The sequence below is a fragment of the Diadema antillarum genome, unplaced genomic scaffold (assembly GCF_040938485.1).
Source record: "Diadema antillarum isolate AM-2024a unplaced genomic scaffold, OU_Dant_1.0 scf00000125, whole genome shotgun sequence".
Classification (NCBI taxonomy): Eukaryota; Metazoa; Echinodermata; class Echinoidea; order Diadematoida; family Diadematidae; genus Diadema; species Diadema antillarum.
This window is the reverse complement of record NW_027271014.1, coordinates 1,256,727-1,328,815: the sequence shown is the minus strand read 5'-3', so window position 1 is coordinate 1,328,815 and position 72,089 is coordinate 1,256,727. Positions and strand designations below refer to the sequence as shown.

Sequence of the window (72,089 nt, the reverse complement as noted above, 5' to 3'; positions counted from 1 at the left end):
AGTACTTTTCATAGACAGCAAGTTCATATACCATCACTAGGCAGTATCGTTTAAGTACATAATATAATTTACACATTTCCCGGCAGCGTTTATACATTTCCCGGCAAGACCTTTGTTCAGTTCCGATTGATGCAATTTTCAAGATTTATACATTATCGGCGTTTGTACAAATTCCGATTCCACATGCCTGCTTTCCAGGGCCGCTTTGCATACTGTATTACACATGAGATTTAGGCCGGCTCGAGCAACAGCGTCCGTCATAAATTCCTGTTGCACAAATGGACTAGCCTTAATTAATTAGCCAACGTTGTTTTGACTTGTGTCTCATTGGTGTCTGAATTGAGACTAATCGCGATACAAGAACGATCACATCCGGGATCGCCCATATCGCGCAGTTCACGCAGAAGATCACTGTTAGAGGGAAGACAAACCCAAAGGGCAATGTGGATTGAGTGAAAGTGGCAATATTAGAAGAAGACATCAGTGAAAGTTTGAGGAAAATCGGACATTCGATGCAAAAGTAATGAATTTTAAAAGTTTTAGTGTTGGAACCGCTGGATGAGGAGATTGCTAGAGGTTGTGACATATGACTGGACAACAATATAAAGAAAATATATAGAAAAATCCACAAAACTTCACTTTTCTAGCATAATGAAAGAGCACTTGACTAATCGCTTTCAGAAAGTAGGCGGAATAGTTGCTACTTTTAACATATGGCAGTATCAAGTTGATGCATATGGAATGTGATATTTTTATGAAAAATGATTTTTTTTTTAATGTGGAAATCTCTTTATATTTTCTTTATATTGTTGTCCACTCATACGTCATAACCTCTAGTAGTCTCCTCATCCAGCGAATCCGACACCAAAACTTTAAACATTCATAAGTTTTGCATCGATTGTCCGATTTACCTCAAACTAATTTTGCTGTTTTCACTCAATCCACATTGCTCTTGGGGTTTGTGTTCCCTTTTAAAGTATAGAATACGTGTAAAATGTTTTAATATGCAAAAGAAATGTAAAATATATGGCATGATTATCAATGTAAATATGTTGTCAGTGTCGTTCCGATTTTTATCGCTTCTAGAATCTCCCCCAAATATCACATTTTTGGAGGACCTCGTTGCAGCTTTTCCGAAAAAGATACGTCACGTGACCAGCACCCCTGAACCGATTGATGACGTATAAGCACGGAGTTGTGCTCAGTTAGCAGACGCCGCTCAGCACTTTAAGCACTTAGATTACTAGCTTGGTACACGCGCGTACACATTAGCTAGCCCGGCCAGGCCCGGGCCCCGCGGGATGTGCGCTCCCGGTCGACCCACTGACTGTCGACATGTACGCATTAGTACCACGTACATTATCACTAAGTTAGCTTGCACAAATACCTGGTACCTCGAGCATAATGTCTTCCCCTATATGGGTAAACTTCGACATTGATGATGATGATGATGAAGACTGCAGCTCTGACGATAGCGGAGAAGAAGAGGAGGCACATGAAGTTGAAAGGGAAGATGGGGAGGGAGAGGCAGCCGATGAACCAGAACGTTATCGTGGGGGCTGCACCTTACCGATATGAACCAGCTGCATCTCCCCCGCTGCCAATGCAAGAGCGTATGAACATGGCACCAAGTCCGAGAATAGACCTCACGGAAACGATCGCCTGGGAAATACAGAGTGGTATGTGTGGTATGCCCCCATATAGTTTAACGTTAGAAAGGATATACATGTACTGTATTCTACATGATTGACATTGTAAGTTGTAACTGTTTGTCTAGTACTGTATACGCTATATATTTCGCGGGGGTTTTATTTTCGCGAATTTCGCGAGTCGGGAGCTATTCGCGAATTTAACAACACGCGAAAATATTACCTTCCAAAATGAATCCCTTGCCTTGATGATACGAAAATTTCAGTACTAGTAGTATACTATGTCATGGCTTACCGAACAGACCATAATTATACTGTACTGGCTAAGCTTGTTTACGTACATATAGCACGTCCACGTCTACTTACGAATACTGTAGAGAGCCTATCCGTTATCGCAAGGGGACCACTCGTCAGAAATCTACACTGCAAAAAGTCCGGTGTTAAATAGTGAACACCGAGCTGGTGTTAAATTTTCGGTGCTCATTTATGGTGTTAAATTAACACCTCCGGGTGTCATTTCCAAATTTTAAACTGTTTTTTGAAGAGTTTCTTAGTAACTGCACTTCTTGTTGATTTTTAATTAAAACAAGACGATCAAGAATTTTACATTAAAATACTAGATTTTTGAAAAAATGTGAAAATAAATTTACACCAAAGTAACACCAGCTGGTGTGGTCCCTTATTGAAGCTGGACGGGTGTTAAACCATTGATATTAACACCAACAAATATCAAATCAACACCATGTGGTGTCATTTTTGAATTAACACCAGTACAGTGTCAAAATAACACCAGGTACAGTGTCAAATTAACACCACGAAGTGTCAGGTGAACACTTTTCAACACCATCACAGTGTATTTTTAACACCTGTGGGTGTGGTCCTTTATTGAAGTTTGATCGGTGTTAGATTTAACACCCGTGGTGTTAAATCTAACACCGATGTTTTTACAGTGTAGCGTGATGGACTTAACCACTTCAAAAATGTTGAATTCCAACTTACTAGTTAGCAGAGTTTGGTAAGTTTTTTTCATGCAGTGTATAACTAGTATCATTCTTATTTGCTAGTAAGTTGAAAAGTCACACTTTCTTTGCCACTTCATATTTTCTCTGGTCCCCCAATCGCAAATTTAACCACTCGCAAAAATGTGTGACAGCGGCAATTCGCGAAAATTCATGTACGCGAAAATTATAGCGTAAACAGTAAGTAGTAGAAGAACAGACCCAGATCGCTCACAAAGTGAGCGTCTACTCCGGCCGCCGCAAGCGGGAGCGTCCCGGCCGTGGCCTTGCCCGTCGGCCGGCGCTAACAAGTTAAACTACTAGTAGTAGTCTAGAGTAGTAGTAGACGTAGCAGTCTACTAGTAGTAGTAGTCTAATAGTACTACTACTAGTAGTAGACGTAGCAGTCTACTAGTAGTAGTAGTCTACTAGTACTACTACTAGTAGTAGTACTATTACCACCAGGGCCCTGTTGCATAAAACCCTTACCGCTGGACTTACCGCTCTTTTCTAGCGGTAAGTCTTCAAATTAGCGGTAAATTTTACAAGCCTTGATGCTGATTGGCTGTGACACCTAATTTTGACGGTAGTTACCGTTGAAATTCAATAGTAAGTTTTATGCAACGGGCCACAGGTCTAGTAGACTAGTAAGTAGTAATAGCAGAATTTGGTAGTAGTACAGAGGCTACACTCTAACAACGTTAGGGGGATATGTTACAGGTTGGGTCGTGGCTCAAAAAAAGAAAAAGAAAAAAAGGCTTAGGGCCTAACCAGTTTCCCAAGGTCAGTTTCTGCAATATTTGTTATAAGTAATTTAGAAGCGCCATTTTCTAAGAAAAACGATACAAAGAATGATCGTCAATTTTGGTCGAGTAGTTTTTGTTTTATGCTACAAATCATAATGTGGAAGGAAGCCCCACCGCCGTGCTTATCTACCGATGAACGCCACGGTGGGGCTGAATTCACGAGTAGGTATAGGCCTATAAAAAGCAGGCGAGTCGCCGTAGTATTAGTACAGACACGCAGTGGTGGTGGGGCTATCGTGAAATAGGCCCCACCGCAGTGCGCGTGCACCGTATACCCGTGCGTTTATAGGAAGCAAGGGTAGGTCCTAGGGTTTAGGGTTAGGTAGGGTTGTATTTATGGTGAAATTGGCCGTTAAATTAGTCGAGGGACATATTAGGAAGTCATTTTCGCCGCATTCACGAGTATTGACTGTGGAAGTGTTATGTATCCACTTGAATGGAGACTATTGTGACGCATCCTATGTAACACACATGTTGTGTGAGTTGTTCGTGATCGTGAGACGCCGACCGAACCGAGTAGAATAGAAGTTATGTTTCAACCTTACTTCTTTGTGTTCTTGCAATTATTAGAGTAAGCCTCCACAAAAGTAATTAAAGAACATAATAATTTTGGCGACGAGGATGGGATCCTGTGCTGAGTAACTGCCAGATTTATCGGACCCTTGCAAGGGACAGAAATTTGACAAGACTTAGTGGCGTATGTGCACGGCCATGCCGGGTCGATACCCACCGAGATTGCTTAGCCCAAGCGAAGCATTTTCGAGTATGAACGCTCAGCAGTTTGCAACCGCCCGCCATAGCCGTTGTAATTACGACTGGATCCCAAGCCGAGCCTTGCAGCTTTACGACTACGTAGCCCACTGACAGCTGACTGACTGACAAATTGCCGCCGCAGTTTTGTATATACAGCGGGAGCGTGCATGAACTGTGCCTATTAAATGTATTGCTTTCGCCGAGCCCAACGCAGTCACAGCGGTCACAGCGTCTCACCCAGCCGAGCCATTCCCGCTCCTACTCCTAGCTCCCCGTGCCTGCCTGAACGACACTGCCCGATGCCGATGGCGATGCCTGCACCAGCGAACAACGCCTGAACTAGAATTTGAAGCCAGCTAGTGTCAATGGCTGTTGAGCCAAACGCCCCAGCCAAGGACAAGCCACTTCACTGATGACATGATGTCGGGTCTTCATGCCAGGAACAGCCATGCTCATGGGAGTCATGCTGTTTAGATGCCATGCCCCTGATGAATGAAATTAGTAAAAAATACAATAACTCATGATAAATAAATAAATCAGAGAACATTAATCGTGAGTATTTGATTATACACTAGCTGTGCGCTAGTCTATGTTAACGTGCTAGCCTTGGTCACGTGATTTTATTTATTAAGAGTGCTTTTGTTTTTGTTGTGTATTAGGCCTACACAATGCTATTTTTTGTAAGTCGGTGACTTCTGACATATAGGCCTGTAGACTCGTGTAGAGTTATACCCACACATAATTTGGTTATAAATGTGAACAAATTTTAAAGTTCAGAGAAATTAAGCTTAGTTAATTTACTGGTTGATAGTTTAAGACTGAGTTTTAAACGAGTAGCCTATTGTTTATACTAGCACGTGTGGTAGTTTGTGAATGAAAGAAATGGCTAATAATTACTTAAGCCCAGTGCCCCAGCTTGATGCAGGGTATAGTTTTGAAGAGTGGGTAGAAGTTTTGGATACATGGATGACTTCTAATGATATTGAAGATGATGACAAGAAAAGAGCAATTTTTCTAACTATCTTAGGAAGTAAGGCATACCATACCCTTAGTGGAGAAAACATAAACAGTGTGTTGAAGCCTTGCAAAATCACTTTGCACCCAAGCCAACAGAAATCGTGCAAAGGTACAAATTTTATACATGCACACAAACCTCCACAGAAAATATTCCACAGTTTGTAGCCAAACTAAGGCAGAGTAGCGAAGGATGTAATTTCCGAGACTTGAATACGATGCTCAGAGATCGCCTCGTAGTAGGTTGTAGAGATCACACGATCCAGCGCAAACTTCTCAGTGAACAGAATTTGACGTATGAGAAAGCACTGAGTATTGCCACCGCTATGGAAGTAGCAAGTAAGGACTTGGAACAAATCAAAAGCATTGGCAAATCAATTGAGCCTGAAAGTGTGAATGCCACATGCAGTCCAGGACAATTGGTGAATAAAGTACATGCTAGTCAATCACACGCACAGCCCCAAGGCAGGAATAGTAGGCCAAACTTCAAACAAAGTAAGCCTAAAGGTAAGCCAAACAGCAGCAAGCCCATGAACCAGCAAGCAAAAAGATGTTGGCGTTGTGGTTCCAGTAATCATCTACCACAGGACTGTAGATTCAAGACTGAAAACTGTTCAGAGCGTGGACACACACAAAGCCAATGTGTCAGTGTGCACGCATACAGAAAAGCTCGGAGAGAAAAGTCCACACATTTCCTGGAAGGAAATGATTACGACAGTGACTCTGACGAACCGCCAAATTCTGCAAGCATGAGTCATATAAAGGATAATACTGTCAATAAACTCTCAAATAAAATAAGCATACCATGTCTCCTTTAGTGTTAATAGAAAGCCCATTACCATGGAGGTGGACACAGGCAGTCCATGGACTACCATTTCAGCAGAAACATTTTGTATGATTGGCAGTGCAAAACTGAAAGCAACAAACGTCAAGCTCAACACCTATACTGGAGATCAAGTTCCCATAAAGGGTGAAGCCATAGTGGATGTCAGTTTCAGCCCTGATCCAGCCCCTGGTGGTCAGACCTACAAGTTGCCTTTACTTGTTGTCGAAGACGGTGTAAGCCTCCTTGGTCGTGATTGGTTACAAGCCTCACCAATCCCCCTGATAATTCTTCCTGCCCTGGACCAGACCACCCAGAAGGAAGAAGCTACGGTTCACAAGATACAGAGCCTTGAAGATGTACTCGAACGAAACAAGGATGTTTTCGACTGCTCTACCTTAGGGAAAATGAAAGACTTCAAGGCCGAAGTGCATCCCAGGGAGGTAGCAAATGAGAAAATGTTCTACAAGGCAGCCCCAGTGCCCTATGCGAGACGGTCTAAAGTAGACAAAGCTCTTGACGAACTGCTGGCACAGGACGTCATTGAACCTGTCAAGACAAGTAGAATAGCATGCCCTATTGTCGTCGTAGACAAGCCAGACGGATCAGTCCGGATATGCGGCAATTACAAAGTAATAGCAAACAAACTGTTAGACTTAGAACAGTATCCGATTCCAACGTTAGAGGACCTACTCCAGGATTTGGAGGGTGGACAGCTGTATTCAAAACTGGATTTGTCGCACGCATATCTCCACATACACTACGATAAACACTCATAGAGGGTTATATCGATACAAAAGACTCCCATTTGGAATTGCTAGTGCCCCCGCAATTTTCCAAAGAACAATGGAATCGCTACTAGGAGAAATTCAAATGTGCCACCCCTACCTAGATGATGTAATCATCAGCGGGAGAACACCAGAGGAGCATCTAGCCAATTTGGAAGCAGCTCTGAAGTCTTTGGCAGACAATGGACTTAGGCTGAAGAAAGAGAAATGCGCTTTCATGCTGCCAACCATCCAGTACCTGGGTCACGAGATAGACCAGAGCGGTATCAGCCCATTACAGGAGAAGCTGGATGCAATCAAGGACGCACCCAGGCCAGTGAATCAAACACAGTTACAAGCGTACTTGGGACTTCTCGGTTATCAACGAAGATTCATTCCAAATCTCACCGCAGAGATTGCCCCCCTGACAGAGCTTTTGAAGGCGGAATACACTTCCAAAGGGACCTCTCGGAAAGGCAACCAGAAGAGGAATAACCCTGTAGATCCTGACCCGAAGTTCCGATGGGGACCACAGCAAGAAAAGGCGTTCGTCAACTCCAAACGACTCCTTCAAAGTTAAAGAGTGTTGACGCACTACAGTACCAGCAAGCATTTATTGCTACAAACGGATGCCAGCCCCTATGGCCTTGGAGCCGTGATAAGCCATCAAGATGAAAACGGCAGAGAGCAGCCCATAGCTTTCGCATCCAGGACTCTTTCAAGCAGCGAACAAAACTATGCTCAGTATGAAAAGGAGGCCCTGGCAATCATCTTTGGCTTGAAAAATTCCATAAGTATCTTTATGGAAAGCATTTCAGCATCATAACAGATCACAAGCCCCTTCTTGGGATATTCGAGAACAAACCAGCCAGTCCCATGGCATCAGCGAGGATAGCCAGATGGCATGTGATCATGTCGGCCTACGAGTACGATATAGTGTACAAAGAGGGCAAGAAACATCAAAATGCCGATGGACTGTCCTGGTTGCCTATGCCTACAGTATCGCGCGAGGAATGGTCAAATGACAACTTCGCCGAGTTCAATGACCAGCCTCCGTGCAGAGTAAACTTACTCACCGATGTGGACGCCAGACCAGTTGATGCTGAGGAAATCAGGAGCAACACCAGGAAAGACCCTGTGTTGTCTAGAGTCGTGCATTACACTCAGCAAGGGTGGACACAGAGTAACCCGAGTGATCAATTCAAGCCATTCAACTGTAGGAAGGAGGAGCTCACAGTAGAAGATGGAATACTTCTTTGGGGTTCCAGAGTTGTTATTCCTTCAGACCAAGACATGCGCAACAAGTTGATCGATGAATTACACAGTACACACCCTGGCATAGTCAAGATGAAAAGCCTTACTCGATCATACCTGTGGTGGCCAGGAATCGATAGAGAACTGGAAAGGAAAGTGAGAACTTGCCCCATCTGTCAAGCAGACCAGCGTAGCCCTCCAGCCACACCGATCCATCCATGGGAATTCCCTGACAAGCCCTGGATGAGATTACATATTGACTATGCCCAGATCGAGAATCAAGATGTCTTGATAATCGTGGATGCACACAGCAAGTGGATAGACGCAGTGCGTGTCAGTAAAGCTACAGCTAGTGTAACTGTTGTTGTCCTTTGCAGACTGTTTGCCACTCACGGTTTGCCAGAAACCATTGTCAGTGACAATGGCAGCCAATTCGTGTCAGAGGACTTTACCAAATTCCTTACCAGCAACAACATACATCACGTCCAAACTGCTCCAAAGCACCCCTCAAGCAACGGACTTGCCGAAAGAGCAGTTCAAACAGTGAAGAAAGGAGTCAAAAAGACATCCGGTGACAACCTTGAAATGAGACTCCAGAAGTTCTTGTTGATGTACAGACTCACTTCTCAGGAGACTACAGGCAATAGTCCCTGCGAACTGTTGCTGAAGAGAAGGATTCGCAGCAAACTTGATCAGATCCGGCCAGACCTACACAAGAATGTGAAGCGCAAGCAAACATCCATGAAAAGCTGAACTGATAGGAGGAAGGATAGAAAGTTCACTCTACAGGATCGTGTCCAAGTCAAGAACTTCTCATCCGGACCAACCTGATTGTACGGAAAAGTAGTAGAGATCATCGCAGAATCAATCTACTTGATAGAGCTAGATGATGGCCGTAATGTGAGACGTCATGTAGATCACTGAGACATTGTATTCCAGCAGATACCGGGAATCAATTGCCTCGTGAAATCCTACACCCTGCGAGGTCATCTCTCGAAAATCCACTTCAGTCTCCACTAGAGCAGGTTGCAGGACCATCAAACAGCCAAACAAATGATGGAAATGCAGAATCGACTGAAAATGATGTAGGACAAAGGTCAGAAACTGTGGATATTCAGATAGAATCAAACACTGAAACTGTGCCAGAAGTATCTACACCAAATACTGACACAACACCAAAACCACAAAGATCTTCACAAAGGCAGAGGAAAATGCCGAGTAAATTCAAAGAATATGTTGTGTACAAGTAAACTCACATGCATCATCAAACGGACAAAAACACCTAACCCATACCCATGTTATTGATATATTATAACCATGTAATTCATTCAGTATGCTGTTAGTTATACCCAAATACACGCCAGAAGTTGGTGACTTGTATGTTAACATAATTTGCAAGTGTTTGATAAGTAAATCAAACACTTAATGTTTAACATAATGTTGTAGTGATATATGTACTGAAAATATATAATTTGGTGATGTTAATCTTGTATTTGTCAAGTGAGACAGCGGTTATAATTTTTGCTCAAGACAAAGCTTTGTAGAATTAAGTTGATCATGAGTAGTTTTTAAGGTCATATGTTGATGTAACAGTGCCTATACTATTCAAACCATAGTTGGGACAAGGAAAGAGAAATATACTGCACCTTGTTTCAATTTTCAGGATTAAGCTCAGTATGGAGTAAATTATGTGTTGGTTAGAGTTAATGGAGAAGCAGAAGGTTGACTGAAGTTGAAGTCAATAGGTTTATGGTAACATATATTGGAGATAGAGAGAGCTAAATTATACCATGACAGGAAAATATGTACCCATCAGTTAAAAGGAATACATTTGTATTTAGTTTGTTGTTATACATGTACTAAGGGATTGGAACCTGACAGGTTATTCATGAAGGTGCTTAGTTTTGTACAAGTCAAATTTGTATAAAGTAAAAAAAATGGTCATATGTGTTACTTTTTTGATAGGTATATTGATGATATGACACTGTTATGAAAACGATTTTGTGAACAAAAACTTATGTTTTGGAATATAGTCATACCACTTTACGAAAAACAGCAGGAAACTCAAAATAGTTATGTTCAGCATTTAATAGGTACATGTATAATAAGACATTCAGGATTACAAAATAAGTTAATTCAAATAACTGAGTTCATAATTTGAACAGAGTACACGTACACATCAGTGGAGTAAGCCAGTAATACATACCTGTAGTGTGCATCATGTATACATTTATGGAAGCAAGTTAAAGAGAACAAAGTTAATTTTTGGAACTATTTATCAACCAATACCAAAGTTATGGCTATTTGTTATATTGCCCAGCCGACAAGTATTTTGAACCCTTCCATTCATTTAAAGGGGGAGGGATGTTATGTATCGACTTGAATGGAGACTATTGTGACGCATCCTATGTAACACACATGTTGTGTGAGTTGTTCGTGATCGTGAGACGCCGACCGAACCGAGTAGAATAGAAGTTATGTTTCAACCTTACTTCTTTGTGTTCTTGCAATCATTGGAGTGAGCCTCCACAAAAGTAACTAAAGAACATAACAGGAAGGCAGCCCCACCGCCATGCTTACCTACCGATGAACGCCACACGGTGGGGCTGAATTCACGAGTATTTAAACAGGCGAGTCGCCGCAGTATTAGTACAGACATGCAGTGGTGGGGCCTATTTCACGAGTTTGCCGAAAATAATGGATATCCAAGCGTACCACAGTTGTAATCTGTATTATTGGCAATATTAAATCCGATACAATTCATTGAATATTCTTTTGTCTAAAGGCTTAGCCAATGACAATAGTGCAGCGCAGTGCCTGCTATGCGCTCGCTAGCTCGCTCCCCCGCCAGCGCTAGCCGCCGGCCGGCTGTCGCTGCCCTGCGCTAGCATAGCCTTGCTAGCTCGCTGGCTATGGCTAGGCTGGTCGGACAATCAATATCGACGACTCCGATCTTAGATGTCATTACAATTTAGAAGCGATAGTGCGCCGCATGCGGCGAAAGTATAGAAAGTTTTCCAAAACCGAGGAAATTGCATCCATTATGTTAACAAATATAGGACAAAATTCAGAACAGTAAAAAACCCCGCACGACCATAGAATTACTTAGAATTTAACATTTGATTATTATTACGTCATTAACAAAAAAATGTTTAAACCATTTTATTAAGTCTTTAAGGCGGACTCACACTGTCCTATTTTTAGGCGATACGTGGCAACGTGGCACTGAGCGATATCGCGCCCTGTTGCCCTCTGTCGCTGGTGCTGCAATCCAATCCCCGCACACTGTGCCGATTTCTGGTGGTGCGACATCGCAAAATGTGAATCGCCCTAAAAATCGCACAGTGTGAGTCCGCCTTTACAAACACCATCTCAGGTGGGCACGCTTATTTTACGTTCAAGGCAGCGGGGGCCTTGTCGAAAGGCTCATAATGGGAAAGCCTTGCGTCGCCTTTCCTTATAAACTCTGCCATAGGAGCGCCCTTTCGGTAAACAATATTTTGTCTCAAGGAAGATGCGTCATGATATTACCACGTGCATAATCCCTTTTCAAGGTCATTAGATCCGAAGCCGGCCTCAGACAGACCTTGGGCAGTGCTCGGTACACTTCAAGAGGTGTCCAAATGTGGAGGCGTCCCCGAGGTCGGCCCTCATGGTTTTGTGTAACAGGGGGTTATTGATTACACGCGTAACTAAGGGCAGTTTTTAATGTCAATTTTTAATTTAAAAAAAAAAAACGCTTGAATTTATGGCAATTATAAGACATACGTATATCATCTCTGAAATTGCATTGTGGATGTGGTCCCCAAAATGACCGCGATTTTATTTGCGTGTGTGTATGCGTGTATGCATGTGTAAGTGTGTGTGTGTGTGTGTGGTGGAATGCATTTATCAGCGTTCATAATTTCCGGAAAGTGTATCACACATACTTGGATGCTGAATTGATGGTAAAAACGGTGTGATCATTACAGACAAAAGGCCAATCCAAGAATGAATTAGTCTGATCGTAATATCTTACGAGTTCAAAGATAAATATTTGATTGAATTCGGATGAAAAACAAGGAAGTTATGAAATTTTGAAATTTTGCTATTTTCTGCCAAAAAAAAAGTTCTTGTACAGTGGATATGAATATGCAAATGAGTGAGATGATCATGTCATAACGTCATAATTTTCCATTGATCGTGTCCAAACAATGAAGAAAATTCAATGTTTCTGTCATTGAAGTCTGAAACATGATTTTATATCCTGGTTGAATATCTTCAGAATAATGATTAGTTAGATATATCATGACCTGAGCCTTGGGCATAACTACGTTTGAATGAAAAAACAAAAAACGGAAATTTAAATATTTCATGTACAAATATATATGGCCAGTTGTGAGGGGATGACATGCTTACTTTGCAACTTGCATATTCATATGGACCGTTCAGAACTGTTTCCTCAGTAACGAGCGAAACTTCATAATGTCATAACTTCCTTAATTTTCATCCAATTTCAATCAGAATTTTACCGTTGAATTCGTAATATCTTTTTTTTTCTTTTTGCCAGATAAAATATATATGGACTGGATTTCTTATCTGAGAGATCGCCGACTTTGTTATAATATACACTATAAACACACACACGCATATATATATATATATATATATATATATATATATACATACATGTACATATATACATATATATATATATATATATATATATATATATGAACATACATGTGTATATACCACGATGTCAAAGCAGATCCGTCATTAAGATTTTGAAACATGTGACCCCTTGTTGCGCACACAACATCAATGATAATGACAATGATCACAATAATAAATATACATGTACTACAATACTCATAGACCACATGACAGTGGTAGGCCTATACAATTCGTATAAAGCGTGAAAACGGAAATGTTTTTAATTAAAAATCAGTGCCGCAATATTAAACTGTACAACTATGGCAATGAGTTGCTGATAAAAGAAGCTTTTTTTTATTGTACTTACTACAATCAAAGTTAATGTAACGTACTTTCTTGACTGAGGAAGCCTTGCTTGATTTTATCATTTTTCATTTTAACAGAAGTTTACGTCGTTCTGGTAAGAAGTAACTAATAAATCAATGATAATGATAATGATGATAACAATAACACATCCACTCATAGCATTTTAACAGGGTATAAGATACTACTAATTCATCATCTTCTGCAAACATACAGTGCAAGAAGTCAATGGAAGTAACCTATAGTGCAATTAGATAGAAGATGATTTTTACCTAATCTGACATCTGTCTTCCTCAAAGACTTTCTGATCCGATCTCGCTGGCCTTTCTTGTCTTTCTCCTTTCCTAATGCATCAACTATCTCCATATCAGTCACCGACCCTGGGTTGGTAATATTCAACTCTTCGGCTATACGTCGCAGCGCCTCCGAATCGGCATACTTCCTGATAAGTTTCACTTCATCTATAGATATGCTGATAGCTAAATGTGAATTAAAAACATGATAAAAGGAGAGAGAATATTATTTTATATTTGTTCCTTATCACGACGTTTGATATGCACAATTAAAACTTTGGGTCTTTGTTGGGGCAGAGGTTTGATACTTCCTTCCATGGTACTGTTGTGGTTGTTGTTGTTGTTGTTGTTGTTGTTGTTGTTGTTGTTGAATCGATGAAAGACTATTATTTCAGGATCGTATGATCACGATTCATGCTATACTCCAAATTCCCAGTACCACTAGACGAGACGGTATGTAATCTTTGTCGTCACTATTTCCATACTTTCTGATGGCCTAAAAAAAGCAAAAGCAAAAGTAAAGCTAAAATAAAAAGAAAAATACCAATAATATGTTTTGTATGTATACACGTTTTTTTCCATTTTAAGAGCGCAATCATGAAACGTTGATGTATATTGGCTAACCTCTGACAAGTTTTGAAAATTCTGACAAAGAAAAGTTGTATTAAGATTCCGTATGGAATCCGAAAGAGACGCAATTTTTTTTTTTTAGATTCATGGATATCATCATGGTACCAGGTAAAACTCTCGGACTATTTTGAAAGTTGCATATGTTACTAGTACATGGAAACATTCTGTTCAAGCAGGCAGTTTTCGAAATATCAACAATTATGATGATTATGATAATGAGGATAGTAATAATGATCATCATCATGATGATCATCATCATCATCATGATCATCATCATCATAAATATTCCTTGTTTGGTGCTTTCACAGAAAAATGATGATAGCCCTATTAGTACATAATCATTAAACATACATCTTAATTACATTTGGCATAGAGTTTGTGTTTTAAAATTTCATTAGATAGACGGAGTTGTTGTAGAGTTTTTCACATACTGGAACCCGTATGATTACGAGAACACGCGAACAACCGTTTGTGCCTGTGCTCATGAGATTGAAGTTATTTTCCGAACGCTCACGAAGTATACATGCATTGTTCCTCGTAATTATTGTACATTATGTTGCTATGTATAATTTATTTCATATACTACATGAATCTTTTGTAAACGTTTGGACAATTTCATTTCATGACATGTATACTTTGTATTATGTTTATGATCTTCGTTGATTGGAAATAAACTATGATTGAATTGAATTGAATTGGATGTTATGCTTTGTGAACGGAGGTGTTATTTAGAGACTGTATGAGGGGTGGTTAGCAAGTGGGATTGTTGTATATTTAGCAGGAATATTCATCATGTACCTGTAACCAAAAGAACTACTTTTCGGTAAATTTGCTCTTTGATGGAAAGCCGGTACAATAAAAGGGTTACTGACATAATTGGCAGAGTATATTTCTACAAAAGCTATCGTATTTACTAATCGATAGTGCCAGTCACTTTCTGAATAGTGATCATGTCCGCATTTATTAAGATGATCACTATCCTAATTTGCCAATACTCTCTGTACTGAAAGGAGACGAAGAACCAATAACACAAAGAAAGGTAACATTATGAGTGAAAATTATTCAAATTAAATGTAATATTCATATCAAGTTCTTGTTCCTTGGCTCCTAATTATTATTGCCTCCAGTGAGTTCAGGTTATTCTCAACATAACATGACATAAGGATATCAGAATAAAGCAAATGAACATAGCTTTCTTAAGTATCAGTCGAAATGTGATTGCTTTTTACATAGTCATCAGTCATATGTTTCGATACACTTTTGAAGTTCGCTATCTCTGTTGCAATTTCTGGTTTGTTACATTCGTGATCTTGTTGTCATGTTAGTCTTAACTAATGGGCTCGTTACGTCACCTTGTCTCAGGTACCCTTGTTGTCGTGTAAGTCTTCTCTTACTTTGATGTGTTTGAATGTTTGTTATTCTGTATTTTGTTAGGCCTGCGAACCTGTTTCTGTTTCGAAACTACAGTCTTTTTTAAACTTCTTAAGACCACACTTTACACAATACACAAGCATTGTCTTGTGTGTGGGTCCCTCTATTTTCTCGTACAATGCAAATGCAAATGCAAAGACCCTACACAAATATTGTTATTTGGATGCATGGTTTTGAATATTGCCTAATTAGAGCGTATCTCAGCGGAAGAGACGTCGTCGCGCATCGTGCGACTTGACAGACAAAAAGAAAATGGGGGAAAAAGTCTTTGTTATGTCTCTAGTAGGTTGCCAATGGATTTCTATAAAGACACGGAGACGTCTCGGAGACCTGACGAGTGAAATCAGCTCTCGCACCCTGAGCGCGACTAGATTGTCTGAAGGAAACGTCGCCGAGAGATTGCGGGGATTTCGCGGAGAGCTCCTGGAGACATCTCCGCGACCAGCTGCTCGAGGCTGGAAATGGTTCCCCATCACCCCCACCCCCCCCCCCCCCCCCCCAAAAAAAAAAGACAAGTGGAAAAAAGAAAAAAAATCGAACATTTTCATCCTCTCCGAACTCCCCGGTGAGTCTTCTACATTGCAGCAGACGTGACGGAGACTTAAGATTCAACCGGCCATAAATTAACTTACCAGATCGCCTACTAATCGCCAGTCCAGTGAGATGCCTACTATACGCTGGTCACGCGAATTACACAAGTCACATCGTAACGACTAGTATGTTGAAGTTTCTTTACAGCCCAGTTTGTCTCTATTTTCAGGGCTACATACATAAGATTGAACCGTCTTTAAAAGTAAGAGAGAAATAAGCAAAAATGATATCACAACCATGAATGCAATCATCATCACCTGACCAACTTCATGGAACATCTACATAATACAGTTATATACATAGTTTCTCTTCTAAGGATTTTTTTTTTTTCAATTTGATAACTTATTCCTCAACGTTTCAGAGGCGTCACCAGCTTTTTTTTCAAGGGGGGTGCGTTTTGACAATAACGTAACGAGATTTTTTTTTTTTTTTGGACAGACATTTAGAATATAGGAAGCTCTCAATCCCTAGACTTTTACTGTTGTTGAGGGAAACCAAGCGGGGAAAGGGCACCGGCGTAGCTAGGATTTCATCTTTTACAGTAAAAAAAACTACCATTTGGAGCTATATTTTTTCGCTTTGGAAATAAAGGGGGGAGGGCGCACCGGGCTCAGCTGCGGTAATTACTGGCAGCATCATCAGGAGAAAGACATAACAATTAAATGCGAGCGAGCGGAGCGAGCGAGCTTGAATATTTTGACATTTTACAGTACAAAAAAAAAACCCTGCCGTTTGTTGGTATATTTTTTCGCTTGGGAAATAAAGGGAGGGGGCGCACCGGGCGGAACTGCTGACAATTACTGGCAGCAATATCAGGTGAATTGCATAACGATTAAATGCGAGCGAGCTTGAAAATTTTACATTTTACAGTCCAAAAGCTGCCGTTCTTAGCCATATTTTTTCGCTTTGGAAATCAAGGGGGGGGGGGGCGCACCGGGCGGAACTGCTGGCAATTACTAGCAGCAACATCAGGTGAATTGCATAACGATTAAATGCGAGCCAGCGAAGAGAGCGAGCTTGAAAATTTTACATTTTACAGTCCAAAAACTGCCGTTCTTAGCCATAATTTTTCGCTTTGGAAATTAAGGGGGGGGGAGCGCATGTCACCGAGCGCAACTGCTGGCAATTACTGGCACTGGCAGCAACATCAGGTGAATTGAATAACGATTCAATGCGAGCGAGCGAAGAGAGCGAGCTTGGAAATGTTGACATTTTACAGTAGAAAAACTGCCGTTTATAGCTATATTTTTTCGCTTTGGAAATTAAGGGGGGGGGCGCACCGGGCGCAACTGCAGACAATTTCTGGCAGTGAATAACATCAAGGGAATTGCATAAAGATTAAATGCGAGCGAACGAAGAGAGCGAGCTTCAAAATTGTACAATTTACAGTCCAAAAACTGCCGTTCTTAGCCATATTTTTTCGCTTTGGAAATTAAGGGGGGGGCGCACCGGGCGGAACTGCTGGCAATTACTGGCAGCAACATCAGGTGAATTGAATAACGATTCAATGCGAACGAGCGAAGAGAGCGAGCTTAAAATTTTTGACATTTTACAGTCCCATTATACAGTCACTGGCAGTGAATAACATCAAGGGAATTGCATAAAGATTATATGCGAGCGAACGAAGAGAGCGAGCTTCAAAATTTTACATTTTACAGTCCAAAAACTGCCGTTCTTAGCCATATTTTTTCGCTTTGGAAATTAAGGGGGGCGCACCGGGCGGGACTGCTGGCAATTACTGGCAGCAACATCAGGTGAATTGAATAACGATTCAATGCGAGCGAGCGACGAGAGCGAGCTAAAAAAATTTTGACATTTTACAGTCCCAAAACTGCCGTTCTTAGCCATAATTTTTCGCTTTGGAAATTAAGGGGGGGGGGGGGGAGCGCATGCCACCGAGCGCAACTGCTGGCAATTACTGGCACTGGCAGCAACATCAGGTGAATTGAATAACGATTCAATGCGAGCGAGCGAAGAGAGCGAGCTTTAAATTTTTGACATTTTACAGTAGAAAAACTGCCGTTTGTAGCTATATTTTTTCGCTTTGGAAATTAAGGGGGGGCGCACCGGGCGCAACTGCAGACAATTACTGGCAGTGAATAACATCAAGGGAATTGCATAAAGATTAAATGCGAGCGAACGAAGAGAGCGAGCTTCAAAATTTTACATTTTACAGTCCAAAAACTGCCGTTCTTAGCCATATTTTTTCGCTTTGGAAATTAAGGGGGGGGGGGGCGCACCGGGCGGAACTGCTGGCAATTACTGGCAGCAACATCAGGTGAATTGAATAACGATTCAAATGCGAGCGAGCGAAGAGAGCGAGCTTAAAATTTTTGACATTTTACAGTAGAAAAACTGCCGTTTGTAGCTATATTTTTTCGCTTTGGAAATTAAGGGGGGGGGGGGCCGCACCGGGCGCAACTGCAGACAATTACTGGCAGTAACATCAAGGGAATTGCATAGAGATTAAATGCGAGCGAGCGAAGAGAGCGAGCTTGAAAATTTTACATTTTACAGTCCAAAAACTGCAGTTCTTAGCCATAGTTTTTCGCTTTGGAAATTAAGTGAAGGGGCGCACCGGGCGGAACTGCTGGCAATTACTGGCAGCAACATCAGGTGAATTGCATAACGATTAAATGCGAGCGAGCTTGAAAATTTTACATTTTGCAGTCCAAAAACTGCCGTTCCTAGCCATAATTTTTCGCTTTGGAAATTAAGGGGGTGGAGCGCATGCCACCGGACGCAACTGATGGCAATTACTGGCAGCAACATCATATGAATTGCATAACGATTCAATGCGAGCGAGCGAAGAGAGCGAGCTTGAAAATTTTGACATTTTACAGTAGAAAAACTGCCGTTTGTAGCTATATTTTTTCGCTTTGGAAATTAAGGGGGGGGGGCGCACCGGGCGCAACTGGACGATTACTGGCAGTAACATCAGGGGAATCACGCGAGCGAGCTTGAAAATTTTGACATTTTACAGTCCCAAAACTGCCGTTTGATGCTATATCTTTTTTTTTTTTTTGCTTTGGAAATTGAGGGAGCGCACCGGGCGCAACTGCTCGCAATTACTGGCAGCAATATTAGGAGAATTTAAATGCGAGCGAGCGGAGCGAGTGAGCTTGAAAATTGTGACATTTTACAGTCCCAAAACTGCCGTTTGTAGCTATATTTTTTGCAGTAAGGGGGGGGGGGCACCGGGTGGAACTGCCGGCAATTACTGGCAGCAACTTCAGGAGAATGGCATTACGACTAAATGCCAGCGAGCGAGCTTGAAAATTTTGACATTTTACAGTCCAAAAACTGCCGTTTGTAGCTATACTTTTTCGCTTTGGAAATTAAGAGGGGGCGGAGACGCCCGGTGCGCCCCTCCCCCTGGATCCGCCACTGGTAGTCAAGGGTGTCGGTTTATGTTCATGACTGGGGGAGGTATGACCACAGAGGTGGCGTCGAAGTGACCAAGTATGGGAAGGATGTCCAAAATCTATGTATATATTCAACACTGTACAGAATACACTTGCACTAGTAGATAATTATGTATAAAATCAGTGCTGCCAGAACCAGGGGTTCGAATTGCTTTTGCCCACGATTTTTTCTTTTGTTTTTGTTTTTTTCCCCGATGCAAAATTTCAAAAAAAAAAGATAAATAGATAAAAAATGATAATCATTTAGTGTCCGGCGTTGAGGTCGCTCGCAGACTGAAGGTTTTTTTTTTTTTTTTTTTTTTTTTTTTTTAAGGGTCTGAAGGGGGGGTGCGTTCGCACCCAACGCACCCCCCCTGGTGACGCCCATGGTGTTGTACGAAGCTTTTTACAAACTTCCATGGACATTACATTACGATTCGGTTAAAATATTCATTCGAAATTTTGTCCTTGATTAAAACCATTAATTAGTGAACAGTGAATTTTCGTGTTTCCCCACACATCCTCATCAACAGTCAAAGCCAATCCATTTTTATGTGCTCTGCGCGCAGTGAAGTGCGTACTAAGCGTTTTGTGCGCCAATACTACGCGGTCGGTTTCAATAAGGGCGGTCGATATGTAGTAGGGTTACCGGTACCATACTTAGGTACATGCTGAAAATTGCTCCATTTCCCAATATAAAAATAGGGCAAGTCCAAGATAAGGTCCCCTCAGAAGGCAAAATTTCATCTTTGCTCAATATTGACATGTTTGGTATCATTTTGAAGCGTATGAGTTGAAGTTTTGATTTCCATGGAGGAAATAATGATAAGTAAATCTATGCAAATTTCAAGGGCTTCATTTGCATAAATGTGAAATACAGCGTTACATATGGGACAGTTATAAAAATTCATATTTATTCAAAGGAAAGCAAATGATATTTGATTAATATGTTGAAATAAGAAGTTCATCAAATAGTTTGATATGAAAATTTAGGGATTATGCAAATGATTATGCAAATTAGCTCGTGTCCTATCATGAGATGTCCCATACGTATCAAATTGAGGTCATTTTTACCTCCGCCAAGGGAGGAGGTTATGTTTTCGTTACCGTTGGTTTGTTCGTTAGTTAGTTCGCTACGGTAGTTAGTTTGTCTGTGTGCAAAATAACTCAAAAAGTAGTGAACGGATTGGGATGAAACTTGCGGGAAAGGTTGAGAATGAGAATGACACAAGTACCAAACGATTAACTTTTGGCAGTGATCCGAGAATTGTTGGGGAATTTATGAAGGATTTTTCACATTTTGGCAGGTAGGGTCAATGAACTTGGGAGTTCAGGCTGCGCGTATTTGAGGTTTGCTTGCGCGCACTAAAGTGCGTGCTCTAGTTTCTGCTGGGGTGAGGCGCGCCATGCAGCTGAGGGTTTATGACGTAACAAAGGCTTCTATATTGGGAAATCTGGCAACTTTCAGCACACAATGCAGTACGTATGGGTGGAAATCACTGATATCTCTACGGAAGAACGAGATCAGTGGTGAAAATGATTTGCATGCTTGGCGGAGGTCTGCGCTCTCAGAGTGCTTCTCTAGTTTTAGGTTTTTTCTGAAATTTGTAAGGTTATTTGAATGCCCTTTTGGAAAGTTCTAATTTATTGTTTAGAGAAGTTAAATACCATAGAAAGAAAAAAATAGTAAAAGAATTATTTTTTATTAGGCAATTAAATAATGTTACGTATGGGACAAATGCGTTACGTATGGAACATCCTCATTCATATTGCATGTGAATGCATGTAGCTAGCTGGGAAAGTCTCTCAGTACACAAATGGTCAATCATCCTGAAGAAAGCATCCCGACTTTGCAGCTACTTTTAAGTTATAGACACTTGAAACAATACATGTACTTTACAGACTGAACAATTTTCAGAAAGGGGGAGGGGGAGATGGCAAAATACACAATGAAAATCAGCATTAAAGGGATGGTATAGTTTTTGTAGAAATGGGGATTCAGTTTCAACATTTTACGAGATGATTGAAAACCAATTATATGAATTAATAAGGGGCATACAATTCTAAGACTAGAGGAATTCAAAGTTTATTTGATGGAGATCCAATTTGAAATGGCTGAGATATCAAAAAACAAACAAATACAAAGTAAAATGAAGTGGTCCTAATAAAAAATGTGACCCACCTTTTGTTAGGACACCACGTTTCTGGATATCTCAGCCATTTCAAAATGGATTTTTGTCATGTTAACTTTGAATTCCTCTTAGAATTGTATGCTATTTAAATATTTCATAAAAGAAGTGCTAATTATCTTGTAAAAGTTGAAATCAGAATTCCCATCTGAACCAGAACTATACAGTCCCTATAAGTAGAGACCTCTGATTTAAAGGGTACTGAAACCGAATACACAAGCAGATTGAAAAATTGCAGTTCAACTACAAGTATATTGGGTACTGTTCACCACACAATGTAGAGCTCTAGCTGCATTGTAGCTGCATTGTATAACACATACATGTGATGATAATGAAGATGTTACTTCAAATTAGTGTTTTTTGTATCATTTTTTTAGGTGATCCGAGTATCCTCTCGGATCACCTTCTGTATCTGTACTGATTCTTTGTTTTTCTTCTTCTTCTTATTAGGTGATCCGAATATCCTTCGGATCACCTTCTGTATCTGTACTGATTGTTTATTTCTGGACAAAAGTTGTGCAGAGGTTAGCTCAGAAAGTCCTCAGCCTATCAATTTCAAAATTATACCATATATGTATCATGTCGCAAAGACGACAGATCTTATAAAATCATAGTGATCAATCGACCGTGACGTCACTATGACGTCATTATATGAAAACACATTTTCATTCATATCTCATTAATGGAATGAAATTTTTCAATAAAATTTATGTCACATATATTTCAAGTCAGGCGCATTCTACTCATTTTATCAAATTTCAGTTTACACTTAAACCGTAAGCGTACGCGCGCATTAAAATATTGACATGCTCCAATCGAGCTCAAATTTTTTTTGCACACATTTCAGATCATTTGGAGCATTTTTTTAAAAATTGAAAAAATTGGACGTACGCGTGCGCGCATGTGCGCACGCACAGCTCATATGCAATAGAAATTTCCTGTTTTTTCACACAGATCAGATTTCTGAAATGTCAATATTTCTACCAAGTTTCAAGTCAATCCAACTCAATATGACATCATACGGGCCCGTCAAAGTTGAAATTCCACGCGCGCGTCAATGGCGATATACAGTGCAACTATGCCAAAAAAACGCCAATTTTTTAATCCGATTTTACTCGTCAGGATGGACGGTGACCCCCCGTTTTCTTTACATATTCTGAAAGCTGATGAGTTGTAAATGTCATTTCATGGGTTGGCGATGGTGAAAAAATGATTAAAAGATGTCAAATTTCTTAATAAAGTAAAAAAAGTAAATTTTCAAAATGACGTCATCAAATTTCAAGTTTACTCGAGCGTATCTCACTTATCCTTTGCCAATTTTCACCCAAATTTCAATATGTTGTAGCTTATGAAACGTTCTTTCATAAATTTTAAAACATAATTTTGTTTGGATGACGGCATCACCTCGTAAAAATGTATTGAAAGTAACCTTGTCAAATTTGACCAGTTTACGTGTAATCTCTATGGGAGTGCAGTTTTTATGGAAATGAAAATTGACATGACTATCTTTATCGAGCACTAGCTCACTTATGCTTCAGTGAATTTCTCCAAGATTTTAATATGTGACCCTGCACCTCAAAACAAATAAAAAATCACCAGACATGAATTTGTAGTTAAGACCATATTCTGAAAGAGCAGACTTTAAGCTTTAAAATGATGTATAACTCAAATCAAATGGACTCTCCTAACCTATCTAAATATTGGAAAGAAAGCACAAACTCAGGAAAAGTGTGAACTGAGAAAAGAGGCTCTGAAGTAGTGTCTACTCAAGCGCATAATCTTTACCAAACCGTGCCGGCTGTGCGATGAATGGGACAAAAAACAGGAAGTAAACCACCAGAGTAACAACAATGAAGGGATTATCAGATCAAATTGAAATTAAGCATACCTCATTAACACATTCTGTCCATAATTAATGCCAACTTTCAAAGCAGTAGCACTATCCTTTCAAAAGTTATTAGAGTTGAAAGTGAAGAGTGTGGACAAGGTTTTTCAGAAATGAAAAAGGGATTCTAAAGACACACCTAATCACACTATTCTACCAAAAATGTTCGAGATAAACTGCTAAAAAAACACACTTTCCTGCCCATTTTATGATACCAAATTTTAGCATAGTGTAAAAGAAGACCCGTTCTTTCAGAAAATATGAAAAAGTCAAGTTCGGCTAGGTTGACCCATTTCACTTATTTTCAGTCCTCACGCAAAATCAGTGTGTGCGACTTTATGTTCGTTTTGAGGTGCACGGTCACAAATGTTGTAGCAGAGACTTTGGGCTATCGTAAGTGTGCCCTTCGTTTTTTCATACGATGTCGGGATCACGTCAAAAAACTTGCTTGAAATTAAAGCTTATCTTCGATGTATTGAAATATTTCTTTCTTTCTGCAACTTTCTGTGCAATAACTCAAGAATAACATACCCTATCACCACCAAATTTTGCACATGTTTAGTTCATGTCACGAACATTTTTTCATAAAATAACTACTTGATCACACCATCTTGGGTATGTAAATTAGGGTCAAAGGTCATAAATGTTTCATTTTGTATCTTGGTAAATACATGTTTTTTCTTTCCCATATTTTGCACACGTAAAGACCATGTTACAAGGATCATTTCACAAAATAACCACTAATTGCTCAGATGCCATCTTGGGTGTGCAAAGTGGGGTCAAAGGTCAGATGTACTTCTTTCTCTATCTTCGCTATTACTTGTTATCTCTATGGGAGGGAATTTTTCTAGATGTGAAAATTGACATGACTATCTTTATCAAGCACTAGCTCACTTATGCTTGAGTGATTTTCTCCCAGATTTTAATATGTTGTAGCTGAGACTTTGTGCTATTGTAGATGTGCCCTTTGTTTTTTCACACGATGTCGGTATCACGTCAAAATACTTGGTTGAAATTAAAGCTCATCAACGATGTATTGAAATATTTCTTTCTTTTTGCCACTTTGTTTGCAATAACTCAAGAAAAACATGCCCTATCACCACCATATTTTGCACAACTATGTTTAGTTCATGTCACGTACAGTATTTCATAAAATAACAACTACTTGATCGGACACCATCTTGGGTATGTAAATTAGGGTCAAAGGTCATAAATGTTTCATCCTGTATCTTGGTCAATACATGTTTTATCTTCCCCATATTTTGCACAGGCAAAGACCATGTTACAAGAATCATTTCACAAAATAACCACTTTTTGCTCAGATGCCATCTTGTCTGTGCAAATTGGGGTCAAATGTCATGTGTCTGCGTACTTCTTTCTGTATCTTCGTTATGACGTGTTATCTCTATGGGAGGGAATTTTTTTTGTCCCCGCCGAACGAGTTCGAGCAGGGGACTATGAAACGGGCTCCGTACGTGTGTGTGTCCGTGTGTCCGTCCGTCCGTCCGTGTGTCCGTCCGTCCGTGTGTGCGTCCGTGTGTGATCAAAATCTTCAATTTGCTACTTCTCTGTCATTTATGAGCCAATTTTGATTCTGTTTGCTTTATATGATAGCACTACATGGGAGCTTTGAAACTTCTACACGGAATTTCAGTCGTGACCTTTGACCTTGACCTTTGACCTATATTGTACATTTTGCTACAAAATGCTACTCCTTCGCCATTTCTAACCCGATTTCGATTCCGTTTGCTTTATGTGATAGCACTAGGTGAGGGCTTCAAAACTTCTACACAGAATTTTGACCTTTGACTTCTTTGACCTTTGACCTTGATTTTTGACCTGTATTGTACATTTTGCCACAAAATGCTACTCCTTCGCCATTTCTAACCCGATTTCGATTCCATTTGCATTATGTGATGGCACTAGGTGAGGGCTTCAAAACTTCTACACAGGATTTTGACCTTTGACCTTGATTTTTTGACCTATATTGTACATTTTGCTACAAAATGCTACTCCTTCGCCATTTCTAACCCGATTTCGATTCCGTTTGCTTTATGTGATGGCACTAGGTGAGGGCTTCAAGACTTCTACACAGAATTTTGACCTTTGACTTCTTTGACCTTTGACCTTGATTTTTTGACCTGTATTGTACATTTTGCTACAAAATGCTACTCCTTCGCCATTTCTAACCCGATTTCGATTCCGTTTGCTTTATGTGATGGCGCTATATAGGTGAGGGCTTCAACACTTCTACACAGAATTTTGACCTTTGACTTCTCAGTCAGTCCGCAGCGTGTGCGATAATGAGGCACGAACGACGATTTTATTCAGAATCACGTTTACGCAGTTTGTGCCCTTGAGACTGACGAGATTTCGCGATACTTTGCGAGAGTTTTTGCAGAGGTCGCAACAACAGCTTTCATAGCTTTCGCAGTGCATTGTTTGACCCAGGATGGTTAGTTAAGTTATAGAGCTGATTATGCTCATTAATTTGATACCTAATTTCCCTATTTTTGATGTCAATATAGTAGTCCATTTTAGCATCAAAGTAAACGATTATTTTGCCAATGTTCAAGAAGCTTTTAGATCATAGTTTGATGTTTTGCTAGTTCCTGACTGGTATTGAAAATAGATCTCCGTAATTTCTTCGATTTCACAATCGTGAAACTTGAGCGAGTATGATCAATTAAAAAACGAAGAGGGGCACCCTTTTTAAGGTTGTGAATTTTCCTGTTGAAAACAAGGCAAATTATGTTTTCTTACTGGAAGTGGGGTAGTGAATGAACACGCGTGGAATGTGTTGTTGATACCCAGACAATGGTCGTGGACAATGGCCAGGATTGGAATGTTTCATGAGGAATTCCACTATCGCAGCTAGTCTTTGTTCATTCTGAAATGTGGTGTGTGCAAGCACATGGAAACATGTGCTTACTTCTTTCATGTGCATGCATTTCACCCTGTGTCAAGAATTCAGACTAGCAGTGCTCGGGGGCAATCCACATGAATAATTGATTAAGCATTCATGTGCCTTGCAGCAGAGCTCGGGACAGGTGGCAGCCAGATCCATTGTTCAGGGTCATTGTAAGTGCACACTCACATACACATCATTGGTTCCTGTGTAAAGTTCAAGTTTTGTATAGAGAGTGAAAATTCGATCACAATAGGGAACCTAACATTTAAAACTCACAGCATTGAGTCAGCAGCCAATGGATACTACGCAATGCGACACGCCGCGTCTTGCGACAGATTTCGACCAATCACAGACCCGGAATTGCGGTGCGAATGCGAGGATAATCTTTTTAAACTCGACGCTAGACATGTCTCTGAATTTTGCTAGTTCCTGACCCGTATTGAAATGAAGATGGGAAAACGTGCCCTTATTGTGATACTATATACTTTAGCGGACATAGTCTTCACCATATTTTAGAGGGGCATGAAAGATTTCAGGTTAGTTTTTTGGCGTCAAACGTGAAGGAATATTTTTGAATACAATACTGAACTTCGAGAGGGATTTTGATATTCTATATTCTTCTTTTCCATTTATGTTGATCATGAGCATATTTGCTTATGTTTTCTCTTTCAGTCGATACTAAAAGTGTCGAAAACTGACGAGAAATACTCGTTCTACACGGATTTATTCATGACCATGTATCTGCTCATTACGTATGCAAGCACCGCTCAGCCGTGCATACGACTTGAATAAATACGTGCGTTTTCGCTCGCGCTGCGGACTGACTGTTCTTTGACCTTTGACCTTGATTTTTTACCTATATTGCACATTTTGTTACAAAATGCTACTTCCGGCGGGGACATATATTACGCACCGCGTAATTTCTACTTTTCCTTGTTTAATGTGAAAATTGACATGATTGTCTTTATCGAGCACTAGCTCACTTACCCTTTGGTGAATTTCTCCCATATTTTAATATGTTGTAGCTGAGACTTTGCGCTATCGTGAATGTGCCCTTCGTTTTTTCATACGATGTCAGGATCACGTTAAAAAACTTGGTTGAAATTAAAGCTTATCTTCTATGTATTGAGATATTTCTTTCTTTCTGCAACTTTCTTTGCAATAACTCAAGAAAAACATGCCCTATCACCCCCATATTTTGCACATGTTTAGTTCATGTCACATACATTATTTCATTAAATAACAACTACTTGATTGGACACCTTTTTGGGTATGTAAATTAGGGTCAAAGGTCATAAATGTTTCATCTTGTATCTTGGTGAATACCTGTCCTATCTTTCCCATATTTTTCACACGTATAGATGATGTCGCAAGAATCATTTCACAAAATAACCACTATTTCATCAAATGCCATCTTGGGAGTGCAAAGGTGGGTCGAAGGTCATGTGTGCTTGTTGCTGTTTCTTCATTATAGTGTATACAGAATTTGGTACCAGACATGGCAGATATGACTCCCTTTGCTAAATGAAAATCCAAACATCACACGGCCAATGTCTCTAAACACAGATGAAACTTGTATGGTCATGCCTATTGCGATCAGGACTCAAATCATTGATAAAAAAAAATCGGATCACCTTAATTTATCAGTGATGACAAATTACAATCTCTAGTTCTTCTTTTTCTTCTTTCTCCTCAAAAGTTGTGCAGACCAGAGCTCAGAAAGTCCTCTGCCTATCAATTTCAAACTTATACCATGTATGCATCATGTCCTAAAGACAACAAATCTAATGTAGAAGCACTCCGTTGTGCAATATCTGCTTCTTTTTCTCTACTTCTTCCGCTTTTCCCTTGCCTCCCAAGTACGAAATGATTTTTAGAGTGTTGTGTGTTTTTTTGTAACGTTATTGCATCGTTTTTCTGCAAGGAAGAGGTGAGTTTCTGTTCGTGTATTGATGTGCACTGCAGTATGTGCAGGTGAAAAGCGTTCAAGCTTTATTTCCCGCGAGTATCGTGGAAACTCGATGTACATTTCTAGGCCTATTAAAGGAGATCTCATTATAACAGAATACTTAAACTATTTTCCGGTCAAAATGAATTAATTTCCTTTGTTTTCTATCGTTTCTTGACGATCCCAATGATCTCGTCGCAATACCGAGTTTCCGATGTGTATAAATTTTCGCGTAGCTTTCGGTGCTGCAAACTTTTGCTAGGGCCTTATCTAACTATACACAGCCCAGTCGCTGTACGTAGGTACGTCGCACAGCGTAATTACAGCGTCTGGTCGGGTTAGGGCCTTATCCTACTACTTGCATATCGTTCCATTTCTGTCGTTTCTCACACCTCGTTTGGTACGATTTCTTCCATTCTATATCACTTTATCCGTTCTCTTTATATACTTTGAAATATTTAAACATAATTCTTTTAAGTATCTCGCACTGTTATTTTCGTAACGGCGATTTCTCCGATTTGCAGCAATACTTTTTCGAATCGAAGCGACGTGTGTTGTCTTTTCTATATATTTGTGTTGTTGGGAGGTGTTGATACGTTGTATTTGCTATTTATTTTCCTCGGTGTTTATCTCGAGGGACTATGCGTGTTTCTTAATGTTGATAGGAAAAGGCTAAAATGATCTGAGTGATGTCTAATGGTGATGAAAACTGCTGGTATAAAAGACGGCTTACTGTGAATGCTGAGCGTACGTGCCTTTCGTTTTATTTCACTTTCCTCTTATTCTTCTTTCCCCCTTTACACTCATCTTCCCCCTCCAGAGAATGATAAAAAAAGAAATTACATACACCTCACAACAAAAAGATCCACGATCTATACCAACCTTCGTAAAGTTAAATCTAAATGTTCAATATCAGCAAAGAATAAGGGGCGAAAGCACGAATGACAATGAATTAGAGCGAAGAGATTGTGAAATACTGAATACATACAGTCTCTTCGGCTCGAAGAAACTTGACACCCACCCATCTCCCCTTGTGGAAATTTCCACAAAAGCAGGTGCCACACCCAGGTGCGTGCCAGACGAAAGAATGCGCGCGCTGTAGATATCCTGGAAATATCGATCGAAGAACCAGCTCATTAGTTGAATTCAAGGAATAATTGCAAAGATATCGTGATTTTATAACCTTTCTTTTGGCGTGTAGTAGGAAACATCAAACAGTCGAATATAGTGTACTTAATCGAATATCTTATGTTCCCTGAAAAATAAAATAAGGATCGATTAATCAGTCAATTAAAAAGGCAATCACAGAAATACTTAAAAGGTCTCATATGCCCGGACAAATTCACTACGAGTAGGTCCAATGAGATGCAATCATCACCTGGTTAGACAGAAAAATCATGACAATTGACAATTTCAGTTCATGCTCATCATAACTGCTTATCATTTTTCAAAGTTTTGGCTATCAGCATTCGTTCGTAGGTGTTTTTTGTTTGTTTGTTTTGTATGTTTTTTCTTGTGAAAGACGTAATGACTTCTTCGTATCGAATGTAAACTGCATGTTTACCGTAAACAAGCCATTCAGTTCAGCTATGGCGCATTCGATCTATCGAACTTGCGGTAACCTCTTAGGCTGGAGCACATGGCGCATTCCTTTGAAACTTGAAAGTGAAACCACGTGTTTGCACAGTGGTGCAACCACACAACCACACACAGCGCGGCATTTTGCGATCATCGTTATAGCAGACTTTCCGATTCCAGTCAGGGTAGAAGAAATTGGAATAAGTTCGGAAAATACTGATGTTTAAAATCCAGTACAATGAAAAAGCCTGAAAACAAGGCATGATTATGTTTTATAGTAAACAATAGTTGGAAACACCGAACAGAGTTTTGCATTCGCTCACACAGAAGCTTTCTTGAGAAGATGAAAGCATTCCCCCTCCCCTGCTAGATAGTGGAAGCTTCCATAACCAGCCCAACAAGTTTCTGGAGGTACATATACATGTATGCTGATGCGCTTGTACACATGCATTGCGAGAAAGCAATCGATCAACGCTGAACATTGCGTAGTTTGGATTCTTTATTGTGCTGGTGACCAGCTCGATACTTCGGCATGTGTCTTAATTTTATGTTTAGAGTCTGTAAGCCTTATAAGTCGACGAGTTTAATTCAAAATAGCAAATAGAGGGAGATGGAAAAAATACGAATTCTGGTGGAAAAATACGGATTTTTTAGCTGCTGAGTACGGATATGTGCTTCCAAAGCTTGGCAGCTCTGCTGATCAATCAACATGATTGTGGCGTTACATGAATGTTTCTAACCTAGACCTTGCAGCTAAAAAAAGAAGAACCGAGAAAGAAAGACAATATGAACAGACCAGGGTAAGAAATTACAGAAGGGAATGGGAGAGGGACCACACAAAACACCAACACACACACACACGCAGGTGCATGGCAGGCACAGACACACACACACACACGCACACACACATTTTGACTGTGCTAAAACCCTTTAGAGACTAAGAACAAGGTATCTCAGGCTTGTGTCTATGGAGAAATGCATGTTATATCTAAATGAAATCTTCTCCACCAGGTTAATACATGTAAAGCTAGGCTGACACTTGCACGATTTTGTGGCACGCATTGGCACGACTCGAGGCGTGCCAGGGCGCAAACTAGTCGTAAACTGGCGTGAAGTCGTGACTGCGTGCCATGTCGGGTCGAGAATTTTGAAATGTTCAAAATTTTGGTCACGACAAAATTTCGTGACCGAGTCGTGAACTATGCGCAAACTGTTCGTGAACTCGTTGTGAACTTGTCGGGACGATGCGGGGAGGATGCGTGGCATTGCGTAGCAGTGCGCGCCATGCTTTTCCGTTTCTTTTTTCATGTCTTTTTTTGTTTCTTCTTTGATTCTTTTTTTTTTTAGTTTCTTTTTCTCTCTCACGAATCGAGAAACGATGGTAACGTATCTGACAAAGCATTTATGCTTAGTGACACATTAAACTACCGATTTACATCAAACCCAGATCAAACAATCATGTGATTGAAAAAAAAAAACTCATGCAAAAAGGTAGACATCAAATCCTACAGTCATTTTCAGAGCATTTTGCAACCAAGGAAGTGCTCTTGACTTTAACCATAATAGCATTTTATGTAGATAAGATGCAAAATTATAATGAACAAAGGTAGGCCCTATAAAGCGTTCATGTAGCCTCGTTTGCTGTGAAGTTGACAACATAAGGTGGGTACCAGACTTCAGCCCTAAAAAGTCCTAAGTTGATTTTTTTCAGACAAAAATTTATTGTGGTACAAAACGCTCACACACACACACAAAAAAAAACCCTCAACAAAACAGAAATAAAATGGATTTGTAATGTGTATCTGACGGCACTTTTTGTAAATGTCATAATTCTAAGGGATAGTATAGCTCTAGTTTAGATGAGGATTCAGTTTTGAACCTTTTGCAAGAAAATTGAAATCCACTTGTACTTATGAAAAATTTATTTGATAATAATCGGTTTAGAAATGGCTGAGATGTCCATAATTAGGTAAAATGAAGACGTTCAAATAAAAATAGATCGGCCATCACATTTTGTCAGTACCTCTTTCTTTTGCCTTATTTTGGATATCTCAGCCACTTCAAATACGATTTTTCATTAGATAAACCTTTAAATCCTTTTAGAACGGCATGTTTTTTATCAGGTCGTATAGAGCACGATGTCAACCGGTTAAATCCGCACAAAAAAGCGCGTTGCGATTAACTTTGGTGCAAGATATACATTTTATTGGTAAAGCATCTTACGAGTTTGATGGTAACCTATCTGATGTGCCGTTACCATTTGCACACTATTATTTACCAAAAAACATATTAATTTTGAAAGAAAGAAAGATATTATTCAGAGGGGTGAAGGTTCAGATGCGAGTTTCTTCAATACATTAACTTTTTATATTATTAATTTTCTTGAGTAATTTCTGTTGTGTGACCAATCATTACCTTAAGTACTCAAAAGTACCGGAGCTTTGCTTTCGTATAACAGCATACCTTTTTTTTTTTCTAAATGTAGCAAATTTGAGGTAACGTATCTGATATCAGCTCATTGTAACATTAGGTTTCCACGGCTTCGGATCAGTATAATATTTTGTGACAAGAGATTCCATGAATAAATCATGGTTCCACGTATGAGTGAAGTTGACTTTGTTTAACACATTAAATTACAGTGCTATGCGGCTTTACTTTGATCTTCTCTTAAGGGTCTCAAAGAGGGTAACGTATCTTCCGGCGATTTAGCGACATGATACTTATGACCTCCTGGAGAAAGATCAAAACATCATACATGTATTGTTCAAATGTAATATTATTTTTCATTGAGGCACTTGAGGGGCAATGGAATAAAGCACAAAAGATTTGATGATACGTTAATGAGTAGGAACTTATGTGAGCACGTCCTCTTCTGGCGACATGCATGGGTTTTTTAGGGTTATACATCAAACTTTGGATCGTATTTCTAATATTATCCTGGGGGTCCCAATAATCTTTACTGAAATTATTTTACAGTTCCAACCTCTCGGATGAACTAAAAATATTGATTTCTGAGGGACAAAATATCGATCTAATCTATACGAACATGCTGGCGACACGAAAATCGCGGTTGTTGACATTTTTGGGGAGAATGGCCTAAAAAGAAAAAGACAAATGTTTTGAAATAAGATAACAATTCATTAACAAGAAAACAGCAAACAACAAATATATAGAAGTATTCAGCATGTTGTCTCTTCCACAGCCAATCCAAAAAGTACCAGGGGTTGGGGAGGCCCCCTTTATATAATGGCGTGGCCAAGTCGGCACGACACCGTCCGAATTGCGCAAACTCGTCGTGCCAATGCTGGAAGTGCGTAAACTATACGCATACTATGCGCAAACTATGCGTGAACTCGTCGTGCCAGTTCGTGTCTATGTGGACACTAATGGGCACGCGTTCGTGAACTATTCGTGAACTCGTCGTGAACTATGCGTGAACTAGTCGTGAACAGTGCGGGAGCCTCTCAGTTCGTGCCCTAAAATGGCACGAATTGCCAAGACAAAATCGTGGCCAAGAGTCGTGCAAGTGTCAGCCTAGCTTAATAGACCTCTACTGCTGATTGTGACTGAGGGAAACGTGGCTCCCTAAAACTCAATTTGGCTCCCTAAAAAGGTCCCTGAGGAGCCCGACTGGCTTCCTAGAAAAAAAGTTAAGGTCAAGCCCTGGACGCGTACGCGTGCGCGCATATACGCACGCACAGCTCATATGCAACAGAAATTTCCCGTTTTTTCACACAGATCGGATGTCTGAATTGTCAAGGAATATTTCTACCAAGTTTCAAGTCAATCCGACTCAATATGACGTCATATGGGCCCTTCAAAGTTGAAATTCCGCGCGCGCGTCAATGGCGATATACAGTGCAACTATGTCAAAAACCGCCAATTTTATATCCGATTTTACTCATCAGGATGGACGGTGATGGAAAAATGATTAAAAAGTATCAAATTTCTTAATAAAATAAAAAAAGTAAATTTTCAAAATGACGTCATCAAATTTCAAGTTCACTCGAGCGTATCTCACCTATCCTTTGCCAATTTTCACCCAAATTTCAGTATGTTGTACCTTATTAAATGCTCTTTCATTTGATCTAACAACATTTTGATTGGATGAGGGCATCACCTAGTAAAAATGGATTGAAAGTAATCTTATCAAATTTGACCAGTTTACGTGTTATCTCTATGGGAGTGCAGTTTTTCTGGAAATGAAAATTGACATGACTATCTTTATCGAGAACTAGCTCACTTATGCTTCGGTGAATTCCTCCCAGATTTTAATATGCTGTAGCTGAGACTTTGGGCTATCGTGAATGTGCCCTCCGTTTTTTCATACCATGTCGGGATCACGTCAAAAAACTTGGTTGAAATTAAAGCTTATCTTCGATGTATTTTCATATTCCTTTCTTTCTGCAACTTTCTTTGCAATAACTCAAGAAAAACAGGCCCTATCACCCCCATATTTTGCACATGTTTAGTTCATGTCACGTACATTATTTCATAAAATAACAACTAGTTGATGGGACACCATCTTGGGTATGTAAATTAGGGTCAAAGGTCATAAATGTTTCATACTGTATCTTGGTGAATACATGTCCTATCTTTCCCATATTTTACACACGCAAAGACCATGTTACAAGGATCATTTCATAAACTACCGGTAATCACTTTTTGCTCAGACACCATCTTGTCTGTGCAAAGTGGGGTGAAAGGTCAAATCTATACTTCATTCTGTATCTTCGTTAGTGTATACAGAATTTGGTACCAAAGATGGCAGGTCTGACTCCCTTTTCTAAATGAGAATCCAAGCATCACACGGCCAATGTCCCCTCAACACCGATGAAACCTGTATGGTCATGCCTATTTGCATCAGGACTCGATCATTGATTTCCGAACAGATCGGATCACCTAATTTGTCAATGTTGACAAATTCCAAGTCTAGTTTTTATTGCAAGTGAACAAATTGTCCTTATTCCGTTTTCAGTAGTAGCCACGACAAAAATCATGGGTACATGTATACATACTGAGGTGTGACTCGAATCAGTGGCCTGATTGCTAGACAGACATATATCTACTCGATTACTGGGGTTCCACGCAGCAGGTATTGCATGGTATTATCTACTCAAATTAATATTTCTTGTGTCAAGTTGTTTTTTATTGAAACTGAATGGCAAACTGCTCTCCATCAATGGAAGTAAACACTTTACTATTCAATTTTTTAGTAGTAACTATCCTGATAAAAATACAGGGCATACATACTCAGGTTGGTCATAAAAATAAAGAATATGATTAAAGATTATGATGGTAAATATTTAGGGAATAGTGTTCCCTTGACAATCTGGATCAGTATTTGAGTAATTTCAACTGATTCTACCTCAATGATTATGCAAAAATTTGTTTATGGGTATTTTGCAAAATTATTTTGCAAGATACCCATTAACATGGTTCTCCACACACGAAACGAATGGGGGACAAAGGGCATGCATACTCAGGTCGGTCATAGAAATATAAAAATATGATTGAATATAATTATGATGGTTAATATTTGGGAAATATTGTTTCCTTGACAATCTGGATCAGTATTTGAGTAGTTTCAACTGATTTTACTCCAATATAAATGCAAAATACCCATAAACATGGTTCTCCACACACTAAACGAATGGGGGACAAAGTGTCCCATACGTAACTGTCCCATACATAACACGTCATGTCTGTCTTTAAGTAGAACCTGTAATTAGAACTTTTTGCCTCATGACATGAAACTTACCTCTGATAATCTTGAGTGTTGTGACTTTCATCTCAGTGAGTTACAAGTTGTAGAATGAAACACTTTCAGAGAGTTTTGAGGTTGAAAAAAATTCTCAAAAAAAACAAAATTTTTCTGGTCCCATACGTAATGGCACATATTTTCTCTTCTAGAATATAATTGTGAGGGTCATTTTTCTCCATTGTTTACATGATTATACTTCTCCTAGATATCAATCGCCATGATAAAGTTCAGTATGATCAAAGGCCATTAACACTATTTTTCAGGTCATAGGAGTCTCTGAATGTCCCATACGTAATGCGCGCGTTATCTTGGACTGGCCCTATACTGTAAAAGTAGATATTTTCGCGCAACTAATTTTCCGCACTTGGCCAGGTAAGAAGAGTTTCGCGTGTTTTTCATTCCGCGGAATCAGGATATCATGCACAGGAACATATGGCAAGCAAAAATATTCGCGTGCTTTTATTTTCGCGCTAGTTTCTGGTTGCGCGAAATGCGCGAAAATTTCAACACCGCGAAAATTTCCACTTTTACAGTAGAAGCCTTTGTTATGTCATAAACCTTCAGTTGCGCAGCGCGCACCTTACCCTAGCAGAAACTAGAGCATGCACTTTAATGCACGTTTGAAAACCTCAAAAATGCGCAGCTTTTACTCCCAAGTTCATTGATCCTACCTGTCAAAATACCAAAAATCCTTCATAAATTCCAAAAAAATTCTCGGATCACTGCCAAAATTTAATCATTTGTTACTTGTGTCATTATCTCAACCTTTCCTGTAAGTTTCATAAAAATCATTAAACTACTTTTTCAGTTATTTTTCACTCTAACAAACAAACTAACAAACAAACAAACCAATAGTAATGAAAACATAACCTCCTCTGTTTGGGAAGGGAATGAACTAAACTAGACTTCTATACACGTTTAGTTACACATCCGCTTTGTAAATTGCGAACACTACGGGTGACTCTGAAATTAATGTGTATTACAGTATGGAGGAAAGGGGTGCTGATGAAAATGCATTGCACGCACTAAAATGGCGTTATTTCACTATGGAGACTCAGAATCAACAGGACGTTCACAGTATTCGATACTGCAGTATTTATGGCATATTTGAGACTTGGCTCTCCCTCATTTCTAGACAGAAAGGTCCGTCTGTCCAGAAGAGTCTTTTAATGATTTTTTTGACATTATCGCTCTCCTGTATAGGAGGGGATCTGTGAAGCCAGACGCAGTCTCTGCGGAACATATCCCTGCCGACCAGATACAGACCAATCTTTCAGTCAACCTCATTATCAAACAATATGGAATGGCATGGAATGTACCTAAATTATTGAGTAACTGTACAGAGTATTTATATTGACTAAATATTGTATTGATAGACATATATACAATATGTGACCATGCATCACAAAACCAAAGTTGACATTTATCATGGACAGAATGTGTTTGATAGAGCATGCTCAATTTCAGCTAACTATACACAGCCCAGTCGCTGTACCACTAAAGTGCTTCTGTGTCACGGCGTCTGGTCTGGCTAAATTTCAGCTTTAATGAAATCGCGGCATGAAATTTTCGCAAATGGGAGCCAACGGCCTTATTCGCAGCATGAAATTTTTGTGAGTTGCCTCTAACATTCAAGGCCTAAGATCTTTATCATGTATTTTAATTTGGCGAAACTTGGCTCTCACAAATTTCACGTACCGGTAATTACAGTGCATGCGAACATTCCTTGTTTTACAGTAATCTGATAATCCTTTCATGGTTGTTGCTCTGATGGGTTACAGCCCGTTTTTTGTCGCATTCATCAACACAGCTAGCACATCTTGGTAAAGATTAAAAGCCCTCGAATAGACCTACATGTAACTATACACAGCCCTGTCGCTGTACACAAGTGTTACATGGCGTCTGGTCGGACTAGAATAGACCCTGTACTTCAGAGGTGAATCAGAGCCTCATTTCTCAGTTCACACTTTTCCGGAGTGTGTGCTTTCTTTCCAGTATTTAGATAGGTTAGGAGAGTCCATTTGAATTGAGTTACACATCATTTTAAAGCTTAGTTAGAGTCTGCTCTTTAAGAATCTGCCCTTAACTAAAAATCCATGTCTTCAACTTTTTGTTTGTTTGTTTTGTTTCACATTGTAGTGAAAATCAGAGGTACCAAGATGATGATTTCTGCAGCAATATCTCTCAAGGCTTGATGGGTTAAAGGAGTGAGTCATTGATAATCTGAGCAACACCAGATAATAATGGAATATTTACAAGCAACTGGATGTCTGTTTTATCTAAACTTTTAATAGTCTTGGGCTGTTAAGTATATAGCTGTCTCTATTACGCAACTATGTTTGCTTTTACAAAGTATTCCTTGTGCCTGTGCTGAAGGTTATAATGATAAAATGGCCCATGATATGTCAAAATATTTTCCTACTGCATGCATGTTTGCACAGTTTACAAATGGTACAGTATATGGTTACGAATAGAAATGAGCAACTCAGGTTGTTGGGTTTTTTTTATGCCTCCGCCACGAAGTGGTGCCGGAGGCATTATGTTTTCGGGTTGTCCGTCCGTCCGTCCGTCCGCCCGTCCGTCCTTCCGTCCGTCCTTCCGTCCGTCCGTAATGAATTTTGTGGACAGCGTAACTTAAAAACCTTTTGAGGTATCCTAATGAAACTTGGGGTGGTATTCTGAAAATCTTCCTAAGTTTCTTCCTAAGTTTCTTCGTAAGTCAGAAACTTAGGAAGTGCCTAGGAAAGACAAAATTGGTATTCTGAAATGTCTTCCTAGGCACTTCTTAATGTAAATTAAGCCATCCTTATCCCCACCCACGTCCTTTCCTAAGCCAATACGAAATGCCGTATCATAAGGAACTAACCAATGTCTGCCAATGACAATCGCATATTGCTGTGACGTAGGGTCAAATACATGAGTGCACGGCATGTCCCCTTTCTCACGCTCATTTCGCGCATCAAAGTACATGTGCGCGCAATGACTGACAAGCGCGCCTATCACGATGCTTGCAGTTTGCTATTCTTAACAACGTACTTAGGACAGGGGTGGAGCTTTCTTAAATATTTTCCTAAAATTCTTTCCTAAGTGCATTCTAGAATACCAACTTCTTCCTAAGTCAGAAATTTGCATATTCCCGCCCCCTTCCTAAGTTTCTTCCTAAGTCTACTTAGGAAGAAACTTAGGAAGATTTTCAGAATACCACTTAGGAAAAAATCTTGACTTAGGAAGAAATTTCTTCCTAGGAAGGATTTCAGAATACCACCCTTGGTACAGTTTGTATGTATGTGTATTAGGGGGTGAAGTTGTACCTATCAACTTTTGGGTGCACATGCTCAAGGTCAAAGTTAAAAAGGTCAAGGTCAAATATGTAAAATTTTACTATTTCCACCATATCTATGCAATGCCTGAAGATATTTTCTTGAAACTTAGTGTATACATGTAATACCCAATTTAGATTCTCTGGTGAAAGTTTGGGGTCATGAGGTCAAAGGTCAAAAGGTCAAGTAAAAATATTAAAACTTCACTTTTTTCTCCGTACCTTGGAAATTGTTCAAGGTATCTTCATGGAACATAGTATTGTATATATACATGTATTGACTGCCAGTGATTATCTAGAGAATTTAGGGTTCATTGGGTCAAAGGTCAGGGGTCAAAGGCAACACTTCAAATTTTACTATTTCCCTAATATTCATGCAATGCCAGCAGGATTATTTTTTTTTTTACACTTGGTGTATGCATGTATAACCTAATAGAGATTCTCTGGAAAGTTCCTTTTTTTTTCTTTTTCTTTTTTGCCTCAAAGGTCAAAAGGTCAAAGATCAAGCAAAAGTGCTGAACTAGCTTTTCCCTCCATATCTCAGAAGTGGCTCAAGTTATCTTGAAACTTACTACATATTTATGCATGTTCTGCCTGATGGTGATTAATGTATGACTTAGGGTCAAACGCCCGGTGAAAATGGTAACAATTTACTATTCAATACAGAAATTGCACTTTTTCTCCCTACCTTGAAAATTACTCAATGCATAAACTTATGAATGGGTCAAAGTCAAGTTAAAGTCCTTAAAATTCTTAAATACATGCTCTCCTATTCATCCAATTAAACCTAGGTCAAGGAAGGTGAACATTCAACACATTTCTGACAAACTTGTCATTTTAATATTTTGCCAATTTTGTGAAAATGTATTCACACATTGTCCACATGTACTATAGACCTATTAGGAGAATCATGCATTATGGCAGAGGCATACCAGTCACCATAGCGACATTTCTAGTTTATGTGTGTTTTTTGTTTTTTGTTAAGAGAATCTATAACTTCATTGCCAACCCATTGAGTATCATTCTTTTTCTTCACAAGGATTGATATTTTTTGCATGATAGTATGCATCTTTTAATAGCAATTTAGATTCTGACAGTGCACAGTTGATATGTCAGTGAATTGAGATATTATTTTAATGCCTCCACCACGAAGTGGTGCCGGAGGCATGATTTCAGGTTGTCCGTCTGTCCTTCCTTCCGTCCGTAATGAATTTTGTGGACAGCGTAACTAAAAAACTTTTTGAGGTATCCTAATGAAAGTTGGCATTGTATTTAGGGGATGAAGTTGTGCCTATCAACTTTTGGGTGCACATGCTCAAGGCCAAAGATCAAAAGGTCAAGGTCAAATGCTTAAAATTTCACTATTTCCCCCATATCTGTGCAATTCCTGAAGATATTTTCTTGAAACTTAGTGTATATGTGTATTACTCAATTAAGATTCTCTGGTGAAAGATTGGTGTCATGAGGTCAAAGGTCAGGTCAAAAAGTCAAGTAAAAATGTTAAAAATTCACTTTTTTTCTCCGTATCTTGGAAATTGTTCAAGATATCTTCATGAAACATGGTGTATATGCATGTACTGACTGGCAGTGATTATCTAGGGAATGTGGGGTTCATGGGGTCAAAGGTCAGGGTCAAAGGTCCAGGGCCACACTTCAAAATTTTACTATTTCCCTCATACACTCAGCAAAAAAAAGAAAGTTAACACTTTTTCGAGTTCATGTTTTTCAGATTTTTATGAAAATCATTTTATTATGTAATACTATATTAAAGGTAATTTAATTGGCTATTAAGTTTATAGGTTAATTAAAAAGAAAACTTTACGCATGAGTGAGCACATTCATTTTTGTCCTCCAAGGCACAAAATTAAAAATTGCAAAAAGGGACATGTTCTCTTTCACTTGCAAATGCCCTTCACGATAGCATTGACAACAAAAGACCAGTTGAACACATTGAGAGACATGAATTAAATAGGAAAAATAAGTTTTTGTTCTCTTTTTCTCTTTAAACCCCTAAGAAAAGCAAAGAGGGAAACTAAAGTGGAAAAATAAGAATTTCCTGTCAAGTCAAACTTCAGATGACAAAGGGATGAAAAGCATAAAGATAATTAAATGAGCAGAATTTCTTTATTTATTTCTTTTAATCTAGTGATTTAATAGCCATGTGACAATTTCAAGAACCAAACATTATTTACAGTTTCCTAATTTGAAAAAAAAGCTCAAATTTCTACCAATTTTGTTAATTTTTACTTCTCTTATTTCATTTAAATTTAGATTTGACATTTAGAAGATGCTTAATTTTCCTCCATCATTTTTAGCCTTCATTGATTTTTTGGGTGTTAAAGATATCATAGAGATCAAAGGTTTATTTTTGCAATTTAATTAATGTTTCTTTTTTTGTGAAATTTGTTGTTTGTTCTTATTGTTGTATGGAAGAGCACATACACATGAATGACAACTTGTTCAGTTTTGCAATTTTTACTTTTGTGCCCTGGAAGAGAAAAACAACGATGTTCACTCATGCATAAAATTTCCCTTTTTGTTGACCTACCGGGTAGATAGCCAATTACATACTGTAAATTACCTTCAGTATGGTATCCATTAGCTTTCAGCCAAATATTCTATGAGAAATCTAAACTTGAAAAAGTGTTTACTTTCTTTATTTGCTGAGTGTATTTATGCAATGCCAGCAGGATTATTATTTTTTTTTTTTGACTTGGTGTATACATGTATAACCCAATAGATATTCTCGGGGAAGGTTTTGGGGTTTTTTTTTGGCCAAAAAGGTCATAAGGTCAAAGATCAAGTGAAAGTGCTGGCTCAAGTTATCTTGAAACTTAGTACATATTTACGGCATGTTCTGCCTGAGAGTGATTCTCTTATGAATTTTAGGGTCAAAGGCCAGATGAAAATGGTAACAATTTACTATTCAATACAGAAATTGCACTTTTTCTCCATACCTTGAAAATTACTCAATGCATAAACTTATGAAAGGGTCAAAGTCAAGTTAAAGTCCTTAAATTTCCAAATACATGCTCTCCTATTCATCCAATTAAACCTAGGTCAAGGAAGGTGAACATTCAACACATTTCTGACAAACATGTCATTGTAATATTTTGCCAATTTTGTGAAAATGTAATCACCCATTGTCCACATGTACTGTAGACCTATTAGGAGAATCATGCATTATGACGGAGGCATACCAGTCACCATAGCAACATTTCTGGGTTTTTTTTAATACTGAGTAATTTAAGCAAAAATGCATGGGGTATTTTTTCATCATTCAATGGAGTATAAGGTCAGTTCTTAAGGTCAAGTAAATGCCCATAATGTGATGTTGTGAGAAGGCAAAGGCTTTCCAGTTAGCTGTCTAGTTGTCAAATTGCTCTTGTTTTTTGTTTGTTGTAAATGTGAAAAGACCAAATTGTACATTCCCCATAAAAATGAATTTAATGTGTCTTAGGACATAAAGGCCTTGATATATTCTGTTGAGAAATTTTGTGAAGAAGTTTGTATAGATCTGTCAATTACAAACAAAATATTCACAACCTTACAATGATATTTATGGCCTTATAAAGATGACATGTTCAATTAATGACTATTTTGCAAATATTTTAGTATTTTGTATTTTTGATTTAGTCTGAAAGCAGACATACATGCAGAGAAGAAAAGCATCATAGAAAGATGGTTACACAGACATCCATGTGGAAATATGCCGTGCAGCTTGACAAGGAATACACCTTGCGATGTAGTGTGTGTGCCTCGTGTAACTCGTCCTACGGTTGGCTTCGTCCCATCATGAAAGTTCTAGAGATCTCTGGTCATGGCCTTCCCTGGTTTGGTTTCTGTCTTCCACTCCTCTTCAGATCCTACCAAGTTCGTGATATGGATGCATTCAACCCTACCGCAAACTTAATCATAGGTCAGTCCTTTATTATAGCATTTTACTAACATATACATGTATATCACTCATCCATGTCAAATGTAGCCACAAGTCATATTGTGTAAACTTTTCAGTTTACACAATAATCAGTGAGTTAGTTCACTTTCTAAGGGGTAATAGGATGTGTGTACTATTGTGTCTATATTTGCGATATTTTTACTCAATGATTCGCCTGCATGCTGAGATGTAGTACACTGTATAAAATTGTATGAATGCGTACACATAGGAAGTGTGAGATGACTCCTTGTACATTGTGTTATAAGCGTTGGATGTGTGTCATGGAAGAATTTTTTTTTCTTCCCTTTTAATTCTTCCTTATAAAATACATACTTTTGTTTGCTGCATATTCAAACCCCCATGTCTCTATTCCCCCACCCCCCAAAGAATTTACAAAATAGAAAATAATGAAAATAGTGAAATAAAAAAATCAGAAAAAGAAGTAAGCCACAACAATCCCGAGTCCAATGAATGAGTGGTTTTATGAAAGGTCTTATTTCACAACACAGACACACATTCTTGAATGGGGAAAAACAATATCAGGAGCAAAGAATGGAAGACAGAGAGAGAGGAAAGAAAACATTCTCTGGAAATTTTTTTGTTGCTCTCTGTCTCTCACCCTGTCTCCCTCTACCTAGCTCTCTCTTTTTATATCCTATTGTATAAGTGAGCAGTGCAATAGTGAGTGTATATATTCTTTTCCAGTGAGAATTCTTCCCCACAAAAAAACAAAACAATTTTAATAATGATTAAAAAATGAATAAAAAATGTTCTGAAAAATAAAGTACAAAAAAATATAAGAACAGTATGGGTCAGATGAACAGGTGTTCTACGAAAGGTCAAATTCTGTCTATTATATGCAGACACATGTTTTCGAGTGGGGATTAAACAACATCAGAAAGAAAGGGAGTGAGAGAAAGAGAGAGAGAGAAAAAAAATGTGAATGATCCATCAAACACTGAACCATGAATGTATACCAACTTTCAGAAACAAGTCATAAGCCACAATTGATCATTGGCTTTTCATTAGTGGAAAAACTTGTTTTTTGTCTTGCCCACCGGAGGTGAAGGTGAGACTAAGGGATCCAAATGGCGTCCGTCCGTCGTCCGTCCGTCGTCCGTCGTCTGTCACAAATGTTAAAGTTTACCTGCAAGACTCTCTTATGATGCATAACTTGGCAACTATTACAGCAATGGCAGCCACACTTGGGTGATAGAAGCACTAGGGGTATCTTCATGTTATGGTGTTGTCAGAGGTCATGTGATGATGTCAAAGGTCATTTGAGGTCATATATTAAAGAGTATGTGCAAGACTCTCTTTTCTACGTTAAAGTTTACCTGCAAGACACTCTTTTGACAAATAACTTCACATAAGTTGCTTGGATTACAACCTAACTTGGGTCATAGATGCACTGGGGGTACCTTCATGTTATGGTGCCGTTGGAGGTCACAGGATAAGGTCAAAGGTCATTTGAGGTCATACGTTAAAGTTTACTTGTAAGACTCTCTTATCACATGTAACTCCACACATGTTGCTACAATGGCAATCAAACTTGAATGATGGATGCACTGGGGGTACCTTCATGTTATGGTGCCGTAAGAGGTCACATGATAAGGTCAAAGGTCATTTGAGGTCATACATTAAAGTTTACTTGCAAGACTCTCTTATCACACGTAACTCAGCACATGTTGCTACAATGGCACTCAAACTTGGGTGATGGTAGATGTCTCTTGGGAAGTTGAAGGTAACCACAAGGTCAAAGGTTACAGACAGGGGTCAACAAACTTTTAGGGCCTAATGTTAAGTTTTTAGGGCGCATTTCGTTTATGGCTCATAACTTTTGATCCCTTTGTCCGTTTGTGACCAAACTTGGATGGAAGATGTCCCTTGGGGAGGTGAAGGTCGTCACAAGGTCAAAGGTCACAGACAGGGGTCAACAAACTTTTAGGGCCCAATGTTATGTTTTTAGGGCACGTTTTGATTGTGGCTCATAACTTTTGATCCCATGTCCGTTTGTGACCAAACTTGGACAGTAGATGTCCCTTGGGGAGTTAAAGGTCATCACAAGGTCAAAGGTCACAGAAAGGGGTCAACAAATTTTTAGGGCCCAATGTTAAGTTTTTATGGCGCGTTTCGATTACGGCTCATTACTTTTGATCCCTTTGTCCGTTTGTGACCAAACTTCGATGGTAAATGTCCCTTAGGGTGTTCAAGGTCACCACAAGGTCAAAGGTCATAAGCAAGTCAATTAACTTCTGGAAGTTATAAAAAATATTAATTCCTTGTACGCGAATGGGCTAGACACAATTTGGCGATTGCCTTGTTTTTTAAATAAGAAATAAAAATGATAATATGGCCAATTTGCATCTTTTTAATGAGCTGAAAAGATGCGTGTGCATGTGGGTTGGAGGGGACTCCTGTTTTTATAACTCCGCCACAAATTGTCACCGGAGGCATTATGCTATCGGGTTGTCCATCCTTCCGTCCGTTCGTTCGTCCTTCCTTCTGTCCGTCCGCCCATCCGTCCGTCCGTCCTTCTGTACGTCCGTCTGTCCGTCCATCCGTCCTTCCGTCCTTTCCTTCGTTATGAATTTTATGGACAGCGTAACTAAAAACCTGTTATTGAGGTATCCTGATAAGACTTGGTATGTATAAGTATGCATGAGTGGACGAAGTTGTGCCTTTTAATTTTTATGTGCACATGCTCAAGGTCAAGGTCAAATGCTCAAATTTACACTATTTCCCCATATTTATGCAATGCCTTGAGGTTTTTTCTTGAAAATTTGTGTATAAATGTAATACCAAATAAAGATTATCTAATCCAGAGAGTTTCCGAGTCATAAGGTCAAAGGTGAGAGGTCAAGTGAAAATGTTAAAATTTTACTCTTTTCTCTATTAGTATATCTTGGAAATGGTTCAAGGCATCTTCTTAGAACTTCCGATACACACTTATATGCATGTACTGACTAGCAGTGAATATCTAGGGAATGTGGGGGTCAAAGGTCAAGGTCAACTCTCCACAATTTCACTTTTGCCGTCATATTTATGCAATTCTTGCTGGATTTTTTTAAAAACTTGATATATAACCCAATAGAGATTCTCTCAGAAGTTTCTTGTCCAAAGGTCAAGTGAAAGGCCTAAATTTAATTTCTTCCACTATATCTCGAAAGTGACTCAAAGTATCATCTATGCATGTTCCACCTGACAGTGATTCTCATGAGAATTTGGGGTCATACAGGTGTAGGGTCAAAGGTCCAGGGTCAAAGGCCCAATTAGAATGCAAAAATTTTACTACTTGATCAGTGAAAATTACACTTTTTTCTCCATAACCTTGAAAGTTATTCAATGCATAGACTTATAAAAAAGGGTCAAAAGTGAAGTAAAAACCGTCAAATCCCCAAATGCCTGCATTCTTAGGCATTATAGCCATCCATCCAATTAAACCTAGTTCAAGGAAGTGAACATTCAGCAAATTTGTGACAAACGTGTCATTTTGATGTTTTGCCAATTATGCCAAACTCATCACACATTGTCAAGATATTATACTATGGATCTATGGGAGAACCATGCATTATGGTGGAGGCATACCAGTCACCATAGCAACATCTTTTTTTTTTTTTTTGGAAAGGTTGAAGAGAGTGCAGATAAATGACGGGGGGGGGGGGGGGATCAAGGACAAATGTTATGGGCAACCCCCCCCCCCCCCCCCCCCCCACCCAGGCTTCAAAGGGGAGAATCTTTGGGCAGAAACCTCGGGGAGTCCCATAAGGTTTTGTTTGTTTGTTTGTTTTTTTCCATTTTTATCTGGATTTTTACCTCTGCCAAGCGAGGAGGTAATGTTTTCTTCGGCATTGGTTTGTTTGTTTGCTTGTTTATATGTTTGTCCATCTGCAACATAACTCAAAAAGTTATGAACAGAATTGGATCAAGAGAAGGTTAAGAATGGCACAAGTAACCAAATTTTGGTTGTGATCCAAGAATTTTATGGGTTTTATGAAGGATTTTTGATATTTTGGCAGGTAGGGTCAATGAACTTGGGAGTTCAAGCTGCACATATTTGAGTTTTGCATGCACGCACTATACTGCATGCTCTTATTTCTGCCAGGGTGACGCGCCACCGCGCAGCTGAAAGTTGATGATGTAACTAATGCTTTTCTGGATCGAGACAATGGGCTATTTTCAGCATGCATGTATGAGTAGTGGTGAAATAACCTGCTTGGCGGAGGTCTGTGCTCCGTCCTTCCATCTGTAATTAATTTTGTGGACAGCATAACTAAAAAACAGTTTATGGTATCCTAATGAGTGTATGAGTGGGCAAAAAAAAAACATGTTTTACCCAATAGAGATTCTCTTGGAAGTTTCTTGCCAAAAGGTCAAAGGTCTAAGGAAAGTGCTAAATTTCACTTCTTCCTCCATATCTCGAAAGTGACTCAATGTATCGTCATGAAACTTGGCACCGGTACATATTTACAAATGTATGCATGTTCTACCTGACAGTGATTCTCTTGGGAACTTTAGGGTCTTAAGGTCAAAGGTCAAGGGTCAGAGGCCAGGTTTAAATGCAAATATTTTACCATGTGATACTGAAATTATACTTTTTCTCCATACCTTGAAAATTGTTCAATGCATAAACTTATAAAAGGGTCAAAAGTCAAGTAAAAATCCTAAAATCCCCAATAATATATGCCCTAGTTAAACCTAGTTCAAGGAAAATGAACATTCAACACATTTGTGTCAAATCCATCATTTTGATATTTTGCCAATTATGTGAAACTGTCATCACACATTGTCAAGACATTGTACTACAGGTCTTTTTTTTTATAAGGGTGAAGAGGCTGCAGGTGAATGGCAGGGGGGGAGATCAGGACAAATGTTAAGGGCACACCCCCATCCCACCATAGCGACATTTCTAGTTGTTAAATACACTGTGATTCCCTCTGAAAATTGTATGTTCTTTCATATTTTCTAAGAGGTTTCGGTTTACCTCACAAACACACACGCATGCAAAGTTGGAAACCTGCAACCCCATGCTAACCAAAACTGTACCATCCCTTTAAATTTGGGGTACCGCCAATGTGCAAGTGCCCCCCCCCCCCCCAGCCCTGTTTCAGATGTATTGTGAGATGGCGCCGAATCAAAGTTGGATCCAGTCTAGGCTGTATCTAGCTTGCCAGACTACGGCACAAACAGGGTTAGCATGTGTGACCACGATGAGTCGGAGAGCGAGAAACCACACAGTAGAGCTTGCAAACCAACTAACTTGGGTCTCATCTTTTCATCTTGGGGCATTCCTGAAGATTTCTTCGCATATTATTGTCTGACCAGCACATTGTAGCCTCATAGTGATAATCCAAATCAATCCAATTTTCGCTATCGCCAATGACGTAAAAGACTCCTGCGCATGCTAAAGAGCTCTGTCACAGGTGCACTGTGGGATTCCTCGGTCCATTGTTCGCTTCCGGTTGTCTAACGCGAGTCGCAGTTTCCATACGATTTAATGGAGTTCTTTGTCTGCTTTTCCGTTCTTTGTCCTTTTTTTCTTGGCTATAATTCAGCTTAAGAGAGTTGAAAGTGTCTAAGCTTTACTGATTTGCGGTCACTAGAGTCATAGTTCACTACTGCAAGGCTTCAATGTGCTGGTCACATGATGGAAAGCGAAGAAATCTTCAACAAAAAATACCTCTTTATAAAGACAGAACGTGTTGTAAGTGCATGTGCAGCCAAAACCGGGGCTAGTTTGCCACCCAAGCTATCCCATAATGCATCTAAAACACTGCTCTGCGCACGGCACCTACGTATTGGCGATACCCTCAATTGAAAACCTATAAAACCTTTTTTCACCAAAATTCAAACTGAGGAAAATTATAGTAATGACCAAACTGCACACATTATGTGCAGGAAGACTTGAGTGAGACAACCAGGTCCCATTTCATAGAAGATTTTGAATTACAACTCTAGCTTCAATTCAATCATAGTTTATTTCCAATCAACGAAAATCAAAAACATAGTACAATGTATACATGTCATTAACTGATATTGTTCAAACGCTTGCAAAAGATTCATGTAATATACGAGACAAATTATAGAACAACATATATGTACAATAATAAAGAGGAACACTGTACAAATACTACGTGGGCGAGCGGAAAGTAAATTCGATCATGGAAAATAGTGATCCACTAAAAAGCAAAGCTTGTCGGACGTGGATCGCTAGATAAATAATGAGTGAATGATATACTATTCTATAACAATATACATGTAGTTATTTTGAGATACACAGGTCGGGAAAAAAATATAGAATACCAATGCTATAGTGCCCGGACACTGTTCATTGAACCACATGTACCGGGAAAATAAGACAAGGACAATACATTCGTACACACATTCAATTACCCACACGCATATACACTGTTGGACGCGAGACAGTACCGAGAGGAGAGAAGACGGTAACAATACAAGTCTACGAAGAACAATAGACAGGAAAGGAAAAGGAGAGAAGAAAGAAGAGAGGTCTGCACACAGAACACGCCAAGTGCTGCGACATCAGGACAGGTGAAAGCTCAAGCATAAATTATAGCAATTTAAATTATCTAAGATTATAAGTAGAAAGTAAATGTTTTCTGAGTTTATATTTAAATGTGACAAATTTGGGGGAATCTTTTAAACTATTATCTAAATTATTCCAAAGTCTGGGTCCAGTATAAAGAAATGTATTTTGGGCATGTGCGGTTCTCATTAACGGAAGATGGAATTCGTCGGATCGTCGCGTGGGATAGTTATGAACATGACTGTTTCGATGAAATAAATCGAATAAATTGAATGGCAACTTCCCATAGCAACAGCCAATCAGGAAGCTGAATTCTTGTCATTGCCAATACAATTGCCATTCTAGGAAGACTTGCTATCATATCAACTTTTTATGCCTCTGCCACAAAGTGTCGGCGGAGGCATTATAATTTCGGGTTGTCCGTCCGTCCGTCCGTCCGTCCGTCCGTCCTTCTGTCCATCCGTCCTTTCCTTCGTAATCAATTTTGTGGACAGCATAACTTAAAAACCAATTGAGGTATCTGAATGAAACTTGGCATGTACGTGTATGTATATGTATGAGTGGGCGAAGTTGTGCCTGTCAACTTTTGGGTGCACATGCTCAAGGTCAAAGGTCAAGGTCAAATGCTCATGCTCAAAATTTCACTATTTCCCCTATATCTATGCAATGCCTGAATTGAAGGTATTTTCTTGAAACTTAGTGTATACATGTACTAAAACAATATAGCCATTCTTCCAATGAAACCTAGTTAAACGAAAGTAAACAGTCGACACATTTGTGACAAACCTGTCATTTTTATATTCTGCCAATTATGTAAAACTGTCATCACACATTGCCAAGACATTGGACTATAGACCTGTTAGGAGACCGATGCACTATGACGGAGGCATACCAGTTGCCATAGCAACATTTCTAGTTTATTGATGGGAGTTGGGTGGGGGGGGGGGGAACCATAAAAAATCATACTGGATTTCAACGGGTGCTGCTAACCCCTCAAAACTCAAGTTCTATGATAAAAGCATGCAGGGGTAGGGTCCCAATCCATGGACAGGGTCCTCGGGTATTAGAAAGAGATGGTCATGGGAGGAAGAGGGCATAGACGGAGGAAGAGAAAATATTAGGGGTTTTTCCCCGAATAAAAACACGGGAAAAGAAATACGTATGATGAATTCATGAAAAAATATAAGGCCCTCAGACCCGTGGATTTCAATGGGTGCTGCTAGTCTAAAGATTATATTTTGCTATCATAGTATTCCCTGAGTAGTACCATAGTCATAGATATCAGCCATTAACCCTAATAAAAAAAAAAATAATAGTAAAGCTGGAACTTATTATCCACATCTTGCAGAAAGCCTCATTCAATTTGCTTCAGTGTTGTGGGAGATAGAGGGATCTTTTAAAGCATGTTATGTTGATATAATTCTAATATTCTTTACAAAGTCTCGGGGGTCTTGCGCTCAAATGACGAAGCACATAATAATTTCCAGATTTTTCAGCCAATCCCTCCAGCTAGTGGTGGTGTCAAGTCAAGATGTCATGAAAATCTGATTTTCCTCTGAAAAATCTGATTTTTTTGAAAGGATGTTCTATCTATTCTTTTTTAATGTCATAAAGTTGGGATCTCTGCTGATAGGTAGCACTTTGCTCTGAGCAACAACAACCATATGTTCAAAGAGATTCTGGTCTGCCTTCCGGACAATCTGTTTCCCTTGAGTTTTGTCACCAGCCTGCTTCTTTTTTGATGCTGAGAAATGTTTTCAGGTTCTGTTTCTTCATCTTGTCATGGAATATCACTGTGGAAGGCTCTTTCTCCAAACATTCTTTCTTGAACGATTGGTAGATGTGAGCTTCTAGCAAGTCACTTTAAACATCTGGTGGGCCAGGGATTCCAGTGGTCAAGTTGACCAACTCTGTTTTATCATGGCTCAGTGGACTGATGCAGCAGCTCTCCATTTGTTCACAGATAACCAAGCTTCAGCGTGTTCAGAATGCATATATGTGCAAGACTTGACTTGTGTCCAGGTCGTCAAAATTTTCACGTACACCTGTTTTGATGAAATTGCATTGGTTGCCAGTAAGGCAGAGAGTTGCATTCAAGATTTTGTTACTTACAAAGTACTGAATGGCCAAGCGTGTGGTTAATTATCAGAATCAATTCGCACAATTTGTGAAGAACCAAGGAGGTTCGAGAGATGGAGTTCCATCTGATTAGTATTATTCAATCAGCTGTCAGTTTTCTATGGATGGACAAAAGAATTCCACAGGTGCATTTGTGCCTTTGATGTTTGATGCTTGAAGCCACCATCTTTCTGAGCAATCTGAAGATTCATTTTTAACGCTAACATAATATCGGGTATATGCTGCTCGTTTATATATCAAATGCAAGCACAGCAATGGAATTTCACCTGATGATAAAGCATATAAAACAAAAGTCAATCCCGTTCGAACATATGTGCAAAAGTGTAAATCTGAGCTGTATTTTGTGAAAGTGTTTGAAATTTTACCCTCATGGAAAGCAGGTTTTATCACTTTTCTCCTTATTTCCCCAAAAGGAAACTAATATGGTATCATCTTCAAGTATAGTTCTTTATAAATTAATATGTCAGATTAGCGTACAATCACGTACATTCGAGTAATTTGGATATCTATTTCAGCAATATTTGAGCAATTTCTATTCGTGCACCCCCGTGCCTTTACCATTGTCTACCGCCCATCGTTTGTAAGTAGGGATAGCGAAAAGTAATTACCATCACAAAGACATATCTTCCTTGGAAAGTGGCTAGTGATTATGCAATGAGACACTAGTCAATTATCTTCGCATCTGAGCGGCTGATCCAGTTTGACACATACTTCAAATATTTTTGAGTGGCGGCTTCGAGCATGGGATCAAAGCGAATAAGACTGTTGTGACTCCATTTCTCCAACCTCCTTGGAAGAACACAGGATAAGTTGCTTCTAGAGCAAACTCACTTAAAAACAAAATTAACATTGGGGGATCGTTCCTTCTGATGCCTTTTGTTCCTACAGGAGTCTGTATGTCCTTGTTGATGGTTTCTTTAATGGCCTAGTCTACTAGGATTCTACCAAAGGGATTACTGCTTCCAAGTTGCACTGAAAATCTCTGGCCCTGCATGAACTGTCCATCATGCACGTCTTGGTGGTCGATAGCAAGATGGGACATTTGTGGGTAGTAGTAGGGAAGATTGCACCATGGAATCATTTCACAAATGCATGCAAGATGCAGCTTCCAGTTACCCTGTCTACATGCCTAAATCAGCTCCAGCATCAAATCAACCATGATTTTCAAATAGGACATCCATAAGGCTGAGAGTTCCATTCTCTCCTCTCAGGTAATCAAGGTAGACATCAAACAGCTTGATAATGCATATTACAAGACTGAATCTCCCTCTTCCGTGGGAGACATCTTCACAGACTGAGGCAGTTGATGATTCTGAGGGTTTCTTCTAGGTGAATCAGGTCATTACTGGAGCAAGTCTTTCCATGCCAAATGCATAAATGTCTCATGCAGCAACTTTTGTAGCCTGACTGCACAGTTGTACTTCTGGCCCTCCATCACTCCAGCAATAGAGCCCTCATAGCGACACCTGCCTCTACATGTGGGCCCTCAGCCCGGCATCCTTGAATCTCTTCTTTATGATAGATAGATAGATAGATAGATAGAAGAGTAGTGTACAGATGGTGTGGAAGACACCCAATGCAAAATGATCCCCCTGAACTTCTCTGGGTGCTTCCACAGTATTTCAGCAACTTTGCCATTCAGAGCTTGTGTGAATATGCAGACTATTTTTTTTTTCAATCCCACTGACTGCATGATATCGACAGACTGCTTAGCACTTCATATACAGTAGACATCTGTGTTGCTGACGCAGTGATTGTAGGTAGGTAGCCTACAGCATCCTGGATGACTGTGACTTCATCACGACAGGCTGTTGAACCCAGTCCAGTTGCAAGATGGTCTGGACTTCTGGGCTAGATATGCGGGCCAGCAGCCACACCAGGCCCTTCTTCTTTGCCAGCTGTACATCAATGTTGTCCTCCTCTATACCATACATCTGTGATAGACCTGCACGCATGCCGACACTGTAAATTGGGAGCATAATTGCTTTGGTGTCGATGCCTTTCTTCTTTTGATATTTTCCTGTAGTTGGTCAATATTTTCCCAGGCTAGTGTAGTGAAGAGACCAAAATGTATATATTTTGGCAGTGCATGCTGACCATCTGAGAGGGAAAACGTGGAGGAACAGGTCTGCTTTTATCTCCTCAACTTGAGAGTATGACACGCCATGACCAAGCCGATTAAAGTATCCTGCATGTTCACAACAAAGGGCAAATTGATATTCTTCATTGGCTTACTTGTGCTGCTTGTAATGGCATGGGTCCTGGCCAAATGAGTTGCAAAGCAGCTGCACTCTGTTTGATGGGTTTCAACACTCTAATGCCTGTCAGCAGTGTGTGCATGAAGCTGGTCACAAGGCTTCTTAAGTGGTCATTTCTTCTGACATCTGAGGCAGCCATGTCTGTTTGTAGTCTTGCTTCATGACATCGTCTCTCATCTGCAAAAGTGCAATGCTACTTTGTAAAAGATGTCCTCTGTTCCTTTTGATTTCATGACATGCATCTTGGTCTTGAGTTCTTGAAATTATGTAATCAGCTCTGCTATAGAAAGTTTGTCAGGATATACAAGTAGTTTTTCCTTGTCATCTGGAGTGATATGCAAGGCTTCTCCAAACTCAACTCCGGTTTGCGGCCAATGTGCTTCTTGGTTGAGGCGTTCACTGTGGCCACTCCAAGAATCTTCATGCCCTGAACCAGTCTGGTGGTGAGGTCAATCATTGGTACCATGGCAGGGTTGACACATGGTTCTTCTCTTTATAAGAGAACAGTTGACTGTATAACTGTTCTCCGCAGCCTCATAGTGAGTATCCATATCAGTGGTACTATCGCTACTCTCTGCTGGCATGGTTGCTATTTGTTTTGTGAACTAACAGTAGCAGGAACAGTGGTAGTGACCTTCTGCTGCCACCAGATATCTGTGACAATGGCAAGTATCCTGTTATCCAGTTTATTGACAGCAGCTTTGCAGATTTTTACCTCCACCAAGGAAGAAGGAGGTTAAGTGATCATCGGTTTTGTTTGTCTGTATGCGAAATCACTCAAAAAGTTGTGTACGGATTAAAATGAAACATGCATAGAAAGCCGATACTGACACAAGGAACACCTCATTCACTTTTGGTAGTTATCCAGGAATTTTTAAGGGTGTTTGAAGGATTTTTCATCTTTTGGCATATAAGGTAAACAAACTTGGGGTTATGTCTGTGAATGTTCTCAGTCATCCGGGTAAAGTATATCATGAACTTTATCCGTAAATCTAGTCAACTGGACTTACTTGTAATTTGGAGTAGCGACGTTTCACGTCCTCTCCGCGATGTTTCAACTTTGGCGGCAAATGGTTGTTGACCCATATCAGGGTAAACTTGGGGTTCAAGCTGCGTGTACCGGTACTTGAGGTTATGCACACTAAAGCGTGTGCTGTGCTCGGGCAAGGTGCTGTACAATGACGTAAACAAAAGGCTTCTATTTTGGGAAATTGCACGTTTAAGGATAGAAATGAGTTGCTGGCTTGGCGGAGGTCTGTGCTCTCCGAACACTTTTCTAGTTGTTGGGGTTTTGTTTTACTGCTTACAGTTCAGCATAATGGGCCACAGTCTCTCTAGTCCTTTTTCCTTTCAAGTACTTCCTGGATTTCTCACAGAAGATGCACTGTGGCCCATATACAATTGCACCCTCGACAGAGATAGTGCCTGCCTGCCTGACTTCCTGCTTTCTGATGAGTATTTGTTTTCTCCTGTAGTACTAACTACTGGTACTCAATTCGGCAATGATACTATCAAGGTCCCTTTTCATTGTGGAGATGCTTCGACCATGTCCTGTGGTAGGTCACAACTTGTATGATATCATTTATTTATTTATTTATTTATTTATTTATTTATTTATTTATTCATTCATTATTTATTAACTCCGCCAAGGGATGAGGTTATGTTTTCACTACTGTTGGTTTGTTGGTTTGTTTGTTTATCCATGTGCAAAATAAATCAAAAAGTTGTTCACGGATTTGGATGAAACTTGCAGGAAACGTTGAGAATGACACAAGGAACAGATAAATAAGTTTTGGTAGTGATCAGGAAAATTTTTATGGATTTTCTGAAAGATTTTCGATATTTTGGCAGGTATAGATTCAATAAACTTGGAGTTCGAGCTGCCCATTTTGGAGGTTTTCATATGCGCACTAAAGTGCATGCTCTAGTTTCTGCTAGGGTGAGGTACGCCGCGCAGCTGAGGGCTTATGACATAGCAAAAGGGTTCTATATTGGGAAATTGGGCATTTTTTCAGCATGTATATGGGTCAGAATTTTGAACGATGTACAATTAAGCCAAAACAACGCCAAATTTCAAAAGTAGGAATTACTCCAAATCAATCATCTGACCTGAAAGAGTATACTTCAAGCTTTATTATGAACCCAATTATGTATACTGGGACTTTCCCAGAGGAACAAGTTTTTATGCACTGCGGAAGTTTACCATGTCAAGAGCAGCGAACGTCCGTGAAGAATAATACTGCACATACATATGAGTACCATTTAACATAGCATTCCACCATCTCATTCAGTTCAGAATTGTAACAAAATATCTGAAGGGATATATGTATGTGTTGGCAGAATATTAAGCTTGTATTCTTAACCTATACGTAATGGTAGACAAATGATGATTTAACCAAATTTGTAATTTCTGTTGAAATATTACTCTTTCGTTAAACACTTTTCTCCAATTTACGCGCATTTTATAAAAAACACAATATTTCGACCTCTTATTTCACTATCCTATACGTTAATGCTTACTCCCAAATAATAAGATGCTTTTTTTAAGATGTATCTAATCTAGGCAGTCTCTATAACCCAACAAACATAGCGTAGTTTTCATCACGGAGGTTCACATATAGCTCACGGACGTTCGGAATAAAGAAAATATTGAATAATGCAGTTCTCTGGAGTTGGAAACGCATTTTATTTACAACAAACAGCGATTTCACGTCGAGAAAAAACTACTCTGCAAAATAAAAAAGAATTATTACCAATTCTCCATTATAAAAGCTTGTTTATCTTTTCATGCTGAGGAATAAAAAAAACAACACTTTTTCCATCTCTCGTAGATGAACGTACAAACGTACGTTAAGTCTCACTTGACATACTCCATCTGATGAAACATTGCGCCTTGTGGCTAGAATGTTCCATCAAGCAAATCAGTGAACACTGTAATTAAAACAACTACCATTTGTAAATGTACACTTCAGGTTAAAACAATCAAATGAATAAAAAAGAATGTAATGTCATGTCTTGTCGGTTGTAAGCAGACTGTCGGTAACCCCTGAAAATTAGAAAAAAAAATGTTTTCCACACACATTGCTTTCATTACCATTAACCAAATAAATTGGATGATGTTTTTGACAAAATTTTTTATAATAATTTTAGATGTCCTAACTAAAAGTTGGATATTAACCCAAGTCCGTATGAAAAAAAAAATGGAAGAATATTGCATTGAGAGTTGACTGATTTCAAAAATTCAATGCTCCCATATCGCAATAAAGTGCATAACCTTGAGAACGAATATACTTATCAAAATTTTGTAATCACAAAGTAAAGATTCAGGTCCTAACTTTGTTATTTAATGTCTACAATGCAAAATTTATATTAACCACGATGACGAACACGGTCACAGACGGATATAACAAAGAATTGACAAAGAAACACAAAAGTAATGTGCTCCGTGTACCGAAATACGAAGTTTAGCTGCGGAGGGTAAACGCTTCACGTTTCAGTGTGTATAAGAAAAAAATCACCCTGCATTTGCTGCTTGTACTACACACTGTTACCGATAATTTTTGTTATTATACGAGTCAGAAATGATATAAGGTTCATTACTCCGAAGTTTCGTCATAACAAAATACACTAAGTCCATATAACTAAGATGGATGTTTGTGACTTCGATATTAAATGGTTTGGTGTAACGAACATTTTGTAGCACGTAATTTGGGAGGCTTGTTATTCATACGGTTTGTCAATCCGAAATCAATTAAGGTTTGTACATTCATGAAGCTTTTATATTCAGTAGAAAATGATAGGAATCTCCGAAGGCTAATCGAAATGTTTGTGTGTTAATTGGAACATGAAATAAGGTTCATAATCCAAATGTGGAGACACAAGTTAACACCCAAAGCCTCCAGATTAAGAAACTGCATGATATCGTTTTCACCCCCAAACGAATATCAGGCCCATATTCCACATTTAGAATAACGGTCTATAGTCCAAGAGCATTAGTTTTAACCTGGACATTTTTGGTAACAAGCTGATTTTTTCAGGATAGGTCCAGAAAAATGTCTAGAATAGCATACTAAAAGTCCTCATAAATCCTCTTAAAGCGTTTTCTGCAATCCAAGATGGCGTCCAAAATGGCCGCCATATCCAGAAATTCTTATAACTTTTCAACCAGAGAACCAAAATACAAAATTTAGATGTCTAAATACATGTTTTTAAGCATGAAGAACTCAATAAAACACATATTAAGAGATTTTGATGCATGCAAGTACCTTAATCCAAGATGGCGTCCAAAATGGCCGCCATTTTCTGAAATTCTTATAACTTTTCAGTCAGGTAACCCAAATACAAAATTTAAATGTCTAGATATATGTTTTGAAGGATGACAAACTCAATAAAATACATATTAAGAGTTGTTGAAGCACGCAAGTACCATAATCCAAGATGGCGTCCAAAATGGGCGCCATTTCCTTTTTTTTTTTAAATCATAATTTTGCAATTAGATTTCAACTGTACACACTTGGAATATACGTTTTGAGTCACAGGGAACCAAATATAATACTTATTCGCAAATTTTGAAACACAAATAAAGCACTTAAGCACTTTCAGAAATCCAAAATGGTGTCCAAAATGGCTGCCATTTCCTGTTTCTCTCATAAGCCTGCAACTAGGTAACCGCGATGCACACTTAAATGTAAAAATACATATTTTGAGACATAAGGAACCCAACAAAATACTTATTCAGTGATCATGAAGCACGTAAGTACAAATAAAACCACGTGAGTTCTTCGCGAAAACCAAATGAAGCCCAAAATGGCCGCCGTTTGTTTATCAAGAGACAAAGATATTCAACATAATGTTCGAGATTCAACAACTCAGAAGGTCCAGTGGAATCTTTCCCTTAAATGTGCACAACACGGGTATAGGTTCGCTTGGATGCATCCCCCCTTGTGGAAAGGGGTGGCCTGTACAATCATTATTTTCTAAATATTCATCATGAAGTATATGCACTTTGTCATTGAATTGCAATCATAAAAATGCAAAACGTCCCTCGCTCGGCCCCTTTCCATAGACTTTGTACACTTTTGAGATTAACAAATTTCCGAATATATGTCATCAAAAAGTGTGCACTAGATCTTTCACTTACAAAATGCAAAAGTAAGGGTAATTTGTCCTTCCTACAAAACCCTTCCACTGCTCACCTCCCCAATATAAATTAAATACCCCTTTGATTAACAATTCCCAAATAATTATTCCATCAAATGTGTGTAAATTATATAATTATTTTCATTTCAATTCAAGTGTAAAAGCTCCCTGGAGTTGGAGGGGATGGGGATACTGAGACTATGAATTATCTACTCTTTGAGGATGGACAATCAATATAACACCAAAGGTGCACTAGGCCGGTTAATGATCATAGAAATGCAAAACTCCCTCCAGTCGAAAGGGATCCCCCCCCCCCCCCACATCCTCGACTAGCTCATTGCCTTGGATATACTAGTCTTTATTCTTTATTCTACTTACACTTTTTGATAGAAACAAAAATCTAGTATGTCATCAACATTGTGCACCATAAAACCCGTAACCTGAAAAAGAAAAATCCATTTTGTGGGAGGGTGCATCACCCCATACACCTCCCCTGCATATTTCCATTAATATATATTTTCTTACTTTTAGGACAAAAACAAATCTCAGATATATTTCACCAAAAGAGTGCGCTAAATCTCTGAATTTCAAATTGGAAAATGCCAAAATCTCCATCGTATGGGAAGGAGTATTCTCCCCACACACTTCCCCCTCCCCGACACTTTCCTGAATATGTATTTCTTCCAGCGTTAAATAGAAAACAAATATCGGATATTTTACCAAATAGGTGTAACAGATCGATAAATTTCAAGTCTGAAAATACGAAATTTTGCCCTTGTGTGGGAGCGGGCAACCCTATGACTGCATACTTCCATGATAACATAACTTTTTTTTTTTTTTTTTATGGAAACAAAAATTTAATATTTCACCTATAGGGTGCATCAGATGTCTGAATATCAAGTCTGAAAATGCAAAATCTCCCTCATGTTGGGGGGAGGGGGAGGGAATCCCCCTTCCACACCCTCCCATACATGTATATTGCCCATTTCCCTGAATACTACCCTGGTACTTTATATATTTCCTACTCTTTGATGGAAACAATTCAATATCTTACCAAACGTTTGCGCTATCATGTTTCACTTTCGAGTAAAAAAAAAAAAGAAGATCCCTCGTGTGGGAGAGGAGTATTCCTCCTCCATGTACCAATAACTATGAGTGCCACATTCTCTGATTTCTATCTATAATATAATTTTACCTTATCTACATGAAATGAATAAGATAATTTAAACACTTTGTTTTAAGGTGGAGCAATATACTGCAGCAAAGAAATTCACTGTCATGTGATGAATTACACATTATTTTGTCGCACATGGAGACACTAATTTTCAACATTTATGTAGCACAGACATCAGCATGAAATTTCAATGAATAAAAAATGAACAAAAACAGCTCCTCCAGAGGAACTCGGTATAGCGGGAGTGCTCTTTCTCTATGTGTTGGAGCTCAACCCTTAATCAGTTTCTTCTCGTTTTTATTCAACTGCTTCAACGTTCTTTTGAAACTTTTACGTTTCTTCTTGCCACATGCCCATTACAGACTTCTTCCGTCATTTCACCCTTTTCGTTTCAATATATTCTGAATGTGACTTCATAGCACTTTTCAGGCTACTTAGGAAATGAGAGAAAATCGTTGTGAAAAGAAAAATTAGATTGTTTAAAGGCATAGAATATGTGACAATTACAACGAACGTCCGTGATGGAGACCAAAAATAGATGTGTTCTGTTTGAGATGTCACCTGCCCTTACTCAAAAGATATACACGGGGAGCATCTGTCACTAAAAAGTGGCACTGTTCCTCTTTCTCCTATGTGCAATTCATGGACTTATTCTACCAACGAACATCCGTAAGTAAAATGTTTTCCTTTTGTTATTACAGGAAAATTGAATGCTGAACATGATTCATTTTGGGGTATGAGAGACTCAGTGATTTAGTAATATATCAAGTAACATTAACTCATTGTACAGTGATATATTTGCAACTATCACAGATTTCCTTTCTCATACCGAACGTCCGTGAGCGAAATTTTCAGAACCTATAACAGTGCAAATTGTCTCCAAAACCTCATCAGAAAGAAATTTAAATGCACAGATATTACAGATTACGCAAAATTCCAGATTCCTTTAACTTGGTTTTCAGTGTTAAGCTTTATTTACACAACTAGAGGGAATACAAGGGTAAAATTGCAAGCAAATTTTTAGCTGTTTGCTCATCATGATCACATACTGCCTTTAAAATTCTGAAACTACTGCTCTAAGCTCGTTGTTTACTTTGCAAAACTTTGCTTTTCTTCATTTGAGCTGAAAGTTTTACAAAATAAGGGACACTTTCAAGACAAGTTGTCCCTATCGGTTGGATTGCTCACGTCACGGACGTTTGCTGAAATTGTCACGGACGTTCATTCTACCACTAGGGTCATGTGGATGGATAACTAAACGACAGAGAGCACGTGGCCTTCCTAACTCTTTCAAAATTTTTACAATGTATTTTCAATGCAAATTATCAGAAATTTGGCACCCTTTCAACATACATATTTTTCGCAGAGGATGTAGGAGGCAAATTTTCAGAGAAAATATTCAAAATTTGTTCGTTTTTCGGTGAATCGTATGGTCCAAAAACTGCAGACGAGCCCCAGTTCGCTCCAAACATGGCATGCAGCTCCTCGGCTAGAGAGCCAGAGGAAAAATGTACCTGTGCCATCAAAGGAAGATGGTGCCCCACTCGATAAAGTTTTAATCATCACGGAGGTTTGTCTAAAAAAGTAATTTCTGTTCACATTTGACAAAGGATGGACGAAAACTTTAAACATTCATATTACCATGTGGCTAGATCTTAGTTGATTACGACACAGAACAATATCGCCAATAACGTTCAATGGGCTACGATCTTTATTAGTAAATAGCGGACGCACGTCCGTAACGAAAACTGAGTATAATCTTGTGTAAAAGAATGTTACGTCCCATGTACAGCCAGTAGACGTACAATTTTTGCAGGATATGTACATTAGTTGGAACACCAAATTTTCGTATACATTACAGTTTGGACAACAAATTAGAATTTGCAGTAGCGATAGACATAGGAGCATCAGGGATGTTCGTCTGTTTAGGACCTTTATATTTCAATTGTTCCCTGTAATTTTATACGTGCTCATAGAGTTCTTGTAATTTTGTGGTACATACCCATGATATGTCAGATCCAAAACACGGTCAGATAATATACACTTTGTATGTCACGTACCTTAAAATGGCATATCATTGGTTTGAAAAACTAAAATTATTGTGAAAATAGCATTTTCACCGTATTTTTGCGCTTTAAGTCCTTGTAAAATGCAAAATATCAGTCAAAAGCTAACCAACCCGTACATTTTCTGAAAGGAAATTTACCAGGCTTTGAGATGACATGAAAGAAACTGGTTTCTTATAGGGAAGGTAAACCCAAAGAGCAATGCAGATTGAGTGAAAGCAGCAACATTAGTAGAACACATAAGTGAAAGTTTGAGGAAAATTGGACAATCGATGCAAAAGTTATGAATTTTTAAAGTTTTGATGTTGGAACCGCTGGATGAGGAGACTACTAGAGGTAATGACGTTTTAGCGGACAACAATATAAAGAAAGTATAAAGAAAATTCCACAAAAATTTATTTTGAATGAAAATTACAAATTCCATCAACTTGATACTGATATATGTTATGGGTAGCAATTATTCCCCTTGCTTTCTGAAAGCGGCTAGTCAAGTGCTCTTTTATAATGCTGGAAAAGTGAATTTTTGTGAAATTTTCTTTATATTTCTTTATACTGTTGTTCACTCGTACGTCATAACCTCTAGTAGTCTCCTCATCCAGAGGTTTCAACACCAAAACTTTAAAAATTCATAACTTTTACATCGATCGTCCGATTTTTCTCAAACTTTCACGGATGTCTTCTACTAATGTTGCTGCTTTCACTCAATTCACATTGCTCTTTGGGTTTACGTTCCCTTTAAATAATCCTGGTGCGTTCTAAGGGAAAGAGTGTCATAAGGTGCGAAAAATTGGAATTGTACATCGTTCAAAATACTCACCAATATGTATGGGTGGAAATCAAAGATCCTACACTCCATAAGATTATCAACTCTCCTGATTTTACATGGCTGCTGGTGAAACAGAAATGGCTGCCGCTCACTGGCGCTGACAGGTATTATAGATCGAAACAAAACAATAATTTGTGGACATGCACAGTCACAGCGAGTGTAGCAAACTGTGAGTGGAGCTGAGTGAGCTGTGTGCAAGTTTACCTCTCAATGTCACCAGGGAGGTGAGACGAAAACTCGCTGTGCACAGTCTTTTGGAAATAGAAATGATAACCTGCTGATGGTTTGGTGTAGCTATAGATGCAGTTAAATGCACTGCACCAATTCTTAGGTTTACTCATGATTTTTTACAGAAAATACCTTATGTCTCGTCTTACCCCTGAGGTCCCCATGCTAGCCCTGCAGCCAAACCTCTCTTCCACTGATAAGGAACAGGTTTAAATGTATCAATATTTCCCAGTCCCAAATGAAGAAAGCAAAGCAGATGGCAGTGGACACTTTGCCAACAGTAACTAGGAAAACGAAGAAGCAGTACCCTCCACTCCGAGTAAACTTTTTTTTTTCATTCTTTTCAGAAATCATTTTCATTTGTGGGAGTTTTTAAAGTTGCCATTATATTGTATAAATAGTACAAACAAAAGGTATAAGCTCAAGCAAAACATTATGCATATATGCATTTAAGCAATTAGTTGCGTTTACACTGAGAAAAGGCCGGGCTCGGCCGCGGCTCAGCTGCGTCCGAGACCACCTCCAGAGCGTGGCCAAATGCGAGGCCAATTTTGGCCTCGCATTTGGCCTTTTGCGCGTTTACACTGAAATGAAGGTGGGCTCGGCCGCGGCCGAGCCTCGCACTGTAAACGGGGTCTAGGCTTCTGGTCTCTTGCTCCATGGCACATGGATGCTTTATTATTAATTCATGATGGATTACTCTGGGCACTGCTAGTCTGAATTCACAGTAAATGGTAAAATGCATGCACAAGAAAAAGACAAGCACATGTTGTTGTTTTTTATGTGCTTGCATACACTACATTTCAGGATGAATAAAGACTAGCTGTGATAGTGGAATTTCTCATGAATATGTAATAGAGCATTCAAGCCCTTGCCATTGTGCAGGACCATTGTCTGGTTGTCAACCACACACTCCCGTACACACCAATTAACCCCTGTGCAAAATTAAAATTTTGGTTGAAAAATAGAGAAAAATCTTAATCCTAGCTTAAAACTACATCTTTGATTTAATGAAACTGATACCAGTAATATGCTTTCATTTTGAATTACCTCCAACAAAATTGTACGCTATTCAGCTGTTCCTCATATCAATGTCAGTGTTATCCGATGTATAGTTTTTGACTATTAATGATCAAAAGCTGGAAATGTTTTCTGTTACACCTGTGAGATGTGAGCCTCCCGTGTCATCATCGTTTTAGTGTAATTTATAATTCCACAAATCTATACATCGAGCTGTTGATTTATGTACTTCATGATTTGATACTTTGAAAATCATCTGGAATTCCCCCTTTAATCATGTTACAGATAATCCTTTCCATGTGATAAATGTACAGTAATACTGAAGCTAGTGCGGCAATTTTACCGCTGTTTCCTGATAGTATTAATTTTCCCTGAATCTGTGTGCTTTATTTGAATTTTATAACAGTTGCTTTCATGTACAGTAAACCCATTTTCATAACTTAAATCCATGTGAGCAGATATATGTGTATGTGGTAGGATTTTTTATTCATTTTTTCTGATAACATATTAATGCCTGTGGAATTAGTGTCATCAACTACTTTTTATTCCTTGCTTTTTAGGGAGTACTAACAATTTTTCAGGTATCAGTACTTTCTCTGTTCATTTCAGGTTTGCTCCTCGACCTCCTTGTCAGCTTTGTTATAAAAGCACTGGTACGGCGCCCTCGTCCTGCTGCAAATGAAAATGACATGCTTATGACAGTCGCTGTGGACAACTACTCCTTCCCATCAGGACATTGCACTCGTGTTGCCTTCCTGTTTTATTTTTTTATGACATCTTATGTGATACCCGAATACTTGCAGCTATTGTTGTTAACATGGACAATAGCTGTTAGTGTGTCACGTGTTTTACTGGGCAGACACTACTGGAGTGACGTTGTTTGTGGAAGCATGATTGGACTCATTCAGGGCATTGTCATAAATTGGTACTGGAAAACTTGGACTCTAAGTGATATTATGTAACTAGGTTATGGAGGGTGATCATCATGTATGTGTTGTCTGAACTGATGTATACCATTCTCTGTAGGTTAAAGAGCAACTATGCCTGTAAACAATGCAGGAAGAATGAGAAAAATATAAGTGCTTCTTTTTAAATAAAGGGAATCACAGAAATAATCAGTCATTCTGTAAAGACCACTATTATACCTATATGTGACCCTGCATGATCACCAAAAGGTTGCCAGCTATGAATTTTTAGTTAAGGGTGGATTCGGAAAGAACAGACTACATTTTAAAATGACATAACTCACACAAATGGGCTCTCAACCTTTCTTACTAATTAAAAGGAAGAACACCCTCTTGAAAATTTTTAACTGAGAAAGAAGGCTTTGAAGTTCAGGGTCTATTCAAATGCCTGATCTCACCAAGCGGTGCTCTGTGCGATGATTGGGGAGAAAAAAGGGATATAAAACACAACTGAACAAGTGCAATGAAAGGATGATCAGACTAAGCTGAAATTTTACTCATTCATTAGGCACATTCTGTTCATGACCACCACCTACATTAGATGCAGTGGCCTAATCTTTTCAAAAGTGTTAAGAGTTGAAGATGAAAAGTGTGTAAAGAGTTTTTTTTCAAAAAAATGAGAAGGAACCTCTACAGTTTAGGGTGAGCCTAATGACACTAGTCAAGAAAAAAAATCCTGAAAAACTGCAACAAAAGAAACCTGATTTCCCATTTTATTATGATCACAAACTTAGAATTATGTAAAATTTCTGTTTTAGAAAGTATAAAAACCTTTAGGATTGACCGAGTTGATCAACTTCACCCATTTTGTGCCAAATGTAAAAATGGGACGTGCAACTTTTTGTTGGTTTTATGATGCACGTCACGCATATGTAATTGCCTGTGGTGTGCGTGTTTAATGTATGAGCCCACTCCTTTCCTAAATGAAGAGTTCGGTTTCAAAAGGTACTACATCCATGATTTCAAGTTCTGAGAAAAACATGATTTTTTAATTATCATATTTAGCAAGCTCAGACTGGAATGATATTTCCCCCTATTATACTGCTAGAGGATACAACACTAAAACCACTCTCTAAGAAAATCCAGGTCCGTTCATTAATTTTGTATGAATTGAACATTTTTATATTTTTGTGGATGCAGTACCTTTTGCAACTGAAAGTGGATGTAGTACCTTTTGAAACCGAAATTTCACATGCCAGAGATATATTTAGTGTGATGTTATGACATGTTTCGCGGATTTATTTTTTTTTTCAGCAATGGTGTTGATGGGGATGGGATACGAGGTCAAGGGGGCCTAGGTAATTGACAATGCCCTATTTAGCATCAAGAATAACAAACCAATGTGCATCGCTAATGCCCCACTTCTCTCTTGCTGACTAATATTTTGAATGAATGACTGTCATTGGTCATAAGCATGGAGGGGGGGGGGGAGTGGGATCCATTATGCGTGAACGGTTATAGATGGGGAGGGGTCACAATATCTCACCAGGTGATTTCTCTCGTCCGTTTTCTCCTTTTGTATTTCTCTCACGAGCTTTATCTCATGATTTCTTATCTTTTTCCTCTTTGTAATAAATTTTTGGCTATTTTTCTCTCTGTGAATTCTCCCTTCACGTGTCTCAAGAATACTGTATTCATTATCTTTTCTTTATTTTTTTCATCAATGTAACTTCTAAGGGAAAAGGTGGAAAAGCAGCATCTTAATGTGCTGTATTTTCTCAACAGTGTAATTAAATTCATTACATGAATTTCATTCTTGTATGTTCTTTATAAGGTAAGATAAATCTGATATTCTAATAGCTGATAGAAATCAAGACCGTCGATGAGTAATATGACCACCTATACTAAACGCACATCGAGGTACAAGATTGTATTACCTTTGTGACATTGTTTAAGTAAAAGGTGTCATTTACAAGAATGAGTATAAATCTAGTGTTCAAGCTGTATGTCACTGTGTACTTTCAAGCCCTGGGGCCTGGTACTTTACATCATGCACGTGTGAGACAGCAAAGCCTATCTCCTTCTCTCCAGTATAAGTTTGTTATGTATATGTATCTCAGTTTGGCTAGGTTCTTAGACAGTCCCACATCTCGTTAACCTGAATTCTATTTCTGTCCCACCACTCTCATTCCTTCCCCATCTATGTTATTCCTTCCCCATTCATGTTTACAGTTATCACCCTTGCTTGTTGTCACATCTGATCCTTTTGTTTATCATTCCATGTCTGCAGTTCTCACCCCAGCTTGTAGCCACCGTCATCCGGTGTGTTTTCATTGGTTGTCTTCATGAATAGGGTTCTTTATTTTAGTTGGTCCCTACCATTCCTGTTATTCCCATTGGTCCTCTTAGTTCATTTAAATATGTCAATATGTAAATACAGTTTATGCAGATCATGTTCATGATGTTGAGTTTTGCTGAGGGCAGGTCAGCCTGATAATAAAGCAGTGTGCTCGTAAGGACTTGAAGCGTGCAGGCCTCATGTTTACAGTCTGTGTCCCTAACCCTGTAGCTATCTTACAACTGGTGGCAGCGGTGGGATAGCTAAGTAATACAGGTGGGATCAGGCAGTACTAATTGGATCAAGCTTTAACAAGTTTGTGTGACCTGCATAAGAATTGTTCACCCTTCTTCACATCTGTTGTTTGAAGTTAGCTGTGTTAATATCTGGTCAATGAGTGGATTCATATGGTGATATCTGATTGATATATGTGGATTCATTTGAAACTCTGGATTACTAACTGGATTATCATCTTCACAACATGACATCCTTTCGTCTTGAGCTGCCTGAAGTGTTTACCGGAGAAGATGGAAAAGACTTCCACCAGTGGGTACGTCGATTTGAAGTAGCAGCACAAGCATTTCCGGATAGCTCAACTAAGCTACACTCCCTTCTTCCAGCAAGACTTGCTGGATCAGCATTTACTGTTTGGGAGAGCATACCTGACTCCGAGAAGAAGGATTTCAAGAAGGTGAAGGATAAACTCTCGCAAGTTTTTGGTCGAACACAATTCTTAGATACTTTCAAGTCCTGTATCACTGCCCGCACTCGCCGACCAGGTGAACCGCTTGAAGTTTTTGCAGCAGCTATAGCGTCGATGGTCGAGGAAGCCTTTCCTGCCTACGACAATGCAGCCAAAGCTGGAGAAAAATTTAGACGCTTCATTGCAGGGATCGAAAAGACTCTCCAGGTCAAGGTGTGTGAACTAGGAGGCAGCAACTTTGAGGAGGCCCTGAAAATTGCTCTTCGAGTAGAAAGAGCAAGTCAGTCACAACAAGACGTCAGCGTACAAGTAGCAGTGACAAGCCAACCAACCAAGGACACAATGCTGGCACAGTCACCAGAAATGCAGCTCATCCTACAAAGGCTGAATGAAATGGAGCAGAAATTTGAAAGGATGAACTTGAAATTAGAAACTGCTTCCAAGTCAAATATCCATCCTAGATCGAAGCCCGGATCTCCACAACATCATAACAGCCAGGAAGAGAGGTTCGATGACAGATATCAGAGACGCCATGACTCCCGATCACCAACCCGTTCTATGTACCATTCAAGGGAACCAAATCGCTACCAGTCTTCAAGCCCACACAGACGAGAATGGCAACGTCGTCATAGATCGCCAAGTTCTCAGCGTGCCTCACAACATCTCAACAGCCCAGAAGCGAGATTCGATGACAGATATCACCGTCGTCATGACTCTCCTTCACCAACCCGACATGTGTACTGCTCGAGGGAACAAAACCGGTACCAGTCTCCACATCCACACAGCCAAGAATGGAGACGTACTAATTGGTAATAACAGATCTCCAAGTCCTCAGTATGCTCGACAATATCAACATCTCCATCCCTCCCGTGAAGCTGACTCTCCTAGACATGCTCCCTATCGTCAAGTTTGCTTTGATGATACACCGTCGGAAAACTTCAGGTAGTTGACGAGGAGGGCCACTCATCAACTCCACCTGCCAAGGCCCAAAACCAAATTCATGTAGACTCAGTTTCTTCATTGAACTCACCCTTCATCCCAGTCATCATCGACAATGTCTATGCACTTGCCTTCATAGATACCGGAGCTCACATCTCTCTCTTGAGTGCCGATTTTCTATCATCTATTCCCGCATCACAAAGGAGCCTGCTGGAAAAGTCCACGATCATAGCATCCTCCGTCACTGGTGAGCCAGTAGACAACATTGGAACAGTGGTTGCATCAGTACATTTAGGGAACAAGGCAACTCAACACCAATTCTTTGTTGCGAGGAACATCACGCATCCAGTCATCCTCGGATGGGATTTCATCACCAACCAGAATGCATCAATATCCTCTGCATCATTCAACATGCCTGGTTCCACCATCCCTTTCATCGACCGGCAGCAGTACCAAGCCCCACTGAAGTGTAAAGTTTCTCTTGTGGCACACTCTCATATTCCACCTATGTGTGAAATCCATGTCCAGGGAAAATTGGCTTCTCCGCAGTTTGACATCATACCTAGAGACTATGAGGGCTACTTTGAACCGGCTACACAAGATCACACTCCTGTCATTGGTGCCAGATCTTTGTTTAAGCCTCAGGATGGTCTTATTCTGGTACGTCTTATTAACCCCTCTAATGAAGCAGTGGATTTGCCTGCGGATACATGCCTTGAACAGTTTTTCTCCGTGACAGGAAACAAGGAAGAGGAGTATGAGATCATGAATGTAGCTGCTGATGGAGAAACACAACCGAGTGACAAATCACTAGCACCCAGTGTTCTCCCTTCTTCTGAACCCTGTAAGTCAGAGTACAAGAAAGCCGAGCACCTACTCCAAGCCTACAGTGACATTTTTAGTGCAACTCCCCATGACATAGGCCAGACTGATCTCCTTCATCACCAAATCGACACGTCCACCGAAACTCCAATACGACAGAGAGCCTACAGAACTTCCCCAGCCATGAGAGTAGAAATTCAGAAGCAAGTCGACGATCTCCTTCAAAGAGGCATCATTGAAGAAAGCTACAGCCCGTGGGCTAGCCCGATAGTAATGGTGAGAAAGAAAGACAAAACTTACCGATTTTGCATTGATTATCGGAAGCTTAATGCAGTGACGGTCAGGGATTCACATCCTATCCCACGGCAAGATGACACGATTGACTCTCTTTCATCATCAACATACTTCAGTGTCATGGACCTGTCAAGTGGATATTGGCAGGTTAAGCTCCACCCAGAAGACAAGGAAAAGACTGCTTTCACCACAGGCACAGGACTCTACCAATTCACGGTAATGCCATTCGGATTGGTCAATGCACCGATGACGTTCCAGCGTCTTATGGAAGTTGTCCTCCACGGCCTGCACTGGTCCAGATGTCTAGTATATCTCGACGACTGTATAGTCATGGGCAAGAACTTTGACGATCACCTCAAAAACCTCCAAGAAGTATTCCAACGCTTCAGAGATGCTGGACTTAAACTCAAACCATCAAAGTGCAGCCTGTTCAGGAAAGAGGTCACATACCTTGGTTATGTAATTACCTCCAATGGAGTTAGACCAAATCCAAACAACATTGACAAAGTCAAGTCCTGGCCCCAGCCAAGAACTCCAACACAGGTACGCTCTTTCCTTGGTCTAGCATCATTCTACCGACGATTCATTCCAGGTTTCTCCAAGGTTGCATCCCCCCTGACGACCCTAACACACAAAGGTCAACGGTTTGTCTGGAAAGCAGAGTGTGAAACAGCATTTCTTCACCTGAAAGAGGCACTAACCAATCCACCACTACTCGCTTACCCAGATTTTGACAAGGAGTTCATCTTATCAACTGATGCTTCCATTGATGCAGTTGGGGCAGTCCTCTCACAAATTCAGCATGGCAAGGAACGAGTTATTTCCTATTTCAGCCAGATGCTCTCCACCTCCCAGAAGAAATGGTCAACATATGATCGCGAACTGTGGGCCATCATTTCATCAGTTCGCCATTTTCGTCACTTCCTCCGATATCAGCACTTCACAATCCAGACTGATCACAAGTCTCTCCTGGCTCTGACGAAGTTTCCCATCCAAGACTATACATCCGGGAGGAGAACGCGGTGGATAGTGGAACTCCATGTGCATACATTCAGCTTAATACACTAGAAGGGTCAATCACATGGGAACGCTGATGCACTATCTCGACGACCAGGAGACATCCAAGCCACCTCCACACCAATGAGTCAACAGCCAAAGTCTATCCTCGCCCAGCCCAAGTGCAGTGCAATTGAAACCCGTTCACAAAAATCAGCACCAACGCCAAGTCACCCGTTGCACAACCATCCATCAGATCTCTCAAAAGTGCAATCACCCCAGCCTTACAGTGGTGTAATCCTCAACAGTGATGTTGATGTACAACATGAGCAGCAACTAGACAATGACATCAGAACAGTCATCAAGTTTGTCAACCAAGGCAAGCGACCAAGTGAGCGCCAGATTCGTCGTCACAATCCTCGGATCAGACGTTTGCTGTGGCAGTACCCAAAGCTCGTTCTTCACAATGACATCCTCTACCGAAAGAAGAAAGACAAGTTAGGCAATTACATACTCCAACTTGTGGTGCCACGCTCACTTGTTCCCAAAGTACTCCAAGAATTGCACGGTGATCCATCATCCGGACATTTTGGTGCACACAGAACACTTCAGAGAGCAGAATCTATGTGCTATTGGCCATTTATGAACAAGGAAATAACTTACTTCTGCAACACGTGCACCGCCTGTGAGTCATTCCAGTTACCAAACCCGAAATACCAAGCACCACTACAGCCAATTTCAACTACACGCCCT

General features: G+C 39.5%; 1 protein-coding gene across 1 annotated transcript; it reads left to right on the top strand.

Annotated features, from left to right (window-relative positions):
• The first annotated feature begins 42,686 nt into the window (after positions 1 to 42,686).
• Positions 42,687 to 66,214, top strand: LOC139720270 (polyisoprenoid diphosphate/phosphate phosphohydrolase PLPP6-like). Its single transcript, XM_071631631.1, has 2 exons — positions 42,687 to 42,924; positions 64,949 to 66,214. Exons 1-2 carry the CDS (start codon positions 42,687 to 42,689, stop codon positions 65,299 to 65,301), a joined length of 591 nt encoding a protein of 196 aa, XP_071487732.1. The 3' UTR covers positions 65,302 to 66,214.
• The last annotated feature ends 5,875 nt before the right edge of the window (positions 66,215 to 72,089 follow it).

Excerpts from the sequence above, each read along its gene's own strand:
- LOC139720270 (XM_071631631.1), top strand. The coding sequence starts at position 42,687 with ATGGTTACACAGACATCCATGTGGAAATATGCCGTGCAGCTTGACAAG. Across the intron at positions 42,925-64,948 it reads TACCGCAAACTTAATCATAG|GTTTGCTCCTCGACCTCCTT; the intron begins GTCAGTCCTTTA and ends TGTTCATTTCAG.